Here is a 63,482-nt window from a genome sequence, read left to right as displayed (position 1 = left end):
AGTCCAAACAACAGTTTAGTGCAATTTTGCATGCCATTTTAACATTACATACTATACTGTTCCAGCTTGTTTATAAGAGATAAGAACAGGTCATGAGTTTTCTGCACGTATGAGCACAGTTGCCCAGTATCAGGAAACATGGGAATGTATTTAAACAAGAATGCTGATATAATGAATCACAAATGAGCTTTCAAGGGAAAAATATAGTTTTGATTTTTTTTTTTAATAACTATAAAATGTCTCACCAGTATTTATGTCTGGATGTTTGTGATTCTAGAAATGTGTCTGGCTGGGCCATATTATACCTATCACAGTTCCTTCCTCTTTCCACAGCTCTGAAAAGTAGCATCTATCAGTGTTGCAGATAAGATGAGAAAGCTTCAAATATGCCGCTTCCAAATATTTAGAAGCTTTGTTCTGCAAGAACTTCCTAGGACCTGGCAGGTCACATGTCAGATAGCATGCAGTAGGTCCAAATTACCAAGAGGCCACAGTTGCTGCGAAGGTTGCCACTGTGTAACACGCTCTCCAGCTGCCTGCTGAATCCAAGAGGTGGGCCTAGGAAATGGCAGTCATTGCCTGCGCCAGCTTCTTGAATCCCTTAAAGAATGATGCAAAGGCTCTAAGACTGGATATTCCCAGAGTCGCTGAAGTACCACAGTAGTTCAGAAACAGGCATATATCTTTGACATGCTGCTGACTGGTAAGAATTAGGAACAGGAGTGGGGTACCAAGGAAGCCCACAATTCTCCTCTGTACATCAAAATAAAGCGAGCTTTAAAAAAGTGCCTCTGGCAGACTTTTCTGTGTCAAAATAGCAGCAGCAGATGACTGCATAAGTTAAGGAGAAAAGCAATGAGGGCTGTCATAGTAAAGTTTTATGACAGACTGAAACAAAACATTTTCTGAGAAACTCACAATTGTTGTTATTACCCAGTACACCCCTCCACACCTTTACTCTCACAAAGTACAAGGAATTAAACTTCTCCACAACAGTGATTGTCATAATTACCATCATCATCTCCTTTTCATTCACTTTTCCCATCACCTTTATACCTTGCTGTTGCATTTTTCCCCCTTCTCTCCCTCTTTGGCTCCTTGTAGGTCCTTCAGAAGCCATACAGCCCTTAACAAATCTGTCTGTAGAATGAATAACCACCCCACATGTGCCAACCATCTGTCTCTAGCCATTTCTCGTAACATAACAAAGGAGTCACAGTCACACCTTTTTTTTTTTTATTATGATCAAAATAAAGAAAAACAGAATAAAAAGATTTAGACATGTTTTAGACAGTAATAACCTTCAGGATAAAACATCCTGCTAGCACTGTGAAGATGGTACAGAGAGAAGAGCAAAGCATTGCCATCTGGCTTCATGTTTGGAACTGGATTCAATGTGAGTTGCTGCAGGTACCCAGCAGCACCTTGGGGAATATCGGACAACTATTAAGCTGCAAACAGTACCAAACCACTGTCTGATCTCACTACCACTACCTTTAAATTAAAATTATCCTATCTTCTTTCCACGGCATCCCAGTAAGCACTGGGTCATTCCACTCTTGCTCATAAACCTGGAGGACACAAAAACGTTTTAATGAGGTCATCTACTTGGAAGGGGAAAGACAATCTGTAATATCATGATTATATTTAAAGTGATGTCTTCATGATCCACTATAACACTGAATAATTAATAAACTAATTTCCCCTGTGATACTAAAAAGCATTGTTTTCTTATCTGAATTTGGGATATAAGGAAGAAAAACGTCTTTGGTTACCAACAAGTTTTGTGTTTTCAAACCAGAGCATGTTTCCCTCATTTTCACTGTCTGCTTCAGACATGACAGAGATGGCTTATTATGCTGCTATAGCTTAAGGGATGTAGGGTGATATTTGTCCCAGCAGTTGGCAGTCTACATTTTCAGTAAAGATGATGCCTCTATCATGTCTGCCCATCAGAGGAACTTAAGAACACAAAACCCAACCCTTATATTTGCATTTTTGTCTGTAAAGCATTAGCTACTAAAATCTAACCAAACAAAACACAGCCCAGATAATCCAGTTCTGTTGCAAGTCACAGTCAACTTACAAGCACCACAGACTGCTATCTCTGCAACTATCAGCTCAGGACAGACTAAACCAGCTGAATATGCGGCAGTTAAGATAGAAAACCTTTAGCCTTACCCATACTTCCTACTCTTGCAGTAGTTTTGGGGGAAGAAAATCAAGAGGGAGGAACGAAAAGCTTGTTTGATGAAGATGAAAATGACCACTACTGTATCCCTTTCAACACCTTCCAGCAAGCTCAGTCAGATATAGAAAAAAGAGCCTGATCTATTGCAATATGCAGGAACATCACAGCTTCTTTTCTCACCCTCACACATCTGCATCAGCCCCTTTGGAAATTGTGGTGACTGCAGCACCAGACTCCAAAGCCCCGAGCTCCTCAGCTCCAGCACTGCCAGCACTTGCTGACACAAGCGCCAAACTCCATGACATGGCCACTGCCGGGCTGCCACCTCTGCACACCAGCACAGGCACATCCCACAGAGGAGGGCAGGGGCCTGCACCAGGCTGCAAAGAGGGAAGGATCAGCCCCAGCACTCCACTCGCAAACCAAAGCTTGACTTCAGCCGCTAGTACCACACAAAAACTGATGCTGCTTAATGCAATCCTTCTGATACCAAAGGTGAAAAAAAGAAATTGTTGGTGTAACAGGAAAGACGACTAGTTGCTCATTGTTTTGAACAGGCCTCCTTTTGAAAGGACTCTGTTGAAAGCCAAAGAAAATGGGAGAGAGAAAACAGAAGCAAAGGCCAGTTAGTCAGACACTGGAAGGAAGGAATGGGCATTCTATCATCTTTCTTTTGTTACAGAGAAGACTTCACCTGCTGTTTCAGTACCCCTTACCTGGGAAACCACCATTAAAAACATTAACATTTAAAAAAGAACACAGCGCTTATCAGCAGGAAGTTACATAACAATAAAAAAATTACTTAAACCACCATTAAAATTCGCTGATTCTATCCACAAAATTGTTAAGGCGTTTCCAAGCAGTTCCCAAAACTAGGATCAAACGCTACAGTCCCAAATTAATTAAATAGTGTAAGGGAGACAGAATTTTGTACAAGTTATCAGTTTAGTACTCTGACCATCACAGGCTTGTTAGGAAAGTTAATGAACAAATCAAAACCTCTTGTTTTAGCAAAAGCAACTACTACCAGCAAAGGCATGCTTCACATCTGATGAACAACTTAACAATAGGGAGCTCTGGCACCTGAAGAAAAAAATGCAGAAAAGTCAAGGCTAATTAATTTAGTAAAGCATATAATGGAATGTGCTGTATGCCTGAGAACTTTCTTCAAAGATTGTACTGCTTTAAGTACCAGCTCTTGAGAGTACTGAATTGTTCAATATTATAACTTTATTATGTGTTTTAGTGACATGTTTTGCTTCTGAAATCCAAGAACTCCAGGTGAACAAAATTTGTGTTTGTTATTGGCTCTGAAAGCCAATAAATTTGTTAGTATTTCAGAAATATTTTAAAATGGAAATAGGATCTAGTCACAGAAAACACAACTTATTAGTGACAAAGTATTTTAGACATCATACATACCAGTGTCACACGTTTCTCAGTTACATTAAAAAGAACGCTCAACACAAAAGTTGTCTTTAATTGAACTTACAAACTACACAACTGTCTTCTGCGTAAAGTGAAAAAGTCATTTTTGCATACTACTGTTTCCTTAAGAGTCAACATAGAAAAACTTCAGAAATTCTGCAAGCAGACATAAGAAGCACAGAAACAAGAATTGCAAATTAAGAGTTTATAGGTATATGTAAACACACCTATATGTAAATGTACTTATATACATATACCTATATATAGGTACGTAGGATCTTCAGACTCCTGAGGGGAACACAAATTAGTAAAGTCTCACTTCTCAGAAAGCATTCAGTTATATTTTTGTTTTCAAACAAAAAGATCTAAGTTGTGTGTGCACCTAATCATGGAAAAGCCTAGACAGAACAAGCAGGAAGTAAAAACCACTATTATAATACGAAGGATTAAACTGCTGCAGAATGCAAAACATACACTGCTCAAGAGTGCTTATTTACAAGGTTATTATTTAGAGGTCATTAACTATTAAGTTTATTTCACAAACCAATCTGTTTTTACACGTCTTAATCCTATAAACACTGCTATTCTTGCCAACATACTACCCTGTTAAGAATACACTTTCTTTTATATCAAGACTAACTTTATACTGTTTTTACTGTTCAACTCTAACGAGGAGCAATGCTCCTCTTGACGACTGTTAGCTTCAGCAAATTAAATATGATGTATTTCATTAAAGCATTGCCTTAATTACTAAACCTAACGTGGCTATAAAAAAGTTTCTAAGGAACAAACATGGTGATGCAGAGCTGTTACCTAGAAAAACATTGAGTTTGAGGACTCAGCAAACAAACAGTAGGAAAATTAACACCTTTCATACTGCTAAATTTAGCTAAGAATTATGTAATTTTCTTTAGCATCAAATATTTCCCATGTTTCTGCAGCTTATGAAAACAAGAAGCCACAGGATTATAAGAAAGGCTCATTTAATATGCTTTATAGAGACTTTGTTATCAAGAACATAGTAACTAGAAGATCTCCAAATCGTGAGCGTTATCAATTTCAATAACATCTTCAGGTTCCATCTTTGCTTCATGATGCCCCTCCTGCAGATCGTCCAGGGAAGCCAGAGCCTCATTTGTATCGCTAGCAAAAGTCTCACGAGATGCATCATCATATTCTTGCAGGTTAAGCCCTTTAATGGCTTTTTTCATCTTCTTTCCTAGAACTTGTATTCTCCTCTTCTTAGCAGCTTTTTTGTTTTCATACTCCTTTTGGTTTTCCAGATAGAAGATTTCCTTGAAAGAAAAAACAAAAGTTTGACATATTCTTTTTACTAGTATTTCCTGAAGAAAACATACAGAAGTAAAAAAATTTTTATTACAAATACTGTTCAATAATAACTAAGATACCCATTATTGATAGTAGAAGTATCAGGATAGACTGCATTTAAGGAAAATGCCCCAGAGATAATTTTATTATAAAATTTCTCAGTGATCTCAAAGTATATGTAAATAAGTATCACTAAGTTTTCATTTCAAGTTTGCTGATGGTACCAAACTGGGTGGTAGACCAGAGGGTCGTGCTGCCATATGGAGGGACCTGTAGACAAAATAAGACCAAAGGTTCTACGAGAGCTTGAGAGAACTTTCCCCCACAACTGAAATTTGCATCCAGGTCTCATGACCTTTTCTTTCAAACACTTGTGACCCACATTAACATCTTCTCTACCGCAAAACATGACTGTTTTAAATTTCTTTCATACTTCAAGGGGGCAAATACCATGAAGCAAAGCTAAATGCTGCTACGTGCCTATCTTTCCCTATTTTTAAAACATTTAAATTGCATACAGAAAATATTAATGCCTTTTTCCCTCCCCAAAAGCTGCAAGTCAAGTGTTAAGGACATGTAAATCTGTGGGAGCTTTATACATGACAACCTCCATGATGACAGGATTACACACACCTTCCCGGCGGGGTTTGTATCACAAATGATGTCTCGTACCATTAATTAAGTTTATTAAGTGAAAACTGCTGCCTCAATAAACATTTGCTGCTATCAACACGAGAAGAACTAGACACAAAATTACAAAGGCATGGAAGAGGGATAGTACAGCAAATTATTTTTTTTTTTGTAATGGGGTAATGAAGTGATCAAACTTGCAACTTTTTGTGACCACTGTAAGCTATGAACCATAAAACCAGACAATCACAGTTTATGTTGATTTGTTTCTCAATTCCAAGTACAAGATGCTAGGACGGTTTACAGAGCAAGCTGTAGCCACCTACAATCAAAATAAGAAAGCCTTTCTTTAATAAAAAACTTTACTGAAGTGGCAAATACTGTGGAAAAAACCAAGTTGTTTTAACTGAAGTGAAATGAAAAAAAAAAAAAAAAAAGACCATCTAAGTCTATTTCATACCCTAAAAGGAAAGGCAATAGTACTTACAATCTGAAAAAATTAGTTTGGTGAGTACTACAGGTGGGGCCAGTGAACAATTCAGACTGGGTTTAGACCAGTAACTGACCTAATGGGAAATATTGCCTGGTGCTACAGCTGCTGGAGCTATATAGGACAAAAATAGTCTATTAAGAGAACACCATTCAATCCATACATAGTGACGCAGAGCTCCAAAAGGAGAAATACAACTGCAGATAACATCGCTGTGAAGTATATACAAATTAAGGAAAATCCAATGTTTATCTCTTCAGACTCTACAGCCTCATCATCCTCAACAGGTTTATGTGATTAGCGATATGTAAGTGGTGTTCTCTCTGCCTGGTGTGAATGGTAATTCATCAATTTTTTTTTTTTTTTTTTACACTTTGAATGTGAAAAGCTGATTTATTTGGAATATAGAGTTAAACTTGTTAGAAGTCATGACAGAGATTAAACCATAACACTTCTGGTAGAAAAAAGCCCCAAAATTTACTTTGTCAAGGCTGTAAATGATTGTCCAATTTTACCTTGATTTGCTCTTCTTTGATGCTAGGTGTGTTCTTCAGCAGGTTTAAATAAACGCCCCCTGGTGTTCTTCTCCTACTGCCGTTCTTAATAGGGAAGGAGTAAATTAGAAATAGTAAGCTTAGTACTTAAACGTTGATATAAAAACGGCATCTAAGACAATGCTTTGTATTGAGACAGAATAAAAAAAAATTCTATTGTGTTAGGTATCAAATAAAAGCAACACTGGCTATGTTTTATTTGTCACTGAACTAGTATTGAGAAGGTCAACAACTGGCTTGCTTTATTTGGGCAGGTAAACTACGAGGTTACAAGAAGTTTGCTTTAGAACACAATACCAAGCTGTTCAACTACATACTAAATCTCATTTTGGTAGTGAAGAAACAAAACACCAATAGTGTTCTAACAAGTCTCACAACTATCTGCAGTAATGTATATTTTATGTTAAGTATTCAGAACATTCCTAACACTAAATCCAGGAAAAGGTCAAAAATGAATTTAATAAAATTATGTATATATTTTTATAAATGTGCTCAGCAATTCTACAACTTATCTGTATATCTACAGGATTTTCAATTTCTGCTTAAGGCATATGAACACAACAATGTTCCATGCTTCAACAGTTTTCAGTGTAACAGCAGTGGTGCAATGTGTCATACTGAAGGATGAATGGACCTATCTTTGAAACCTCTGTAAATTATCGCCACGAATTATCACAATATTATTCAATTACCATTCATAGTCTATAAAGTTGAACTGTTACTCCAGTGCTCTGATATTGCACTAAATGTGACACTTTTTTTGCTAAATAACAAGTAAAATAAAATTCAAAAGTTCTAAGAACTGAGAAGGTAAACTTAAATATGCTCTGGAAACAGCAGACGCCACATACTTTTATCATCCTATCAGCACAAAATCCCAACCAAGGAAAAGAGCATGATCTGCCTTTAAAGTGGCATAGTGTGATCTGCAGCCAAGCAACCTGTGCCACCAGGAGTTGTGTCCTTTCATCTCCTTGGTAAATGCTTGGTAAATGCTTGTTAAGAAGGACTTTAATCCTTCAAGAAAACACACTGCTTCTAAGACAAGTCGATGGCTTGAAAGTTGTTACTTTTGGGGGGGCGGGGAGGAAGAACATCCACCTGACTTAGCCAGAGGCTTCACCTGAATCCTACCAGCTTTTATTCAGGCTTTAGAATCCCTCACTCTCAAGTCTGCCAGGGAAGGATCCCGAGGGGAGGCAGAGTAACAGAAACGGTGTTATCATTGCAAATCAGATACCAATCTCAGTACAAAGACTTGGCAATTTCCAGGTACATTCTTCTCATTGTTTACTCCAATCCTACTGGAAGGTTACATTAGCATTTATGAAGCAACTTTCCAAGCAATGGAAGGCCACGAAACTCTGGGAGAACCCATCCAACTGAAAGCTGTGCAACAGTACTATGTAAATATTCTACAAGTAAAAAAGCTGTACATGTCCCTCCCCACCTCCCACAAAATCACATTTTTCTTACCACTATGAACAGTCCACCGTTTTGTTCCACTTCGGCTGTTTCCATAAGCAGTTCGATAGCTTTTCTTTTCCCAATTACTTTCACTACTCGGCCAATTAAATCCTTCTTTGGCTCACAAAGCCTTAGAGGAGGAAAAAAAACCGCACAATAACGTCAGTGTAATTTCTTAAGTAAAATTAACCATGAAACTTCTATAATGAATAATTCATTCTGTGGGGCATAAAAATGAAATTACTGTTGCTAAATAATTGCTAAAATTAAGGAGGAGTCTATACATTTAAATGTGTTTCAATGTCTTCTTGAATAGATTTCAAAATACTGAGCTTCTGAGGGAAAGGTTTTTCTAAAGCATGCATTTTAAAAGTTTGTTTCAATGAAAATGCATTGAGTCATTATTTTTCCTCTGTTGATATGTGAAAGATTAAACCAAATAACCAACTGCACAGACCTGCATAAATCTCTGAAATTAAAGTATCTAAATCTGCTGTGCATTTAACAGTTAAAATTATAGCACCTTTTACAGTTAAATCAACAATTAACTGGAGAAAACAGCAAGTGTAAAAGTTCCCATGTACCATTCAGACAAACCTACATAATAAAAAAGAAATCTGTCTGTTGACTAATCTGTCTAGTCTGTTGATTTTGGAAATACACACAAGGCACTCATGCTTTTTGTAATCTGGCATGACATATTACATATTTAGCAGTAAGAAAGGTGTCCGTCCCGTGTCCCCCCCCTTCTTTTCTATCTCACAGTTTACCAATACTTGAGGAAGTGCAGATACCCTGTTATTAAACTCACCGAAAAGCAATTTCATCTGCCACTTTTTCCTCCGAGTCTTCTTCTGTTATCTCATATCTTCCTTTATATTTCATTTCTTGTCTTTCACCCAGTCTATCTTTCACAGCCCGCTTCCGTTTGAGAAAGCCTTGCCCATTTTCTTCTTCAGCTGGCACTGTTTTCTTGTCATCATGCATGTATTCATCCAGTTCTTTATCTAAAGTCTCTGCCTCCTTTTGCTTAGCTTCTTTCATCAGCTTTCTGGCTAATAAATAATTGTAAGTCTCAGACTGCCTGCTTCTGTCAATACTACCATCCATGCCTAGAATCCCAAGTTCGTTAGCTACCGCATCCTGATTCTGCTCCTGCAGCACCACACCCCAGATGTTGTTGACCTTCTTGCCACCTAGAGCAGTTTGTTTTTGGTGGCTCTGGCTAAGCTGAAAAGGCACAGATTTAGCAGGAGAAAAGCTGAAACACTTCTGTCGTTTTCGTTTCCAGAGGCAGCTGTCATCATCAGATTCAGAAAAGCTTTCGTCACTTGAATCCACACTTTTAGTTGTCCGATAAAGAACACTTGGTGCACATGATGAAATGCTGCTCTGGAATGGTCTGTTTGAATCATTGCCATCAAGTGATTTCTGAAATGAAAAAGTAAATGTCTGTTAATTTAAGTACTCTTGTAAGCTGAAAGAGCTATCAAGTCACACCAAAGATCTGATTAGCTAGGACACTTATTTTTGACTCATGTGACTGTTGGGACACTCCCCTATGAACATTTTTTGGGCTACAGTTGACAGGAGCATCCTATGAAACTTCTATACTTTGAACTCTTGCATCTGAAAGACAGCATGGCTGCTATAGAAAACACATATCAGGAGTCACTAATCTACTTAACGTAATCTTTGTTGAATGAAATTAAAATTATTATGGGACTGGAAAAACTATTAAAATTCCCCAATAGGGCAAATCACAAAATCATAAAGGTTGGAAAAGACCTCTAAATTCATCAAGTCCAACTGTCAATGCAACACCACCATGCCTCCTAAAACATGCCCTGAAGACAACATGCACAGCAGTTCTAAGATAGATGGGGAAAAAACCCCAAACACCATGGCAACTTTGCAGTAGTCTGAAAGGGGTCAAGGCTTGTGATCCACAACGACTGCAGTGTTCCCAGAGACACAAGTGAGAAGAAAAAAAATGACCCAAAACCCCCAAATCAAACCTACAACACTTGGATGCTGCTCAGACTTGAGAGGTTAACAGCGTATTGTGATTCTGGTTCAATCAGGACAGCATGTGACCAGCTGGGGACAGTGGTATCTTACAGAAGAACTAGAGTTTTCTTCCTTTAAACCAACAAGACACCACAGACTCACTATGGCTTCCTATTAATTAGGACAAAAACCCTAAAAGTTTCAACATACATTATAAAAAAAAGTCCTATTGCTATAAAAATGCTGTTTCCCCATACAGCTGAGAGATAAACTAAAATAGGCAAGCCAAACCTGCTGAAATCTGCATAAGGTGCGAAAGCACCACGGGTAACTTCACCCAGAATTCTTATTCCCGATTGCTGGAAACTTCTGGCCACAGTGTCTGCACTAACCTACAGCAAGCACTTTCCTTAATCCTAATTCCAATTTTTCCCTAACTGATTTCCTACCATAAAGTTATATGTTATCCCGTGATCTTTAAAAATAAAATCTCCTCCTTCAATTGCAGGTGAAATAAATTTAATTTTAAATTCTTTAAATCTAAAAGTTTTTTAACCTTACTGCCTTCACCAACGTTATGACACCATTTCTTCTTCCTCCTATTAGCAAACAGAAAACAGAAGCCTTCAACTTGCGTTATCATGTTATGACACACAAACTTTCAATTTAATATGTATTCCATAACGGAAAACACTTGCAACTCCATAAATTAAAATTCTCCTACGTCTGTAATAATTTATTTTGTGCTACACATCCCAGAACTATACTGCACATAAATCAAAATAATTAGAGAAAATAAAAACCCTTACACATACGGTGTCAAGACACCGGGTTATCGTGTTCCGAAATCTTTTCCTGCCCAGACACCTCCATGATTTCCTCATAAACTTCATAATACACTCCTAGGTGAAAACAGTACGACACACTCGGAAGTAAATACCATCTCTTCAGCAACTCCCGGACGCGAGAGCCGTGAAGCCAAGGGAAAGCAGCAATAGCCACTCTGCTTCCACGCATTTTTACTGCGGCCTGTTCACGCCGCTCCCGCAGCGACCAAGGGCGCCGGCAAGCGCTCTCCGTCGCCCACCAAACCTCCGGCCGCGGCCCTCCCGCCGCCTCCTCCCGCCCGGGCCTTCCGCGGCCCGCCGCCGGGGGTGGCGCGGCTCCGGCTGCAGCCGGGCTTCGCCGCCTACCGCCTCCCCTTCCTCACCTGCTGCGGCTCCCCGGGGGAGCCGGCGCCGGGCATGTCGGAGTCCGAGTCGGAGAGCTCGCCGTCCTCCACGTCGCCCTCCATCCTCCGCGCCTCCAGCGCCATCTCGCCTCCGCGACCCGGTGCGTGCCGGGAACGCCGGGCCGGCGGCGGGAAGGGGCGGGAGGAGCGCTGTGGCCCACCGCCATTTTGCCCGCCCCGCGGTGGGCGGTGCGAAGCGCTGCTGCGCCGTCGCCGCCGGCGGTGGGGCTGTGTCCGGGCGCCTGAGTTGTGGAAATGGCCGGTGCTGCACAAAAGAAAGAGTGTCGATGGAAACGGCGTGGGGCCGCCTAGCGCCTTGGGCCGTGCCTGAAGTACCTCCACACGAGGGGCAGCAACAACAACAACAAACTGTTGTATTAGCGAGTTGGTGAAATGGCCCGTTTTGATCTCTACAGCAGGTTCTTGAGGTATTTTTTAATACTGGAAGAAAAGCCCTTCATGCTTACACAGTGGCACTCAAAAACCCCCAGATGCTTGGAGAAACGTCGGTTTGCTGCTAGTCAGCCTTGGCTAAGCGACGTCCCAGAGTTCACTTCAACCTAAGTTACTGCATAGTCCTGTGTGTTAATTTACGTGTGGCTCGAGCCATCATTTGTGCAATGTAAAGCTGAAATGTCACTCTCCGAGGGTATATCTATGGATCTGTAACACAGGGCACTGAATATTAGTAATGGTTTGATTAAGGGGTTGATAATCTGAAATGGAGCTATTTTTATTTATCACAACGGTCCAATCCAGTTCAAATCAGGCAGGCAAGCTGTTAAATCAGTGACAGAACCACCCCACTGCCTCCCGCCCCCCAAATAATCTCAGACTGATTCGAATAAAACACAAGATAGGAAAGCCATAATTTCTAGGGTTGTTCAAAATCTGATAGTATTTGGTGACACAAGAATAAAACAGTGGAGATGTAAGTGGTGGATGAATATTCACAGTGCTGGACAGATGGACGATATGTCCAGTGTCCTCAGCTAGTATAAACAGATGTAGATTAGATAATTTCATTTTCAGACAGATCTGCAGCTGTAGAAATTCAAAGACACTGCACATTTCACAGTATTACATCTCTGCTTGTAGAAACAATGAAGTCTTAAGCTCATGTATATTGGAAAAAAATATATTTGATTGTCATTTCTTCACAAATTTCATAGATACTGGTTCTTCACTGAAATTTTCCAAAAAGGGACCCAGCATATTAGCAGAACAACACTTGTCCCCATAGAGAAAGTCTATGGATAATATACTGAAATATCCAGAAATCTATGTCATCATTCAGATATATTTTGTAGTGTGTGAGGAATAATACACATTCTGCTCATCAACACAAAACTGTCTTCAGCTGTGTAAGATTTCCAGACAAAGTATTGAGCTTGACACCTTCAGGAATAGTGGGGTGGATAGCTCAGTTGCCCTATGCTCAGCACCACAGAGCTGAATCTGGACACCAGTGGCACCTTAAAGTCATTGTCTCATCATGATTCCCTGAGACACTCAGGAAATTGGGAAGATGTATTGGTGGAAATTGGTATGGAGGACAAGTGTACCACCATTTTGTTGAATAATGCCAGGAGAATGGATTTATCCTCTCCCCCAGGATCTTCTACTTCAGCGAGATGTACAGGAATATGTAAAGCAGCTCATGTGGTTAGCTTGGAGTTCCACCCTCTACTAGCTCCAGTTCTAAGCCTTTGCAACTCACAGAGCTTCCACACTCCAGAGGGGAGCAGATCTGTCCACCTCAAAGTCTATTCAGTCTTATAAAAGACTACATACAAATTCCTCATTATTTTAGTAAGGTGATAAAGTAGACGCAGAAATTGCTGATGATTAACACACTGTCACACAACCTTTGAACAAACTGAAGAGGTAGTAGAGGGTGGAAGACAATGAAAGATCAGTACCTCAACGTTGGCATTTTCTGCAACTTCAAACAATTAATTTGTTTTAATCCCACAGCCTCAGTATCTTATTTATGCATTTTCTGCTTTGTATATCTATGGATATCTTACCTGAAGAATTTATTCAAGGTTATCTTGGGAACAGGTTTCTTCTATTTCTCAGTTGTTTTGAGAACTGCAAAAGCTAATTAAAACAAAATACATGACTGGAATTTTTCAGCTGCTCAGAATCCACTTTGGAGAAAGCACTTAAAATTGAACACTGGACCAGTGAGAAATATAATTCATGTGGAACTATTGGTACCACTCCCAGCCTTCTGAATTATTCTGCAGGACATCCTGAACGCCTCCCCTTTTCACAAAACCAGGACGCAGTCAGCAGTTGAGTTTGCTCTTCATTATTGCTGTTGCTTTGCCTTGCAAGGAGCATAAGCACTATCAAATATAAGTTCGTTTAATAAGAGTGTGTGTGATTGACTCTATCACTAATGAAAGCAAGAAAATGACCTGAGTGAACTCTGAGGTGGAACTTTGAGGGCTGCTTTCCTTAGCCCACCCAACAAGTCCTCTTGTTCTCTGCTGGCTTAGAAAATTGACCTCCCATATACAAAGGTTGTGACTTATTCCCAGGGTGCTCAATAACCTGCCACCAAAATGTCACCAAAATATCACCAAAAGTTTTGGTAACACAGGCTCCAGTTGAACAAATAGGTGTCTCCACCCAGGAGAAAGAGAGACACAGAAATTTGCCATAGGAACTATCTTCAGCTATCTTAAACCTAGAAGGTTTAAGTGCAGCAAAAATTGTGTAAATGTTGTGCCAGTTTACCCAAACTAGTATCTCTTCTGTTGGTGAAAGTAATGTGCAGCTATGTTGAGAAGCCTTTTAAAGCCATGTGTCTTGGCAAATTTGTTCAGTATTATGCAGTAAACTCACACAGCAGAAGCTCTAGAAAAAGGGTGTGCTTATGTTTGTTATGAAGGCACCACTACGAGCCTGGAGCAAGGAGATTGTCTGTCTCATGAAGAAGTGATGTGAAGATGGCATTTCCTAGTAAAAGCACGGTGGAGTGGCAGGAAGGTTAGACAACAACTTTTATGCAGTAGAAGGTAGAACTACACATCTGTGCCTTCTGGCAGTGCCAGAAGTATGTTACTTGTTCCAGGGAAAGTTTCTTCTACAGAGCTGGACTGTCAGCTATCAGCCCCATATGTCCTGTGTCCAAGCTGTGGCTGCGACTCTCAAACGACTCTCAAACCCGATGTTCATCCGCATTCGTGAGGACCTCGGCAGGCACAGGCACTGCTTGTTCAGAGGGGGCGCCGGCAGTCACAGGGGTGTACAAGCCTGCCTGCAGGGTCTAACGGCAGAAGTGGGGCTGGGGCTCCTTTTCAGAAGAAGAAAGTGCCCTGTAATGCATGATCCCTGTTCACGATACCTTGCAAGAGTTTGCTCCCTTTCTCTGCACCCTTCTGAAAGGGCTTCTGCTGAAAGAAAAGTTGTAGGGACTGCTTTTAAGGTCCTCCCTTCTCCACTGTCCTGTGCATACTATCTTACAGCATCTGCTGTTACATGCCTCTGCTATCCATGAAAACAATCTCACCCATTATTCTGGAGGCTGGCTTTTGCAGCTGAAAAAAGCCCCCAACTTGCCACATTCCTGCTTTTAGAAGTCACAATTAAAGAACAGATTTAATCCATGAGGAAAATAGCACGCACTTAAAGACAGACAATGTAAAACAGCCACTGCTCTTGCTCCAGGAATTTTTCATGCTCTGACCACTGCTTGGTCAGCACAGCAAGAGTAGGATCGTCTCGCTGCCTGTCTCTTGAGAGCATTAGTGAAGCCCAAGACAGTCTGTTGGTCCATCCTTATGCCCTTCCCCATCCAGTGAAGGGGAAATCCACACACAAAGAGCTGTAGTTGACAAAACCAGGCCGAAGAAGACGGCCTAGGAAGCTGGTTATGCAAATGCTGCAGGACACCAAAGCCCCTGTCAGGGAAGACTTTGTGCAGCCTCTCTCTCCTGCTGTATCTCCCTGGTTATAAAAGGCTCTAACAGGCTGGGCTGCCAGGCCAGGAGGAGGGTACAGTCCTCTTCCCCTCAGTAAATACTCCTTGCACTGGCTCTAGCGTTGCACGTCTATCAGTTATTAAACAGTGCTCAGAGCAGAGTTGGCCCACAACTGGTGAGCTCAGCCCTCACAGCTGAAAACAGCTCTCTGGGTGGGCAGTCTCCAGGGCGGTGAAGGCCCAGCCCGAGCGGCAGAGTGTGCTAAGTCTGCCGACCTCACCGCTGTTCTGTGAACAGAGAGGGTGCATGCTGCACTCGTGCTAAGGTCTGACATCTGCTCCAGGACACAAGAAGCTCAAGAGTTTGGTCAAAAATCTTGGCAGCAACCCCCAAAGGAATGATTCCTCATGATTTTCAGCAAGGTAAGGAGCTTTGGTATCGTTCACGGGATTGTTAACATGGATAAGACGACTGTGGTTGTCATGCATGCAATTGCCATGGGGCCTAGGGAAGGTGAATACGCCAGTCCCATTCTGCAGAAAATAATAATAGCAACACTAAAAAACACTGAGTGAGGTTTGAGCAGGAAACTCCCGTAGGGTTCCCATGGAAAGCTGACCAGTAGCCTTATCAGTTTGTAGAAGCTGAAAGGTATATTTGATGAGCTTTGATGACATTGCTCGAGGTCTGTGGCCTTTTAAGCTGCTGTGACTCTAAAACCATAACCCTGGAGGATTCAAGTCTGTTCTTCACCTCCCAACTCACAATTTCCAAACAGGCTGGTGCATAGAAAAAACTGTAGAAGTCTATCAATTTTGTGGTAAGCTATGAAGAACAAGCTTTTGGTTACAAGCTCACTGCCCATCCTCAAGTCCCTGATATTTCATGATTTCTTGAGTTTCTTAAAAGCACATCTGCTTTTAAGCAGAGCATGTACCAGCTAAATAAGTGGAAGCGCTCTTCTGCTTGCTTTCAATGAGGTACTCTGCCGTGACAAACCTGCCGTTTGAACAGTTAGGATAGCTTCTTGCCAGGTGTGTCTCAAGAAAAAGAGGTAGTAAGTTGTGGCCTGTGTTAGAAGGCAAAGTCACGTAAGTTTTCCGGGAAGGGGAATGTCCTTGTGCCTTCATAGTTCACATGAATAAGCATGCTTCCACTCTCCCTTCCCCTCCAGCTGAACTCAGGTGCCTTAGAGTCTGGCTTTGTCTCATTTGTCACAGTTGGTGAAAACTTACTAAATTTGGGTTGAAATCCTGACCTTATCACCAATTTTTTTTCTGTTATGACCTTGGGCATGCCTCATACGTTCTGAGGACACATTTGTAGAAGGATATTGCGTAGCTTCTTCATAACTTGGCCCTCATTTTATCATGGGCATTAAGCTGCACAGTTATAGAAATAATAACCATTTTCTGCCAAAGGATAACTTCCTGGTTTCTTTAGTTAGTGATTTTTTGCCTTTCTCTCCTGAAAGACACACAGTATGAAGAACATTTTGCAAAAAAACCCCACCTATTGAATCATAGGAGTAGTTTAAGCCACTCACAATAATTTGACCTGCTTTGCAAGACAGCAGCTGAACAAAAAAAACCACATTGCTGATAAACACAAATTTAGCTTAGAACAGACTCTCCAGAATACTGAATACCTTATTTTTAACACAAAGAAAATCAGTTCATGGCTAGTAGAGGGCATTTGACTTCAAGACTTGGGCTCATGCCTGTGGTCTCATCATCATCTTGAACTGAAAAAAAAAATAAAAGCATTCTACATTACTAAAAATACATACTATTAGTGGTTACTTCCATGCTGCATCAGAAGTTTAAACCTTTCAAAGTTCCCCCTGAGGCCAGTAGAGGCTGAGAACATGAAGATGAAAGGAAGAGTTACTGATTTATCCTTTCCTGAATTATCCACTTCCTACTTTCTACCACCAAGATAAGCAGGAGCTTTATTCAACCAACATTCATGAAGAAGGGGCTTGTCTGTCCCAAGTTACAGGGAGTTACAAGCTTGTCTGAGCTGGTGCACTTATTCCTTTTTATTTTCATTGTTGTTTGTTAAAACCTAATGTCCAGTTTAAACCTGATGTCCAGTCTAAACCTCCCCTGGTGCAGCTTTCAGTCATTCCCACATGTCCTATCACTGGATCCCAGGGAAATGAGACAGCAGCTCCCTCTCCACTTCCCCCCCTCTGGAAGCTGTAGAGGGTGCTGAGGTCGCCCCTCAGCCTTCTTTTCTCTAAACTAAACAAACCCAAAGTCCTCAGCTGCTCCTCATAGGACATTCCTTCCAGCCCTTTCACCAGCTTTGGTGCTGCCTTCCTCTGAATGCATTCAAGCACCTCCACATCATTCTTAAATTACAGGGCCCAGAAAGGCACACAGTACCCAAGGTGAGGTTGCACAAACGCTGAATACAGCGGGAAGATTACCTTTTTTGACTGGCTGGTTGTGCTGTATTTGATGCACCCCAGGATGCAGTTTGCCCTCTTGGCTGCCAGGACACACTGCTGACTTACATTGAGCCTGCTGTTGACAATCACCCCCAGATCCCTTTCTGCAGGGCAGCTGTCCAGCCACTCCTCTGCCATTTTATACTTGTGCCTGGTGTTACTTTGTCCCACATGCAGAAGCTGGCATTTGGACTTGTTAAATTTCATCCCATTAGTCATCTTCCAATGATTAGTGAGCATAAAAAGTGGTTAGCGTACAGGCTTTTATTGTAGTCTCAGAGCTTAAAGTGGAGGAGATTCCCACGATTGTAGTGGGCTGTTACCATTCTAAATCATTACAGTAATTGATAAGAAGCACAAGACCCCAAGTGTGTGAATGTTGCTTTAACCGGTATTGACTGTGAGCAGAGGAAGGATACAGTCTCTGAAAAGTGTGTGCTTTGGCGATCTTAATTTAAAGCAGAGAGGTACTGAGTAGGGGAAATGCTATCCTGTAGCTGAAGGATGAAAAGTATGGGTAAATGGCAGAGTTGGGTAATATAGCTAATATAGCTAATCAAAACAAACACTGGAGCTGCCAAAACTGCATATTTCATGTTTTCACATTGACTTTCTGGAATGTTTTACTTATTTGAGAACATTGAAATTCTCAATTTTGATATTTTTAAAGAAGAAACTCCTACCTGGCTTTTAAATGCCAATAAATTTACTGATATTCCAAGAAGTCTGAAACTTGGTTTGGGTCCTATTGATGCTAAACACAAAATATTTCTGATCCCTTCCAAAGTTTTAAGATCAAGGCTTTCTTACAGCAGCTGCTGAAGGTCATTCCAGAGCAAATAGTTTGCGATCCTCTCCTCAGTTTTTTGCCTTTTGGTTCTTGATTTTAATTTCATAACCTTTCTTAAGCTTTCTTTGACCTGGCTTGTCCTGCCTGATGTGTTCTGTTACCTGAAAACTATTCTTTTCTTTAAAACCAGTTCTTTTTAGTCAAGTGCTGGGTTTGGGGCTTTAATTTCTTTGATGTTTTCTTGAAACTCTGTTTGAAAAACTGTCACATTTGAACCAGTCTCTTCTCTTTGCATTGATTCTCTCCCCTTCTAATCTATTTCTGTGACTACAGCTTTATTTCTTGACTTCAGCGTGTGTGATCTCTGAATTCACTCCTCCAGCTTTACTCTGTTGCAAGGACTTTCTACCTTTATTTGACTAAGGGTTCCTGATCACCCTCCTGTTCGTTTTCCCCACTGAGTGAACTAAAGACCCATCCCTTAACCTGGGTAGAATCTGTGCTACCTCCACATGAATGTTTTTTTCAACTGACTCTCAGTGCTTGCAAACAATCAGATGGATCTTGACATTATTTTTTTTTTCCAAAACAACCTACAGTAGTTTGATCTGTTCCCTATAGGTTGATCAGTGAGGACGAATCATTACAAGACAGCCTCTCTTGGCTAGTTTTCTGATTAACATGATCTCAGTCCTGAGACCTGAGCATTTTGGCTGCCTCATTGGAAAGCTTTCTCAAACTGTGTGACTCTACCTTGTGCAGATTGCAAGTCTGGAGTGTGGGCAGCCCTTTGTGTCTGCAGAGTGTTCAGTACCTTGTGGTACTACCCTGGTTTTGACAGGGTCAGTTTGCTGCTGCTGCTGCATTGGTAAATAGTAACTGTATATAAAGCAATGATCAAAAGTGTGCAGATACACACTTTTTTGAACTGCATGGTGAGTTTCTAATGTACAGATGAATTGAACCTATAGTCCTGTTACTCTCTCCAGTCATTTTGGTTAATCAGAACCTTACCCTGCACTGAAAAGATCCTATTTTATCAGAAAAGAACCCCGAGGATCTGCTGCAAAGGCCGCTGAAATCAGTGGGAAAAGCCTCGTGATTTGGCCTGTACAGCCATTGGGGCAGGCACTGTAATTGCGGTCAGGTTTGAATGAAGCCAAACACAATGAGTCAATGGTGGCTCCCATTCCTTGGTGCACCACCACTGGTCAAGTGAGTAATTAATAGCTGTTGCCAGTGATGTAAATGCTCCACTTCAAGTAATGTACCAGAAGGTATTATTGAGCGAACTATTTAAGCTCATAGGGCAATTCGTAAATGTCTTCGTTTAAAGAGGGGGTTTCTTCTTAGTGTGAACTAAAAACATAAAAAAGAGACAGCAGTGATAAGATTGCCCTTGGTGTGCTGAACTGTCAAAATCTTCAGTTCCTACAGCTTCAGCTTCTTTGGTTCCTCAGCCCTTTCCCCACTGGGGATGGTAGAAGAATGCTTGGTGATACCAGCATGACCAGAAAGGTGCTCAGCATTTTCCAAAACTGTCTGTCTAGTTCAGATGTCCCGGTACAGACTTGGCAACTACTGTGAAGAGGCTGATCTGTGCCACACACCCCAGTCTGGGGTGGCTCTTGGGACCTGGAATAGGAGCTGTTGTGCACGGAGCAGCTGAAAATGCAGTCATGCTGTTTGAACACCCCAGCCACTTTACAGGAAAAAGGGATGCTTCCCTGAGGAGCGGATGCACCCCACCGCTTCTCCAGCTGCTCTGACAGGCAGCAGGGATGGCCAGATCAGGGTGCTAGGAATCAGTCCCTGCTAGTTTGTCCAGAGATATTTATCTCTCTGAATGGCTGTGTTTGAAAATGAAACCCCTGTATACAGTACTGAAAACCTCAGCTTGGATTTGAGCTATTGGAATGTTTTGACCTTTACAAAGTGCTGACTTAGCTAGTTTCCGTGTGGCTGTTAGTGGCACTCAGGTGCTGATTGTTTGTTGGATTAAGAAAAGAGCAGAGAAGTATCTGCACATTGTCAGCTCAGTATTAATATAATCTGTCCCTTTCTTCTGGACTAAAGGAATGGTTTAGCACAGACCTCATAAAGTAGACAGATGCTCTTCCAAAAAGCAACATACCAAAGATTTTTGTGATTCTTGCAACTGAGAAAATGAATAACAGAGAATAATCCAATTCCTCTTTTTGCAACTAGTTAATAAATAACACTGATAATACACAGTTTTAGAATATGGAAAACACTAGACAATAACTCTGAAGTGCACACATTCCTTTTCTCTGCAGGCTAGAAGTAAAGTCAAATGTGAAATGTATTCAATGTAAGAGCTCAGGAAATAGAACACGAGCACTATTCATAAGTTATTTAAAGTTTAATCAGATATGTCCATGAAAGACAAACAGAAATAGCAGAGCATGGAAAAAATTCTTGTTCACAATGCATTGAAACAAACAGTATAATTTGAACAGAACAAAGTGCATACTTAGAGTATATTGTACACTTTTATTTTAAATCAAACTTTTAGTAGAGCCTGTTCAGAATACTCAAAGCTCAGAACTCAGTGTATAAGTCCCTTAAGACTGAAGTTGTAAATGTGTGATTTGGAGAATTAATTTTATCACATTCAGTGATACAAGCAGTTTAGAGATGCTTGAAAGTTGGTAAACCCAAGAAATTCTAGAAAGGTGTAATGGCTGAACAAAATTTTTTTTAGAACTTTTTCTCTCTACTTTGCAGAAGAGCAGGTCTTGACACTGCTGCTATCAGTGGAGCACCCCGTGGCACCATATCCACCCCTGTGGATTAGTGTCAGGATCACGGGCAAACGAAGCTGCTCCCTGTCACTACTTTCACAGCCAGGGGTTACTTTGTCATATTTCTGCGGGCTCTGATTGACCCTGCAAGGCAGCTCAGTGACTAGTTGAAGTGTACGCGAAAGTTCCTGACTTGAAAGTATATCCAGTCTTTCTGTTAAGTGCACTGGCTGCCTTAAGGGACTAAGAAACCGCTTGCGTTTCAATGCCTGACAAAAAGTGTCATGACACATGGGAACAGGAAGCCTATGAAGGGAATAACATGGCAGTTCTGGTTCCTGTGCTTACAGCTGTGTGCCATATTCAGTGAGACTGTGCAGAATGACAAAATGTTGCGCTCTGGTGAAAAGGTCAAGTGCTATGCACTTATTTTTCAGTAAGAGAGACAAAAGAAGCTTTCCGTAATAGTTTCCATACCTGAAGCTTCTTTACTGCACCAAACAGTATGATAATGTAGTTACAGTAGTTACTTGCTTGGCATGATATTTGGTCTGGTGTTGCAATGGATTACGGTAGTATTTCTGTTATGAAGGGTTGGAAGTATTTGAGTTTACTCTCAGATATTTTAAGGTCAACACTTACTGCATATTTCCATCAACAGCACAAGGAACTATGCCTCACTCCAAGAGTCAGCACTTGTTCTTTTCGTTTTGAAGATCTTTAGACAAGCCAGGGAGGAAAATAACCAACCCACCTACCCAGCAGAAATTAAAACTTCTGATGGGTGAACTGAACTCATATTTCAATTTCCTGTAAGTTTTATCCAAATATTTTGTTTGCTTTCAGACAAAAAAACAGCGGGTACTCCTGGAATGACTAGCGGCACTTCATGAAAGACACGCCTTCAACAGTATATATTACAACAAAGATTAGTACTCTGAGATGAGTCAAGGGTTTTGGCCCTACCCCCACTAGCTTTAGAAGGTTGGTCACTGACTGTGGGACAGGAAGGTCATCCTGTCTCTGCCTCTGAAATGTGTCCCACTGCTGACAGCCAACCAGAGAAGAACTATACATCCCTAATGCCACATTGCATTCCTGATCCTTGTTCAACAGAGCTAAATATGAGTTCAAGTGCCTTTGACATGATATGCTGTCCTTAAGAGGCATATGCTTAAATGCTTTGTGCTGGGCCATCTTGTTTAGACTCTGCTCTTCATAGAAAGGTTGGACTAGATGATCCGTGAGGTCCCTTCCAACCTGGGATTCTGTGATTCTGTGATTCTGTGAAAGTGTCTTCTTCCTACAAATATTTCATCATATCTGCTAAGAAGGGTTGGCTTAAGACTTATCATGAAGTTTTATCCCTTTTAAAACTTTATCTGCATTTGTCAGTATAACTTAGAAAATGCTTGCTGATTAAAACACACACCCAACTTTTTAAAAAAGCATGCAGATATTCGCCTAAAGGTGTCACATGACAATAGGCTGCATTATTTGACTGTGAAAAAAGGAAAATATTTATTTCCTATTGCAAATTTTATTTTTATGTCTGCAAATTTTAATTATTTTTTCTCTGTTTTATCCAAGAAATCATATGCAAATATGTTTAAATTGGTATCTAGATATTGGGAGGTTTGGGGGGTTTTGGGTTTGGGTTTTAATATGGTTTTGGTTTGGGTTTTAGGTTTGGTTGCTTTTTTTCCAAAATGCTGGAAGAAGTGGCCTGGAGATGTTTGAGCCCTCTTCCCTCCAAGCCCTTCATCCTGGGACTCTTCTAAACAGATTTTAGAAAAGGCCAATGTTTGCTCTTCTGAAGTCCAGGCAGACGTTTTTACTGCAGGTTGTGCTGCTGTGCTTTGTGATCCAAAAGAAGGCTGTGCTGCCATGGACAGGATGGAGAGCTGTGGTGAGGGAAACAAATGAAAATCAACAAAAGCAAGTGTATCGTCCTCCACCTGACGAGGAACAACCCATGCACCAGTGTTTCTTGGGGGCTGAGCTGCTGGAATGCAGCTCTGCCAAGGACGTGAAGTGCCCAAGGCTAAGTGCTGCCCAGGTCCAGGCCTGCCTCGGAATCCAAGCTCCCTAGTGCCACTACCCCATTCCCACCCACAGGGAGCAGGAGGAGTGGCAGGAATATCGGGGGGAGGCTGTGGCAGGTCCCTCCACTCCTAGTCAGCAACAAAACTGCTTCCCTGGGAGGCCATGGTGACCCCCGAAGAGGAGGGGTGGCAGCAGTGTGCCCTTGTGGCCAAGAAGGCCAACGGTATCATGCAGTGCATTAAAAGGAGTGTGGCCCACAGGACAAGGGAAGTTATCCTCCCTCTCTACTCCGCCTGAGTGAGGCCACAGCTGGAGTACTGCATCCAGTTCTGAGCTCCCCAGCACAAGAAGGAGAGTCCCCGAGCTATGGAAGGCAACATTCCGAGTTCTGATGTTACTGGGTGATGGGCTGTGACAACACCTAGGATGGACTGTGCCCAGGCGTCCCTCGCTGCTTCTACCCGGGCGCCGAGTCGCACACAGGTGGCTGGTGCCCACACTCCAGCTGAGCAGTTCGCAAGGCTGGAGTGCTGAGTGAGGCCTCGGTGCTGGTGCCTGCACTGGGGAGTTGTTCCTTGCAGCTCTCTGTGGCTGACCCCAGAGCCCTCAGAGGATTGTTCCCGGCCCTGCCAGGTTCAGGCAGCCAGGGCACGCAGGAGGTGCACTCGTGGAAGCAAGGTGAGCTGGGAGGGACGGGACACCTCACCGTGGGGAGCTGGGAGGGCTTCCTTCTGGAGGGACCTGGGCATTTCTTTGACCCCTTCCCACGCTAGCCAGTGACCCTGGACTCTCTTCCTTTTCTAGCGTGACACCTGCTGCTGCAGAGCCAGTGAGAGGGAGTGTTGACCATCCCCAGCTCCCTAGAGCCCACCGCAGCACGTGGAGGGCATGGCCACGGAGCGAGGCGACCGCTGTCCAGTATGCCTGGACAGCTGGGATGATGCTGCTTATGTGATGCCGTGCCTCCACCAGTTCTGCTACCCGTGCATCGTGCGGTGGGCTGAGAGCAAGCCCGAGTGCCCCCTCTGCAAGAGGAGAGTGCAGTCCATCGTGCACTCGGTGCGGGCAGATGACAACTTCAAAGAGCTGGTCGTCACCGCAGCTGGGATGGCGTCAGCGTCGGCTGGCACCCGCCAGGCAGGAGGAGCGCCCAGAGACCCACCCACCCACAGTCCCCGCTGGCCTTCAACACCCTGGCCGCTGGTGGTGGACTCGGCGCCCAGGGCTCCAGTGGGTGGCCTCCAGCCCGACGCCTGGGCGTCCATCTTTGACGACCACCCAGCTCTCCTCCAACGCTTTCTGCCCTGGCTGCAATGGCAGCTGAGGCTGATGTTCTCGGAGGAGCCATCAACTGCAGCCGTCATGGAGGACCTCATCCTCTGTGTGCTGGGCCTCTTTGGCCTGGACGAAGAGGTCCTCGTCCGCCTGCTGCAGGAGAGCCTCCAGAACCGCACGGCGACATTTGTGCGGCAGCTCATCAATGTCGCTGTGCAGCGCTGCAGCAGGGAGGCTCAGCGGCTGCTGGGCCTCGAGGACAGCCGCGCTGCTGGGGAGCGGGAGGGCAGCCCTGCAGCAGCCCCTCGTCCCGCTGCCTCCCCTAGCGGGTCTCCTGCCCCTGGTCGAGACCCCTCCACCAGCCCTCCGCGAGACCACCAGGAGGAGCGCCCCAGCACCTCAGCCGCTGCTCTTCGTGGGGGTCGCAGCGGCCCCCTTGATGCCCCTGCTCCCACCCATGGGGAGGAGGAGGAGCGGCAGGAGGATCAGGGGAGGCTGTGGCAGGTTCCTCCACTCCCAGACAGGGCAGTGATGGCACCCCTGGGAGGCCACGGCGACCCCTGAAGAGAAGGGCCCAGGGGAGGCCCCAGGACTCCTCCCAGCCCTCCAAGAGGCCACCCCACTGGCAGCGCTAGAACGAGACCACAGGAGCTGCCAAAACCCAGACTGGACCAGCAGCTGGGGCACGTGCCGGCCCACAATTCTAGATCTGCCCAAGAAGATCAAGTGCCCAAAGTCAAGTGCTGCACAGCCCCAGGCCTGCTTCTCTGTAGCTGGTCCCCGGGCAGATGTTTCCAGCCATGGCACCTGCAGGGACAGCCTGTGCCCCACCGCCCATCACCCCAGGCCTGGCCTCCTCCTCACCGCACCCTCTGCCCTCACGTCCTGGGGCTCTGCTCTCCTGCCAGCCTGCACTGATGGCTGCAGCCTCGCTATGGCAGTCATGAAACCCCTCCTGCTGCACAGTCACAGCTTGGTGCTGCTCTCTGCATCACCCCAGGGTTGCTCCCGACCTTGCCAAGGCAGGAGCCCCAAGAAGTTCAGCAAGGGGAAGCATGAAGCCCTGCACCTTTGGAGAGGCAACCCCAGGCACCAGCACATGCGCCAGGCAGCCCCATGGGTAGCAGCTTTGCAGAAAAAACCTGGGAGGTCCCGGTGGGCACCAAGTCGATGGTGAGAAATCAATATGCCCTTGCCACAAGCAGCGCTGACGATGGTGTCCTGGGCTGCATTAGGAGGAGTTCTGGCAGCTGGTCAAGGAAGGTGATCCTTCCTCTCTCTGTGGCACTTTGATGCTGGCCCCCGAGCACTGTGTCAGGCTCCCGGCTCCTGAGTGCAAGAGAGAGATGCACATACTGGAGAGAGTCCAGCAGAGGGCCATGAAGACCAGGAAGGCAGTGGATCATCTCTCCTCTGGGGGAAGGCTGAACGAGTTGGGACTGCTTAGCCCGGTGAAGAGCAGGCTCAGAGGGGACCTGATTCACGTATAAAAAGGCCCAAAGGGAGGCTGCAGGAAGACGGGGACAGGCTCGGCTCTTTCTCGTGGTGTCCAGTGAGAGGAGAAGGGATACTGAAGAGCAGTCTGGACATGATCCTGGATAAGAAGCTCTAGCTGTCTCTGCCGGAGTAGGCAGCCTTGACGAGACGACATCCTGAGATTCCTTGCAACATCAACCGTTGTGTCATTCTGTGAAAGTATTTCTGTTGCATCAAGAATCTATTCTAATAACTTAATTTTGGTGCTGTAAAGTAAAGAAAGAAAGCTGCTGGAAAGCACTTCTGCAGAGAAGGACCTGTGAGTGCTGCTGGAGAGCAAGCTGACCCTGAGCCAGCAGTGTGCCCTTGTGGCCAAGAATGCAAACATTATCGTGGGCTGCATTAAAAGGAGTGTGGCCCGCAGAACGAGGGAGGTTATCCTCCCCCTCTCTACTCCGCCTGAGTGAGGCCACAGCTGGAGTACTGCATCCAGTTCTGAGCTCCCCAGCACAAGAAGGAGAGTCCCCGAGCTATGGAAGGCAACGTTCCAAGTTCTGATGTTACTGGGTGATGGGCTGTGACAACACCTAGGATGGACTGTGCCCAGGCGTCCCTCGCTGCTTCTACCCGGGCGCCGAGTCGCACACAGGTGGCTGGTGCCCACACTCCAGCTGAGCAGTTCGCAAGGCTGGAGTGCTGAGTGAGGCCTCGGTGCTGGTGCCTGCACTGGGGAGTTGTTCCTTGCAGCTCTCTGTGGCTGACCCCAGAGCCCTCAGAGGATTGTTCCCGGCCCTGCCAGGTTCAGGCAGCCAGGGCACGCAGGAGGTGCACTCGTGGAAGCAAGGTGAGCTGGGAGGGACGGGACACCTCACCGTGGGGAGCTGGGAGGGCTTCCTTCTGGAGGGACCTGGGCATTTCTTTGACCCCTTCCCACGCTAGCCAGTGACCCTGGACTCTCTTCCTTTTCTAGCGTGACACCTGCTGCTGCAGAGCCAGTGAGAGGGAGTGTTGACCATCCCCAGCTCCCTAGAGCCCACCGCAGCACGTGGAGGGCATGGCCACGGAGCGAGGCGACCGCTGTCCAGTATGCCTGGACAGCTGGGATGATGCTGCTTATGTGATGCCGTGCCTCCACCAGTTCTGCTACCCGTGCATCGTGCGGTGGGCTGAGAGCAAGCCCGAGTGCCCCCTCTGCAAGAGGAGAGTGCAGTCCATCGTGCACTCGGTGCGGGCAGATGACAACTTCAAAGAGCTGGTCGTCACCGCAGCTGGGATGGCGTCAGCGTCGGCTGGCACCCGCCAGGCAGGAGGAGCGCCCAGAGACCCACCCACCCACAGTCCCCGCTGGCCTTCAACACCCCGGCCGCTGGCGGTGGACTCGGCACCCAGGGCTCCAGTGGGTGGCCTCCAGCCCGACGCCTGGGCGTCCATCTTTGACGACCACCCAGCTCTCCTCCAACGCTTTCTGCCCTGGCTGCAACGGCAGCTGAGGCTGATGTTCTCGGAGGAGCCATCAACCGCAGCCGTCATGGAGGACCTCATCCTCTGTGTGCTGGGCCTCTTTGGCCTGGATGAAGAGGTCCTCGTCCGCCTGCTGCAGGAGAGCCTCCAGAACCGCACGGCGACGTTTGTGCGGCAGCTCATCAATGTCGCTGTGCAGCGCTGCAGCAGGGAGGCTCAGCGGCTGCTGGGCCTCGAGGACGGCCGCGCTGCTGGGGAGCGGGAGGGCAGCCCTGCAGCAGCCCCTCGTCCCGCTGCCTCCCCTAGCGGGTCTCCTGCCCCTGGTCGAGACCCCTCCACCAGCCCTCCGCGAGACCACCAGGAGGAGCGCCCCAGCACCTCAGCTGCTGCTCTTCGTGGGGGTCGCAGCAGCCCCCTTGATGCCCCTGCTCCCACCCATGGGGAGGAGGAGGAGCGGCAGGAGGATCGGGGGGAGGCTGTGGCAGGTTCCTCCACTCCCAGACAGGGCAGTGATGGCACCCCTGGGAGGCCACGGCGACCCCTGAAGAGAAGGGCCCAGGGGAGGCCCCAGGACTCCTCCCAGCCCTCCAAGAGGCCGCCCCGCCGGCAGCGCTAGAACGAGACCCCAGGAGCTGCCACTGATCTCGGCTCCCCAGTACAACAAGTACAGGGGTCTATTGGAGAGAATCCAGCTGAGAGCTATGAAGAAGATCAGGGGACTGGAGAATCTCGCTTATGAGGAAAGGCTGAGAGACCTGGGTTTGTTCAGCCTGGATAAGACTGAGGGGGGGTTTCATCAATACTTATAAATTTGTAAAGGTTGGGTGTCATGAGGTTGGGGTCCGGCTCTTTGTAGTTGTTCCTAATGACTATAGAAGGGACAGTGGTCACAAACGGGAACACAGGGAGTTCTACCATAATATTAGGAGAAATGTCTTTATTGTGAGGGTGGTAGAGCATTGGAACTGGCTGCCCAGGGAGGGTGTGGCATCTCCTTCCCTGGAGACATTCAAAACCCGCCTGGACGTGGTCCTGTGCTCCCTGCTCTAGGTGTACCTGCTCAAGCAGAGGGCTTGGACGAGATGATCGCTTCCAACCTCTACCATTCCATGGTTCTGTGATTCTGTGAATAAGAAGTGTACAATTCTGCTCTGCTTACACTTATTATCCATCCCCAGGACACCTACCAGGGTGTATGGTGTAGGTGCACTTTCTGCTGCTAAGGAAATGGACTGAAATCTAGGACTGCTAGGAAAGGCCCTAACCATTATGCTACAGGATAAATATTTCCGCTCTCTTCTGCTGATCTTGTAATCTTGATTTCAGCTGAAACTGTTCAGTCTGCTTGATGTTACTTTGTGAGTACTTCCCAGCGTTGTCCTTGCCTCCAGGGATAAAAAAAGGCAACCCCTTTAAAACAAAACTATTTGCAAGGGAACAACGACAACAAAACCACACACCTCCACTTCCATTATTAGAAATAGTAACATGTCACGGCCAGTTGTATGAGCTGGTAAGAATGCTTCTGGTACAGACAATGTTCATTTTTCCGCTATGTAACGTTGGCGGTATCCTCCTGGAAAGCAGGTTTCTCATATACCTCCTCCCGTCCAAAAAGTGTTTACGTTCAGGGGTTCACTTAGGGATGCAAAGGCTGGGATTCAAAACAAATTGTGCAGTTATGACTGCATATATCACTTAATTCTAATCCCCTCAATACTTGTGCTGAGTCAGGTAAATTGCATCACATAGTGATGCCCTGCTGCTTCGGCACTCTGGATAGACTGTGGGGCTTAGAACACCTCGGTGCCTTTTGCCAACCAGCACAATACTGCCATACGTACCTGGAGTACTCTCTCCAAGGCAATTTGGTAGCGGGTCTCACTCTAGGAGGCCAGACCATGTGGGCAGGCTCTGTGGTCGATTCTAAATGTTCCAGGCTATGCCTGGCACCCATTCTTGGTGGCGTTCATTTCTCAGCATTCTTGTGTTCTATATTCTATTCACCAGAGTGACTCGGTGCAAGAAGCAGTTGACCTACATTCATGCTCAGCAGATCTATATTCTGACAACATTAGTCAGCGTTTTACTCTTACTTTGTCAGACTTAATTTGTAACGTGGCTTCCAGGAATGGGTGACTACATATTTTCGTATGGATTCCTTTTGATAACTGCCTGGCAGGCATGCAACTGAGCACATATGAAGAGGTACATGTAAATATATGTGCGTGAAAATGTGCCATATAGAACATTCACTTTTTTAGCACCAAGGCTGTGCACCTCAATGTTAATTGTGATGCCTCTGTAACTGTGGAATACTTATTCGTTCAACTTGCTTTCCCCAAACCCTGTAAATATTTTCACTTTAATTAGTGCAGCATTTTTCTCTACCGGAGTTATTAAAAAGATAAAAGAAAGAAACACTGAATACGGAACTTCTCTTGCTAGTCCTTTGAAAAGGCGCTGCAACTTTAAAAAGGAACAAGTACCACCCAGAACCTGGAAATAGGTACCACAGAAATTCATTACTTCACGCGCTTCCTGCCTGATTTTTCTTCATCAGTGAGAATCAGAATGACTGTCAGGATACCCTTCCCTTCTACAGGCCGGCGCTGCGATCAGCTGCTTTCTGCAGTCGTCTTACATCTCTCCACCTAGGTTCAAATAAGCTTCGCTCCCACGAATACAGATCCATCGTGGGTATGCATGTTTCCAGTTTATGGCTGAAAACGGCACTAAGAACACTTCAAAGGTTAGCAGAAGTATCCGTCCAAGCAAATAGGTTTCTTGCAGTGACAAGTAAACTCGGGGCATGCGGCCTGATGTAAGAATGACTATGGCAATGACAAAAAACCCCGAACAAAATCCCACTCCTTCAGCCTGACACCCAAAGTGCTGCTTTTCAAAACTGCTCCCTCTCCCCACAAGCAGACGTATGCGCGTGACTAACCGAACCCTCGAGCTGGTGGAGCTCCAAATGGGCACAGGACTGCACACCTATTTTCAGAGATGCGTGTGCACAAGAGAATGCATTAGTTTGGGGTCCAGGGTGAGATGCCGTTTTCCCACGCAGGGTAATTCTAACTGTAGGCACATCGGAAGAGGCAGTTCCGGGCTGTTACAGTATTTTGCATTCTCCCATACCTACCTTTGCTGAAGGAAACTCCTTTACTTGCAAAAGCCCAGGAGGTCATCAGCCGTGAGGTGAGGCTCTTTGCAGCCCTAAAAATGGAAGGTTTCTGAATTCTATTTCTCTGCAATTGCATAAAATCATGCCGCTTCAGGCACCGTTAACCGCACGTAGCAAGCGCTCCTGTAAAATTCCCCCCAGGATCCAGGGTAGCAAAAATCCTCCAGGATATTATCGTTTTGAACTTGAGGTGCTGTAGTTGAAGTTACTTTTTTTAATTAGCTTAAGGAAAAATGTGTCCGTTACGTTGTAGACATGCTTATATCCTGCTCTGGAAGCTAAACAGTAGGCAGAGCTGAAAAGCAAGCCCTCTTCAGAGAAAGTTCTGAGGGCCCCACAAGCTGTACCGCTCACTTTTAGGCGTACCAAAAGTTGGGAAGCTCTTTCTCAAGATCAGTGAAATGCTGCCCTCTTCTGACTGAATTTGTTCTGGGAGTAGCTGCTCTGGCAATGAAAGAAACGAGACCTGAAAAAAGAATGAACAGACTAAAGATTGTGGCTTGGCAACTGGATGAACCTTCTACAGCGGTGGTTCCGTGGGGAACCTCCGTAACTTCCGAGTGGCAAATACAGTGGCCCACATCAAAGCAAGAGGTGTGGGTCGCCTGATAAGAGCAACTTGCCGTGCATGTGTCTGTTTTAGGACAAGAGTGTAATGAAAAGGAAGGTGGTGTGAAATACAGCCAGCAGATGGATGATTTAAAGTGAACAGGAGGTGGTTCTCGTGTAATTAAGCAGCAGAACTCCTGGCTGCCCGCTCTTGTGCATCCTCAGCGCTTCAGATGTTCAAACCCAAGGCACCCTAGCCCCCCAAAATAGAGCATGTTGGAGAGCTATCAGACATAAAGAGACGTTCAGGAAGTCTCTGAGCTGCAAGCTGCTGGGTGAGTGCGCTGCAAAAAATACCACCGTTTGCCTGCCTTTGCCTTATGCCATTTCCTAGGCAGCCTTTCCTGGCAACTGTCACTGACTCGTGTCTGGTATCTTCGGTGCTCAGCTTAGTGAAGGACTCCTTCTTTAACTACAAAAATGGCTTGCACACTAGCCACTAGGTGAGGCATTTTGCAGACCTACAGGCAGGAAAAGGTTCAAAACTAAAGTGCGGTCACACAGGCATTTGTACACGCTGAACCATTTGTCTGGTTGGTTTGACCGTTTTTACGACAGCTTACGATGACGGAGAATTTCACGCCAGACTGACGCGCAGCATCGTCCCAGCTGCAAATCACCACACGCTCTGAAAATGTGATCGCTTTACAGACCTGTCACAGAAAAGACTGGCACAGAGGATCTTAACCTTCACGGGGCGTCTGCGCACCTCACGGCCTAGGAAGTAGCTTTACCCTTTCACAAAATGAGGCCCAACCCTTCTCGCGAGGCCTGCACCTTCTGCTGCGCAGGCGGGAAGTGCTCTTGCTCAGTCTTTCCTTTTTTTGACCTATCGGGAGTTCTGTGGAGGGAACCGAAGATGCGATTCCTTACGCTCCCATCCTGGTAAAACCCACAACTCCATTCAGCTTTGGCATGCGTCGAGCAAAACAGAAGTCACCCCAAAGGGAAACTGCGGCTTCCTCTCCACCATGGGGGACTGGCATGGATGCCGCTTCCATTTGGACACAATTTTACGTGTGCAGGACTGCTTTAAGACCTTGTAATTTCTTCAAATGCATCGTAAAATACTTGTGGTAAAGAACATTTTAAAATGCACTTTGTGAACAACACAGACCTTTTTGTACTGAAATATTTTATTTGCATTTCTTTAATTACGGCTGAATTGTAAAAATACATTTACATCATAAAATATGAAATGGTACCAATTGCGTCACATTTTAATACCCGTCAAATTCAGTGCATTTTTGTGCAGAATGTACAAAACAAGATGATCTGCTGTTAGAGTACCTATTTCTTAATTGTACTTTTTCAATGTAGGTGCATGCAAAAGTCTTCACACCAGGCGGGTGGGTGGGGGGGCAGGGGGGGAGGAAAGGAAGATTTTTGGCACGTAACATTGTGAGCTACATGCTACATTCTGTCCTGAGGTACCCTGTTGTGAGTGGGAGCAGAATCCGCATCACAGGATTTTTAGAGTAGACTTGGTATAAAAGCTCACTTGCAAAGGAGCCAGCCTACGTGGCATGGTTTGGACCACTTAGAGTCACTGCTACGCTCATTTATTAATACGACCTACGAGGAAGAACTATCGCCTGGCACTTAGCTACCTATTTCTTCACTAAGTGGGCGCTTCAGGAGGCCTTGCGTCACGTTAGAGCGCTCAGCCGCAAAACCGTGGCAAAGATGTTGTGTGGCCAAATGTTGTTGGCATAAAAAAACCCATTAATCAGTTCAGTTCTGCTTCTGTAGCTTGCTGTCAGCTACAATGCTGATAGTCTACACTGGAATATTGGGGCGTTGAATTGTGGAACGTACAGGCACAATCCATGTGGATGTCTAAAATATTCCACAAAGTGTTCCAGCACTGGCTGCCAGGGGAGGTGGGAAGAAGCGAGTGTCGCTCTTTCCCAAGGCCATTCCTGAAATAAATGCCACGCAATGTAACTGGATGTCTTCTTCTTTAAGGACATGCCAGCCTCCTTACCTTTTGTTTTTCACCTTCAGAACTTTGGAGCTTCTGACAACTATTGGGTATTCTAAGAACCTCAGAGGCCAAAATTCACCCTCACCAGACTTTCATGGGGCCCAGAGAAGCTGCTGGCACATGCGGTGCCTTGTGGCACCTCCCCTGACACCACAGAGGAACTGTAGTAAAATCCAATGCGTGGTCTCTCGGCATTTCATCTGACACCCAACACCTCTGCTGCAAACTGTATCAACAAATCTCAACAACGTTGTAAAGTTCAAACCAAGGAGGGGAGCGAGATTTGTATTTCAACATCAAATCGGTTTCGCCCATCCACATGCATGCTGTCATAGCCACCTATTTGCAAGCACCTAAACGTCTATTTGCACCTAGTCTGGATGGAATTACGAGAGGTGACAAGAGACACAGCCCTTGGAGGCCTCTTGACATCTCCTGGATTGTCCCTGCCTGTGGGTCCTGAGAAGCTGCACGTAGATGTGATCTTGATGAAGTTCCAGTGTGAGTGCCATCAACACCTGCCATTCTCACAGCCTGATTTCTGCCAGCCCTGAGGCTTCCACGCGCACATGTTGCCCTTCACACTTGGTCATGCCAATAACCAGACCACCGAACCACTCCTACTCCGAGGGGACTGATGAGGTCTCTTCTCCAGCCACTGGCTCAGGGCAGGGTCATCAGTGATTATAGACCTGGATGCTCTGGGTTGCGGCCACTCAGGCCTTGAGGGCTGACTCCAGGCTCAGGGATCCACCTCCTCTCTGGGCAACCCACTCCACTGCTTCATGGTCCTCACGGGGATTTTGGATTTGATTCCTTCTCTCCAGCTGGAACCTCTCCAGTTTCAGGAGGTGCCACCATCTCTCACCCTCCCACCAGGCCGTGCTGGGAAGGGCCTGTCCCCATCCCCTTCATGCCTTCCCATAGGCACCGAGGTGTGCTGTGAGGTGCCCCGCCGCCTTCTCTGCTCCATGCCAAACCAGCCCCAGCCCCACAGACCCTTCTTGCCTCCCCTGAGCCCCTCTGCTTTGTCAGCCTGGCTCTGGGACCCTAAAGAGGACGTAGTGTGTGGATGAGGCCTGATGGGTGCTGAGCAGAGGGGATCGTCCTTGTGCCTTCTGGCTAGGGGAGAAAGAGAGGAGAAAACCCACCAGGGCAAGCCAAGTGCTGCCTGTGACCCGCCGTGGGAGGAAGCAGGGGAGCCCAGAGGGCTGGCCAGCAGGGGTGGGCTGTGGGGAGAGCCTGTGGGACCTTGTCCTGCAGCCTCCCAGGGAGGCATGAGGTGTTACTGAGTGAACCTTCTTGGTGCATGTGCCTGGAGATGCCTGCCATGGCCAGGGTGACCAGACAGGGCACTGGGGAGACATGGCTGAGGCCGCAGCGACTGGTATAAAACACCAATGCTGAGCACAAGACAAGAGATGGGGAGATGGAGTGGGCTCTGGCATTGCGGTAACCCCAGGCACGTGTGCTGGGCCACAGTGCTGCTAGGGTGAGCACCGTGGGCCAGGACAGCCTGTTGTGATGTCACCTAGCGATGGAATGTGATGTCCCTGAGCAATGGATTGTGACTAGGGGTCCCTCACTCTTTATATTCAGGCACCAAGTCTCAGCCAGCCGGCTTGTGCCCGCACTCCTGCCGAGCCAGTTTGCGAGGTTTGGAGTGTCGCGCGAGGCTGCTGTTGGTGCTGGTGTCGTGCTTGGGCAGTTGTTCACTGCAACTCTCGGTGCCCGACCCCAGAGCCATCAGAGGATTTTCCCTGACCCTGCCAGCTTCAGGCAGCTGGGACACCCAGGAGACGTGCTCAGAGCGGCACAGGTGAGCCGTGCAGGGACACCTCAGCCAGGGGTGGGGAGCCGGGAGGGTTTCTTTCTGGAGGGACCCGGGCATTTCTTCCACCTTGCCTCCCTGGACCAGCCAATGACCCTGGCCTCTCTTCCCTTGCTAGCGTGACACCCGCTGCTGCAGCGCCTGTGGGAGGGAGCGCCTCGACACCGCCAGCTCCCCCCAGCCCACCGCAGCTCGTGGAGAGCATGGCCGCAGAGCTGGAGAACCGCTGTCCCATCTGCCTGGACAGCTGGGAGGAAGCCAGCTACGTGATGCCATGCCTCCACCGATTCTGCTACCCCTGCATCCTGCGGTGGGCAGACAGCAAGCCCGAGTGCCCCCTCTGCAAGAGGAGGGTGACCTCCATCTTGCACTCGGTGCGGGGGGATGACGACTTTGAGGAGCATGTCATCCCACCGCCTGCAGCACCACCAGTCGTCGACCAGCTGACAGGCCGAGCTTCTGGACATGCAGCCACACACAATCTCCATCACCCTGCACCATCGCAGCCATCAAGTGCGGGGCTGGGGCCCAGGGCTCCTGTGGGCGGCCTCCATCCCCACATCTGGGCGTTTATCTTCCGAGCGCACCCATTTCTGCTCCAGTCCCTTCTGCCCTGGCTGCAACAGGAGCTGTGGTTGATCTTCGAAGGCAGTCGCTGGGAAGCAGCAGCAGCGCAGAGGCTCATCCTATCCAGCCTGTGCCTCTTTGGCTTGAGTGAGGAAACCCTGAACCAGGTGCTGCAGGCCTCCGTGGGCAGGCGCACAAGGAGCTTTGTCCAACGGCTCATTGAGACCATCGTGCGCCGCTGCAGCAGGGAGGCCCAGCATTGGATGGCACTGGTGGACACCCGTGCTGCGAGGGAGAGAGAGGGCAGACCCCCAGCTGCTCCCGGACCTGCTGCCTCCCAAAGGGGTCTCCTGCCCCCAGCCCAGCCCTTCATGGGGGTCCCAGCAGCCCCCTCGATGTCTCCATTCCCACCCCTGGGGAGCAGGAGGAGCGGGGGGAGGATCGGGGGGAGGCTGTGCCCGGGTCCGCCACTTCCGTCCAGGGCAGGGGCCGCACCCTGGGGAGGCAACGGCGATCCCGGAAGAGGGGGGCCCAGGGGAGCTCCCGGGACTCCTCCCAGCCCCCCAAGAGGCCCCCCCGCCGGCAGCGCTAGGACCAGGCTGCGAAAACCAGGGCCTGGCCAGCAGCTGGGGCACGTGCCGGCCCACAAGTCAGTCAGAAGGCTCTCAGTAGTCTAGATTTGTCGAAGAAAATAAATGCATGAAAGCTACAGAAAGAGTCTTGGTGTTACTAACAATGCCCTTGACATTGCTATCCCCACCTGTGCTTCCTCCCCTTTTCCTGGTGCTATGCCCTCCATTTCCTCATGTGTGCGCTGGGCCTATGGGGTCAGTGTGGTGGGAGAAGGGGTGCAGTGATGCAGCCCCTGGCCGGGAGGGGTGGGATGTTAGTCCTGATGGGCCCTTCTACGCGTGACAGGTACTCTTTCATTGTCCCCCAAAGGCAAGTGCTGCCCAGCTCCAGGCCTGCCTCTCTGCAGCTGGTCCCGGGGCAGATGTTTCCAGCCTGGCGGTCTCCAGGGCCAGCCCACACCCCACTGCCCATCACCCCAGGCCTGGCCTCCTCCTCACCGCATCCTCTGCCCCCATGTCCTGGGCCTCTGCTCTCCTGCTGTCTTCTTCGGTAAGGAAGGAGACAGCGATCTGCAGTGAACAACTTAAGACTCTCAGTCTTGTTTGCTTCAGGGCCAGCCAGTGGGGTACCTCTAACTGCTAGAGATGCTGAAAGGGATCTTGGCTTAAGTGGGTGTTAGATACCTATAAATTAAAGTAAAAGGTGTTTGGTTTGAAATGTGGCTTGGAATATTGTACTGCCAAGCTGGAGAGCTTTGTGCGTACAGGCATTTGTGACTACCTCTGCCTAAAATATGTATCTCCCTATTCAGCTAGTGGGAACAAACCTGCTTCCCTCTGTCCATGAGCCATTTCCAGTGAAAGCTGCCCATATACAAAGTTACAGGTTGAGGGAGGAATCACTGGGTAACATCTTACAAACTGCATTATACAAGAAGCTGTGATAAGCAATCGTAATGATTCTTTTGGATATTAAAGCTTGTGTTACCTGATATCAGAGGTCTGTACTTGACGTGTGTCAAGTACACACGTATTTGTTCTGTATAAAGAAGAGCAGCTTCCAGCAGAGTGACTGTAATCTTCCTATCCCTCAAAAAGCTGAGGTCTATAAGTTAGAACAGTGTCCGGGAAAGCCAAGCTGAAGGTGGTTCAAGCATGGGAATAAAGAGAAACTGTGTTCCCCATCTGATTTCACAGAAACACAGACCGGTAGGCATTGGAAGGGACCTCTGGAGATCATCTTGTCCAAATCCCCTGCTTGAGCAGGGACACCCAGAGCAGGGGGCACAGGACCACGTCCAGGCAGGTTTTGAATGTTTCCAGGGAAGGAGACTCCACACCCTCCCTGGGCAGCCTGTTCCCCTGCTCTGGCACCCTCACAGTAAAAAGTTTCTCCTCATATTCAGGTGAAACTTGCTGCGTTCTGACTTGTGCCCATTGCCCCTTGTCCTGTCATTGGGCACTACTGAAGAGAGTCCTGACACCCACCCTTTAGATATTTATAAGCATTGATGAGATCAGTCTTACCTTCTCCAGGCTGAACAAAGCCAAGTCAGCCCAATTTAATATTCTAACTTGAGAGCATGGAGACATATCTTAGTGTCCGTGGATTCAGGGACTGACAGTCTGAGAGGTCAACACATACACACGGAGAGAGCACAATAGCACAGTCCTGCAAGCAGGATAAGTGAGATTCATTTCAGCAGTTAATTTCAATGAAGTCTTGGTAGCACTGCAAATTCTACGTGGACCTACACACAGACGCAGAAGCCATACAGTGGACATCTGGATAACTATAGGCTTAAAATATTTATGGAACTTTATTTTAGTGTTGCCTTCTGATTTGCCTGGACTTTACTACATCTTCAGATATGATGGCTTAACAATGCATGAAGAGTGCTCTCAGGAGTACAGCTTTTTACAATGCAAGTTGTCTTGTTAAGCCTGTCAGAGGTATACTGTAGGGAATAGTAATAACAGTAGTGTTAACTTATGTGCTTTATGGTGATGGCAAGAGGAACAGTGACTGTGCCTCTTTTAAAAAAGCCAAAACTTTTTTTACTTTGAGAGTAAGGATTCAAGATGAGTTTTAATTCTAGATATCCAAGGATCACACAAGAATATAAAATTCATGAAGGACTATTGCTGTTTTGCCTTTGTAATTGCATATATATTTTTTTCCTCCTATATGTCTCTTTAGGACTTTACATGTGCCTGAGGCAGAGTTATACAGAAGGGGAGAGTAAATATAGAGCTTCCTCTGTGGTCGCTACAGATAGATGCCACTTCTGCATTTTGGCATTAATGATACCTTTGTATAGTTACTAACCAATACTCCTGAGATCTGGGTTTTGGCAAAGTGTTTACCTTTACTCTTCCAAACCTCACCTGTGTAGCATACATGCTCATATTAGCCCAAAAGGAGACTAACAGGTACATGGTGAAAACATACATAAAATACTTGAGGCGAAAAGGTCACTGTGGAGAGAAAACTGTAGAACACTGAAAACAAACAGTCATGAATGTGTTAAGAGTAACTGAAAGAAAGATACATCAAGTATCAGTAACAACAGCCAAACTACCAAAATGAGAATTTCCAGTTGGACAGTTCTTAAAGGTGACTGAAAAGCACTGGGAACAAATCTTCCCAGCTCTCTTGACTCCTGTCATTTTTCACCGAAACACATAAACAGAAGAGATAACTTACCCAGGTCTTCCATGTCTCCTTGTGTTTCTCCTGCATCCACACTCGTATCAGTCAGGATTTTGACTGCAAGGAAAGCAAAGCTACTGTGCCACTTCTTCAAATGTGTATTTGCTCGGGGTCCCGATCAATGGCACGGTTTTGCAGTTACTTGAACGCAAGCTGTGAATTTGACAACCAGCTGATCAGAGAGGAGGAACAAGGCTGCGTGTCTCTGTGACAGGCAGGCAGGGAGACGAGTGAGCTGTGAGCAGCAGAGCCTGAAAGCTGGAGTTATCCCTGGCACTTTGCAGGTTCCCAACAGCTCAGACTTTGACATTTTTAAATAACCAGGTTTATATGTGAATAGCACGTGGTGGTTTTGTGGCAGCTTAATTCTGTGTACGACAGAAATATCTCTATAGCTCCATAATGGTCAGCCACATCTGCACCTTTCTGTGCACGGTGCTGTGCAAACAGAGAGAAAGTAATTGGCCTTTCCAATATTCCTATGTCAGAAAAGATCTGATTAAATTTCAGAAAGGCAATTTTACAGGCAAAACAACAGATGGTCGGCAAGTGGAAGTCAGCAGATCTGACTGATTTCAGTGTTGCTGTAAAAGTTATAAGTGGAAATTCTAACCCAGAACCTCTTGAGTATAGCTATACTATTTCATTCAGATGTTTTTTTTCTAGAAGAAAAATATCAACTGTAAACTGTTTTCTTTTGTAAGCATTTTATGTTCTAATCCTCTTTTGTTATGTTTCATACATATGCCATGCACTTAATTATTGCCTTTTTTCAATGTGAAATTTCTTGTAAAGTTTATTGAAAGCAGAATGACTTTAGAGATTCAAAGGAATTGGTTATGAAATTATTTACAATGAAGTCACCGTTCCAGCATGACTCTTTCTAGTTAATGTCTTTCACTAAGGCATAGAGGAAACAAAATACATCACATTTTAACAGTACTGTTACACTGAGGTTTTGTTGCCATAGAGACAAATACCCTCTAGATGAAGTCATAAATTCTCTAGGAGGTGCTAATAACTCAGTAGTGCTTAATAACATGTTGAAAAAGTATGCATTCTTGTAACATTTCAAAGGGGGTAACAATAAACCATGAAAAATGCCTAAATGCAGAGCATGGTTTAACAGTTGCTAATGCTTAGCCCACTAAAATTTCTATTTTTTTATGTCTTGTTCCATGCACTCTTTGGTACCATAGCTGTGTTAGACATGGAGTAGGTCTTGGTATGAAAGTGAGAGCTTACCTTGTGGCAGTAGCTGCCTCCACAAGAAGCCAATGATACCAAGCAGAGTATGCTTCTGATTGTTGATATTAATGTGGAGAATGTTTCTCAAGAAAACGTAGTAATTGGGGAGGAAAGTACTCTGTACAAAAGTGCGGCTTGCATATTTTAGCAATGCCTGACAGGTATGGAAGTGCTGGGGTTCCTTCAGGATACTCAAATCACTAGGAAGTAATGCAGGTTGTGAGGTGCCCCGACACCTTCTCTGCTCCATGCCAAACCAGCCCCAGCCCCACAGACCCTTCTTGCCTCCCCTGAGCCCCTCTGCTTTGTCAGCCTGGCTCTGGGACCCCAAAGAGGACGTAGTGCGTGGATGAGGCCTGATGGGTGCTGAGCAGAGGGGATCGTCCTTGCGCCCTCTGGCTAGGGGAGAAAGAGAGGAGAAAACCCACCGGGGCAAGCCAAGTGCTGCCTGTGACCCGCCGTGGGAGGAAGCAGGGGAGCCCAGAGGGCTGGCCAGCAGGGGTGGGCTGTGGGGAGAGCCTGTGGGACCTTGTCCTGCAGCCTCCCAGGGAGGCATGAGGTGTTACTGAGTGAACCTTCTTGGTGCATGTGCCTGGAGATGCCTGCCATGGCCAGGGTGACCAGACAGGGCACTGGGGAGACACGGCTGAGGCCGCAGCGACTGGTATAAAACACCAATGCTGAGCACAAGACAAGAGATGGGGAGATGGAGTGGGCTCTGGCATTGCGGTAACCCCAGGCACGTGTGCTGGGCCACAGTGCTGCTAGGGTGAGCACCGTGGGCCAGGACAGCCTGTTGTGATGTCACCTAGCGATGGAATGTGATGTCCCTGAGCAATGGATTGTGACTAGGGGTCCCTCACTCTTTATATTCAGGCACCAAGTCTCAGCCAGCCGGCTTGTGCCCGCACTCCTGCCGAGCCAGTTTGCGAGGTTTGGAGTGTCGCGCGAGGCTGCTGTTGGTGCTGGTGTCGTGCTTGGGCAGTTGTTCACTGCAACTCTCGGTGCCCGACCCCAGAGCCATCAGAGGATTTTCCCTGACCCTGCCAGCTTCAGGCAGCTGGGACACCCAGGAGACGTGCTCAGAGCGGCACAGGTGAGCCGTGCAGGGACACCTCAGCCAGGGGTGGGGAGCCGGGAGGGTTTCTTTCTGGAGGGACCCGGGCATTTCTTCCACCGTGCCTCCCTGGACCAGCCAATGACCCTGGCCTCTCTTCCCTTGCTAGCGTGACACCCGCTGCTGCAGCGCCTGTGGGAGGGAGCGCCTCGACACCGCCAGCTCCCCCCAGCCCACCGCAGCTCGTGGAGAGCATGGCCGCAGAGCTGGAGAACCGCTGTCCCATCTGCCTGGACAGCTGGGAGGAAGCCAGCTACGTGATGCCATGCCTCCACCGATTCTGCTACCCCTGCATCCTGCGGTGGGCAGACAGCAAGCCCGAGTGCCCCCTCTGCAAGAGGAGGGTGACCTCCATCTTGCACTCGGTGCGGGGGGATGACGACTTTGAGGAGCATGTCATCCCACCGCCTGCAGCACCACCAGTCGTCGACCAGCTGACAGGCCGAGCTTCTGGACATGCAGCCACACACAATCTCCATCACCCTGCACCATCGCAGCCATCAAGTGCGGGGCTGGGGCCCAGGGCTCCTGTGGGCGGCCTCCATCCCCACATCTGGGCGTTTATCTTCCGAGCGCACCCATTTCTGCTCCAGTCCCTTCTGCCCTGGCTGCAACAGGAGCTGTGGTTGATCTTCGAAGGCAGTCGCTGGGAAGCAGCAGCAGCGCAGAGGCTCATCCTATCCAGCCTGTGCCTCTTTGGCTTGAGTGAGGAAACCCTGAACCAGGTGCTGCAGGCCTCCGTGGGCAGGCGCACAAGGAGCTTTGTCCAACGGCTCATTGAGACCATCGTGCGCCGCTGCAGCAGGGAGGCCCAGCATTGGATGGCACTGGTGGACACCCGTGCTGCGAGGGAGAGAGAGGGCAGACCCCCAGCTGCTCCCGGACCTGCTGCCTCCCAAAGGGGTCTCCTGCCCCCAGCCCTGCCCTTCATGGGGGTCCCAGCAGCCCCCTCGATGTCTCCATTCCCACCCCTGGGGAGCAGGAGGAGCGGCGGGAGGAGCGGGGGGAGGCTGTGCCCGGGCCCGCCACTTCCGTCCAGGGCAGGGGCCGCACCCTGGGGAGGCAACGGCGATCCCGGAAGAGGGGGGCCCAGGGGAGCTCCCGGGACTCCTCCCAGCCCCCCAAGAGGCCCCCCCGCCGGCAGCGCTAGGACCAGGCTGCGAAAACCAGGGCCTGGCCAGCAGCTGGGGCACGTGCCGGCCCACAAGTCAGTCAGAAGGCTCTCAGTAGTCTAGATTTGTCGAAGAAAATAAATGCATGAAAGCTACAGAAAGAGTCTTGGTGTTACTAACAATGCCCTTGACATTGCTATCCCCACCTGTGCTTCCTCCCCTTTTCCTGGTGCTATGCCCTCCATTTCCTCATGTGTGCGCTGGGCCTATGGGGTCAGTGTGGTGGGAGAAGGGGTGCAGTGATGCAGCCCCTGGCCGGGAGGGGTGGGATGTTAGTCCTGATGGGCCCTTCTACGCGTGACAGGTACTCTTTCATTGTCCCCCAAAGGCAAGTGCTGCCCAGCTCCAGGCCTGCCTCTCTGCAGCTGGTCCCGGGGCAGATGTTTCCAGCCTGGCGGTCTCCAGGGCCAGCCCACACCCCACTGCCCATCACCCCAGGCCTGGCCTCCTCCTCACCGCATCCTCTGCCCCCATGTCCTGGGCCTCTGCTCTCCTGCTGTCTTCTTCGGTAAGGAAGGAGACAGCGATCTGCAGTGAACAACTTAAGACTCTCAGTCTTGTTTGCTTCAGGGCCAGCCAGTGGGGTACCTCTAACTGCTAGAGATGCTGAAAGGGATCTTGGCTTAAGTGGGTGTTAGATACCTATAAATTAAAGTAAAAGGTGTTTGGTTTGAAATGTGGCTTGGAATATTGTACTGCCAAGCTGGAGAGCTTTGTGCGTACAGGCATTTGTGACTACCTCTGCCTAAAATATGTATCTCCCTATTCAGCTAGTGGGAACAAACCTGCTTCCCTCTGTCCATGAGCCATTTCCAGTGAAAGCTGCCCATATACAAAGTTACAGGTTGAGGGAGGAATCACTGGGTAACATCTTACAAACTGCATTATACAAGAAGCTGTGATAAGCAATCGTAATGATTCTTTTGGATATTAAAGCTTGTGTTACCTGATATCAGAGGTCTGTACTTGACGTGTGTCAAGTACACACGTATTTGTTCTGTATAAAGAAGAGCAGCTTCCAGCAGAGTGACTGTAATCTTCCTATCCCTCAAAAAGCTGAGGTCTATAAGTTAGAACAGTGTCCGGGAAAGCCAAGCTGAAGGTGGTTCAAGCATGGGAATAAAGAGAAACTGTGTTCCCCGTCTGATTTCACAGAAACACAGACCGGTAGGCATTGGAAGGGACCTCTGGAGATCATCTTGTCCAAATCCCCTGCTTGAGCAGGGACACCCAGAGCAGGGGGCACAGGACCACGTCCAGGCAGGTTTTGAATGTTTCCAGGGAAGGAGACTCCACACCCTCCCTGGGCAGCCTGTTCCCCTGCTCTGGCACCCTCACAGTAAAAAGTTTCTCCTCATATTCAGGTGAAACTTGCTGCGTTCTGACTTGTGCCCATTGCCCCTTGTCCTGTCATTGGGCACTACTGAAGAGAGTCCTGACACCCACCCTTTAGATATTTATAAGCATTGATGAGATCAGTCTTACCTTCTCCAGGCTGAACAAAGCCAAGTCAGCCCAATTTAATATTCTAACTTGAGAGCATGGAGACATATCTTAGTGTCCGTGGATTCAGGGACTGACAGTCTGAGAGGTCAACACATACACACGGAGAGAGCACAATAGCACAGTCCTGCAAGCAGGATAAGTGAGATTCATTTCAGCAGTTAATTTCAATGAAGTCTTGGTAGCACTGCAAATTCTACGTGGACCTACACACAGACGCAGAAGCCATACAGTGGACATCTGGATAACTATAGGCTTAAAATATTTATGGAACTTTATTTTAGTGTTGCCTTCTGATTTGCCTGGACTTTACTACATCTTCAGATATGATGGCTTAACAATGCATGAAGAGTGCTCTCAGGAGTACAGCTTTTTACAATGCAAGTTGTCTTGTTAAGCCTGTCAGAGGTATACTGTAGGGAATAGTAATAACAGTAGTGTTAACTTATGTGCTTTATGGTGATGGCAAGAGGAACAGTGACTGTGCCTCTTTTAAAAAAGCCAAAACTTTTTTTACTTTGAGAGTAAGGATTCAAGATGAGTTTTAATTCTAGATATCCAAGGATCACACAAGAATATAAAATTCATGAAGGACTATTGCTGTTTTGCCTTTGTAATTGCATATATATTTTTTTCCTCCTATATGTCTCTTTAGGACTTTACATGTGCCTGAGGCAGAGTTATACAGAAGGGGAGAGTAAATATAGAGCTTCCTCTGTGGTCGCTACAGATAGATGCCACTTCTGCATTTTGGCATTAATGATACCTTTGTATAGTTACTAACCAATACTCCTGAGATCTGGGTTTTGGCAAAGTGTTTACCTTTACTCTTCCAAACCTCACCTGTGTAGCATACATGCTCATATTAGCCCAAAAGGAGACTAACAGGTACATGGTGAAAACATACATAAAATACTTGAGGCGAAAAGGTCACTGTGGAGAGAAAACTGTAGAACACTGAAAACAAACAGTCATGAATGTGTTAAGAGTAACTGAAAGAAAGATACATCAAGTATCAGTAACAACAGCCAAACTACCAAAATGAGAATTTCCAGTTGGACAGTTCTTAAAGGTGACTGAAAAGCACTGGGAACAAATCTTCCCAGCTCTCTTGACTCCTGTCATTTTTCACCGAAACACATAAACAGAAGAGATAACTTACCCAGGTCTTCCATGTCTCCTTGTGTTTCTCCTGCATCCACACTCGTATCAGTCAGGATTTTGACTGCAAGGAAAGCAAAGCTACTGTGCCACTTCTTCAAATGTGTATTTGCTCGGGGTCCCGATCAATGGCACGGTTTTGCAGTTACTTGAACGCAAGCTGTGAATTTGACAACCAGCTGATCAGAGAGGAGGAACAAGGCTGCGTGTCTCTGTGACAGGCAGGCAGGGAGACGAGTGAGCTGTGAGCAGCAGAGCCTGAAAGCTGGAGTTATCCCTGGCACTTTGCAGGTTCCCAACAGCTCAGACTTTGACATTTTTAAATAACCAGGTTTATATGTGAATAGCACGTGGTGGTTTTGTGGCAGCTTAATTCTGTGTACGACAGAAATATCTCTATAGCTCCATAATGGTCAGCCACATCTGCACCTTTCTGTGCACGGTGCTGTGCAAACAGAGAGAAAGTAATTGGCCTTTCCAATATTCCTATGTCAGAAAAGATCTGATTAAATTTCAGAAAGGCAATTTTACAGGCAAAACAACAGATGGTCGGCAAGTGGAAGTCAGCAGATCTGACTGATTTCAGTGTTGCTGTAAAAGTTATAAGTGGAAATTCTAACCCAGAACCTCTTGAGTATAGCTATACTATTTCATTCAGATGTTTTTTTTCTAGAAGAAAAATATCAACTGTAAACTGTTTTCTTTTGTAAGCATTTTATGTTCTAATCCTCTTTTGTTATGTTTCATACATATGCCATGCACTTAATTATTGCCTTTTTTCAATGTGAAATTTCTTGTAAAGTTTATTGAAAGCAGAATGACTTTAGAGATTCAAAGGAATTGGTTATGAAATTATTTACAATGAAGTCACCGTTCCAGCATGACTCTTTCTAGTTAATGTCTTTCACTAAGGCATAGAGGAAACAAAATACATCACATTTTAACAGTACTGTTACACTGAGGTTTTGTTGCCATAGAGACAAATACCCTCTAGATGAAGTCATAAATTCTCTAGGAGGTGCTAATAACTCAGTAGTGCTTAATAACATGTTGAAAAAGTATGCATTCTTGTAACATTTCAAAGGGGGTAACAATAAACCATGAAAAATGCCTAAATGCAGAGCATGGTTTAACAGTTGCTAATGCTTAGCCCACTAAAATTTCTATTTTTTTATGTCTTGTTCCATGCACTCTTTGGTACCATAGCTGTGTTAGACATGGAGTAGGTCTTGGTATGAAAGTGAGAGCTTACCTTGTGGCAGTAGCTGCCTCCACAAGAAGCCAATGATACCAAGCAGAGTATGCTTCTGATTGTTGATATTAATGTGGAGAATGTTTCTCAAGAAAACGTAGTAATTGGGGAGGAAAGTACTCTGTACAAAAGTGCGGCTTGCATATTTTAGCAATGCCTGACAGGTATGGAAGTGCTGGGGTTCCTTCAGGATACTCAAATCACTAGGAAGTAATGCAGGTTGTGAGGTGCCCCGACACCTTCTCTGCTCCATGCCAAACCAGCCCCAGCCCCACAGACCCTTCTTGCCTCCCCTGAGCCCCTCTGCTTTGTCAGCCTGGCTCTGGGACCCCAAAGAGGACGTAGTGCGTGGATGAGGCCTGATGGGTGCTGAGCAGAGGGGATCGTCCTTGCGCCCTCTGGCTAGGGGAGAAAGAGAGGAGAAAACCCACCGGGGCAAGCCAAGTGCTGCCTGTGACCCGCCGTGGGAGGAAGCAGGGGAGCCCAGAGGGCTGGCCAGCAGGGGTGGGCTGTGGGGAGAGCCTGTGGGACCTTGTCCTGCAGCCTCCCAGGGAGGCATGAGGTGTTACTGAGTGAACCTTCTTGGTGCATGTGCCTGGAGATGCCTGCCATGGCCAGGGTGACCAGACAGGGCACTGGGGAGACACGGCTGAGGCCGCAGCGACTGGTATAAAACACCAATGCTGAGCACAAGACAAGAGATGGGGAGATGGAGTGGGCTCTGGCATTGCGGTAACCCCAGGCACGTGTGCTGGGCCACAGTGCTGCTAGGGTGAGCACCGTGGGCCAGGACAGCCTGTTGTGATGTCACCTAGCGATGGAATGTGATGTCCCTGAGCAATGGATTGTGACTAGGGGTCCCTCACTCTTTATATTCAGGCACCAAGTCTCAGCCAGCCGGCTTGTGCCCGCACTCCTGCCGAGCCAGTTTGCGAGGTTTGGAGTGTCGCGCGAGGCTGCTGTTGGTGCTGGTGTCGTGCTTGGGCAGTTGTTCACTGCAACTCTCGGTGCCCGACCCCAGAGCCATCAGAGGATTTTCCCTGACCCTGCCAGCTTCAGGCAGCTGGGACACCCAGGAGACGTGCTCAGAGCGGCACAGGTGAGCCGTGCAGGGACACCTCAGCCAGGGGTGGGGAGCCGGGAGGGTTTCTTTCTGGAGGGACCCGGGCATTTCTTCCACCGTGCCTCCCTGGACCAGCCAATGACCCTGGCCTCTCTTCCCTTGCTAGCGTGACACCCGCTGCTGCAGCGCCTGTGGGAGGGAGCGCCTCGACACCGCCAGCTCCCCCCAGCCCACCGCAGCTCGTGGAGAGCATGGCCGCAGAGCTGGAGAACCGCTGTCCCATCTGCCTGGACAGCTGGGAGGAAGCCAGCTACGTGATGCCATGCCTCCACCGATTCTGCTACCCCTGCATCCTGCGGTGGGCAGACAGCAAGCCCGAGTGCCCCCTCTGCAAGAGGAGGGTGACCTCCATCTTGCACTCGGTGCGGGGGGATGACGACTTTGAGGAGCATGTCATCCCACCGCCTGCAGCACCACCAGTCGTCGACCAGCTGACAGGCCGAGCTTCTGGACATGCAGCCACACACAATCTCCATCACCCTGCACCATCGCAGCCATCAAGTGCGGGGCTGGGGCCCAGGGCTCCTGTGGGCGGCCTCCATCCCCACATCTGGGCGTTTATCTTCCGAGCGCACCCATTTCTGCTCCAGTCCCTTCTGCCCTGGCTGCAACAGGAGCTGTGGTTGATCTTCGAAGGCAGTCGCTGGGAAGCAGCAGCAGCGCAGAGGCTCATCCTATCCAGCCTGTGCCTCTTTGGCTTGAGTGAGGAAACCCTGAACCAGGTGCTGCAGGCCTCCGTGGGCAGGCGCACAAGGAGCTTTGTCCAACGGCTCATTGAGACCATCGTGCGCCGCTGCAGCAGGGAGGCCCAGCATTGGATGGCACTGGTGGACACCCGTGCTGCGAGGGAGAGAGAGGGCAGACCCCCAGCTGCTCCCGGACCTGCTGCCTCCCAAAGGGGTCTCCTGCCCCCAGCCCTGCCCTTCATGGGGGTCCCAGCAGCCCCCTCGATGTCTCCATTCCCACCCCTGGGGAGCAGGAGGAGCGGCGGGAGGAGCGGGGGGAGGCTGTGCCCGGGCCCGCCACTTCCGTCCAGGGCAGGGGCCGCACCCTGGGGAGGCAACGGCGATCCCGGAAGAGGGGGGCCCAGGGGAGCTCCCGGGACTCCTCCCAGCCCCCCAAGAGGCCCCCCCGCCGGCAGCGCTAGGACCAGGCTGCGAAAACCAGGGCCTGGCCAGCAGCTGGGGCACGTGCCGGCCCACAAGTCAGTCAGAAGGCTCTCAGTAGTCTAGATTTGTCGAAGAAAATAAATGCATGAAAGCTACAGAAAGAGTCTTGGTGTTACTAACAATGCCCTTGACATTGCTATCCCCACCTGTGCTTCCTCCCCTTTTCCTGGTGCTATGCCCTCCATTTCCTCATGTGTGCGCTGGGCCTATGGGGTCAGTGTGGTGGGAGAAGGGGTGCAGTGATGCAGCCCCTGGCCGGGAGGGGTGGGATGTTAGTCCTGATGGGCCCTTCTACGCGTGACAGGTACTCTTTCATTGTCCCCCAAAGGCAAGTGCTGCCCAGCTCCAGGCCTGCCTCTCTGCAGCTGGTCCCGGGGCAGATGTTTCCAGCCTGGCGGTCTCCAGGGCCAGCCCACACCCCACTGCCCATCACCCCAGGCCTGGCCTCCTCCTCACCGCATCCTCTGCCCCCATGTCCTGGGCCTCTGCTCTCCTGCTGTCTTCTTCGGTAAGGAAGGAGACAGCGATCTGCAGTGAACAACTTAAGACTCTCAGTCTTGTTTGCTTCAGGGCCAGCCAGTGGGGTACCTCTAACTGCTAGAGATGCTGAAAGGGATCTTGGCTTAAGTGGGTGTTAGATACCTATAAATTAAAGTAAAAGGTGTTTGGTTTGAAATGTGGCTTGGAATATTGTACTGCCAAGCTGGAGAGCTTTGTGCGTACAGGCATTTGTGACTACCTCTGCCTAAAATATGTATCTCCCTATTCAGCTAGTGGGAACAAACCTGCTTCCCTCTGTCCATGAGCCATTTCCAGTGAAAGCTGCCCATATACAAAGTTACAGGTTGAGGGAGGAATCACTGGGTAACATCTTACAAACTGCATTATACAAGAAGCTGTGATAAGCAATCGTAATGATTCTTTTGGATATTAAAGCTTGTGTTACCTGATATCAGAGGTCTGTACTTGACGTGTGTCAAGTACACACGTATTTGTTCTGTATAAAGAAGAGCAGCTTCCAGCAGAGTGACTGTAATCTTCCTATCCCTCAAAAAGCTGAGGTCTATAAGTTAGAACAGTGTCCGGGAAAGCCAAGCTGAAGGTGGTTCAAGCATGGGAATAAAGAGAAACTGTGTTCCCCGTCTGATTTCACAGAAACACAGACCGGTAGGCATTGGAAGGGACCTCTGGAGATCATCTTGTCCAAATCCCCTGCTTGAGCAGGGACACCCAGAGCAGGGGGCACAGGACCACGTCCAGGCAGGTTTTGAATGTTTCCAGGGAAGGAGACTCCACACCCTCCCTGGGCAGCCTGTTCCCCTGCTCTGGCACCCTCACAGTAAAAAGTTTCTCCTCATATTCAGGTGAAACTTGCTGCGTTCTGACTTGTGCCCATTGCCCCTTGTCCTGTCATTGGGCACTACTGAAGAGAGTCCTGACACCCACCCTTTAGATATTTATAAGCATTGATGAGATCAGTCTTACCTTCTCCAGGCTGAACAAAGCCAAGTCAGCCCAATTTAATATTCTAACTTGAGAGCATGGAGACATATCTTAGTGTCCGTGGATTCAGGGACTGACAGTCTGAGAGGTCAACACATACACACGGAGAGAGCACAATAGCACAGTCCTGCAAGCAGGATAAGTGAGATTCATTTCAGCAGTTAATTTCAATGAAGTCTTGGTAGCACTGCAAATTCTACGTGGACCTACACACAGACGCAGAAGCCATACAGTGGACATCTGGATAACTATAGGCTTAAAATATTTATGGAACTTTATTTTAGTGTTGCCTTCTGATTTGCCTGGACTTTACTACATCTTCAGATATGATGGCTTAACAATGCATGAAGAGTGCTCTCAGGAGTACAGCTTTTTACAATGCAAGTTGTCTTGTTAAGCCTGTCAGAGGTATACTGTAGGGAATAGTAATAACAGTAGTGTTAACTTATGTGCTTTATGGTGATGGCAAGAGGAACAGTGACTGTGCCTCTTTTAAAAAAGCCAAAACTTTTTTTACTTTGAGAGTAAGGATTCAAGATGAGTTTTAATTCTAGATATCCAAGGATCACACAAGAATATAAAATTCATGAAGGACTATTGCTGTTTTGCCTTTGTAATTGCATATATATTTTTTTCCTCCTATATGTCTCTTTAGGACTTTACATGTGCCTGAGGCAGAGTTATACAGAAGGGGAGAGTAAATATAGAGCTTCCTCTGTGGTCGCTACAGATAGATGCCACTTCTGCATTTTGGCATTAATGATACCTTTGTATAGTTACTAACCAATACTCCTGAGATCTGGGTTTTGGCAAAGTGTTTACCTTTACTCTTCCAAACCTCACCTGTGTAGCATACATGCTCATATTAGCCCAAAAGGAGACTAACAGGTACATGGTGAAAACATACATAAAATACTTGAGGCGAAAAGGTCACTGTGGAGAGAAAACTGTAGAACACTGAAAACAAACAGTCATGAATGTGTTAAGAGTAACTGAAAGAAAGATACATCAAGTATCAGTAACAACAGCCAAACTACCAAAATGAGAATTTCCAGTTGGACAGTTCTTAAAGGTGACTGAAAAGCACTGGGAACAAATCTTCCCAGCTCTCTTGACTCCTGTCATTTTTCACCGAAACACATAAACAGAAGAGATAACTTACCCAGGTCTTCCATGTCTCCTTGTGTTTCTCCTGCATCCACACTCGTATCAGTCAGGATTTTGACTGCAAGGAAAGCAAAGCTACTGTGCCACTTCTTCAAATGTGTATTTGCTCGGGGTCCCGATCAATGGCACGGTTTTGCAGTTACTTGAACGCAAGCTGTGAATTTGACAACCAGCTGATCAGAGAGGAGGAACAAGGCTGCGTGTCTCTGTGACAGGCAGGCAGGGAGACGAGTGAGCTGTGAGCAGCAGAGCCTGAAAGCTGGAGTTATCCCTGGCACTTTGCAGGTTCCCAACAGCTCAGACTTTGACATTTTTAAATAACCAGGTTTATATGTGAATAGCACGTGGTGGTTTTGTGGCAGCTTAATTCTGTGTACGACAGAAATATCTCTATAGCTCCATAATGGTCAGCCACATCTGCACCTTTCTGTGCACGGTGCTGTGCAAACAGAGAGAAAGTAATTGGCCTTTCCAATATTCCTATGTCAGAAAAGATCTGATTAAATTTCAGAAAGGCAATTTTACAGGCAAAACAACAGATGGTCGGCAAGTGGAAGTCAGCAGATCTGACTGATTTCAGTGTTGCTGTAAAAGTTATAAGTGGAAATTCTAACCCAGAACCTCTTGAGTATAGCTATACTATTTCATTCAGATGTTTTTTTTCTAGAAGAAAAATATCAACTGTAAACTGTTTTCTTTTGTAAGCATTTTATGTTCTAATCCTCTTTTGTTATGTTTCATACATATGCCATGCACTTAATTATTGCCTTTTTTCAATGTGAAATTTCTTGTAAAGTTTATTGAAAGCAGAATGACTTTAGAGATTCAAAGGAATTGGTTATGAAATTATTTACAATGAAGTCACCGTTCCAGCATGACTCTTTCTAGTTAATGTCTTTCACTAAGGCATAGAGGAAACAAAATACATCACATTTTAACAGTACTGTTACACTGAGGTTTTGTTGCCATAGAGACAAATACCCTCTAGATGAAGTCATAAATTCTCTAGGAGGTGCTAATAACTCAGTAGTGCTTAATAACATGTTGAAAAAGTATGCATTCTTGTAACATTTCAAAGGGGGTAACAATAAACCATGAAAAATGCCTAAATGCAGAGCATGGTTTAACAGTTGCTAATGCTTAGCCCACTAAAATTTCTATTTTTTTATGTCTTGTTCCATGCACTCTTTGGTACCATAGCTGTGTTAGACATGGTGTAGGTCTTGGTATGAAAGTGAGAGCTTACCTTGTGGCAGTAGCTGCCTCCACAAGAAGCCAATGATACCAAGCAGAGTATGCTTCTGATTGTTGATATTAATGTGGAGAATGTTTCTCAAGAAAATGTAGTAACTGGGGAGGAAAGTACTCTGTACAAAAGTGCGGCTTGCATATTTTAGCAATGCCTGACAGGTATGGAAGTGCTGGGGTTCCTTCAGGATACTCAAATCACTAGGAAGTAATGCAGGTTGTGAGGTGCCCCGACACCTTCTCTGCTCCATGCCAAACCAGCCCCAGCCCCACAGACCCTTCTTGCCTCCCCTGAGCCCCTCTGCTTTGTCAGCCTGGCTCTGGGACCCCAAAGAGGACGTAGTGCGTGGATGAGGCCTGATGGGTGCTGAGCAGAGGGGATCGTCCTTGCGCCCTCTGGCTAGGGGAGAAAGAGAGGAGAAAACCCACCGGGGCAAGCCAAGTGCTGCCTGTGACCCGCCGTGGGAGGAAGCAGGGGAGCCCAGAGGGCTGGCCAGCAGGGGTGGGCTGTGGGGAGAGCCTGTGGGACCTTGTCCTGCAGCCTCCCAGGGAGGCATGAGGTGTTACTGAGTGAACCTTCTTGGTGCATGTGCCTGGAGATGCCTGCCATGGCCAGGGTGACCAGACAGGGCACTGGGGAGACATGGCTGAGGCCTCAGTGACTGGTATAAAACACCAATGCTGAGCACAAGACAAGAGATGGGGAGATGGAGTGGGCTCTGGCATTGCGGTAACCCCAGGCACGTGTGCTGGGCCACAGTGCTGCTAGGGTGAGCACCGTGGGCCAGGACAGCCTGTTGTGATGTCACCTAGCGATGGAATGTGATGTCCCTGAGCAATGGATTGTGACTAGGGGTCCCTCACTCATTATATTCAGGCGCCAAGTCTCAGCCAGCTGGCTTGTGCCCGCACTCCTGCCGAGCCAGTTTGCGAGGTTCAGAGTGTAGAGCGAAGCCTTGGCGTTGCTGTTGTGCTCAGGGAGCTGTTCACGGCAGCTCTCAGTGCCCAACCCAAGCCATCAGAGGGTTTTTCCCTGACCCTGCCAGCTTCAGGCAGCTGGGACACCCAGGAGACGTGCTCAGAGCGGCACAGGTGAGCTGTGCGGGGACACCTCAGCTAGGGGTGGGGAGCCGGGAGGGTTTCCTTCTGGAGGGACCCGGGCATTTCTTCCACCCCTCCCTGGACCAGCCAATGACCCTGGCCTCTCTTCCCTTGCTAGCGTGACACCCGCTGCTGCAGCGCCCGTGGGAGGGAGCGCCTCGACACCGCCAGCTTCCCCCAGCCCACCGCAGCTCGTGGAGAGCATGGCTGCAGAGCTGGAGGACCGCTGTCCCATCTGCCTGGACAGCTGGGAGGAGGCCAGCTACGTGATGCCATGCCTCCACCGATTCTGCTACCCCTGCATCCTGCGGTGGGCAGACAGCAAGCCCGAGTGCCCCCTCTGCAAGAGGAGGATCCGCTCCATCATGCACTCGGTGCAGGCAGACAACAACTTTAAGGAGCATGTTATCCCACCGCCTGCAGCACCACCAGTTGTCAGCCGCCGAGCAGGAGGAGCTCCTGGCCATCCAGCTGCCCACAGCCCTGCAGCAACAGAAGAGCCCGTGGAGCACCAGCTACACTGGGTTCCTCTGGGTGGTCTCGAGCCACACACCTGGGCATTCCTTTTCCAGGACCACCCAGCTCTCCTGCAGTCCCTTCTGCCCTGGGTGCGTCAGGAGCTGGCAGTGATCTTTAGGAACCAGCTTTCACAGGTGTTTGCAGTGGAGGACCTCGTCACATCTGCCCTGGTCTTCTTTGGGCTGAACGAAGATCTTCTGGTCCGGCTGCTGCGGGTCAGCCTCCAAAACCACACAACAACGTTTGTGCAGCACCTTATTGATGTGGCTGTGCAACGGTGCAGCGGGGAGGCTCACCGCCTGCTGGACCTTGAGGATGACGGCCGTGCTGCCGAGGGGCGGGCGGGCGTCCCCGCGGCTGCCCCTCCTCCTGCTGCCTCCCAGAGAGCGTCTCCCCCCCCTGGCCCGGCCCCCTCCACCAGCCCAGCCCTTCATGGGGGTCCCAGCAGCCCCCTCGATGCCCCCATTCCCACCCCCGGGGAGCAGGAGGAGCGGCGGGAGGATCGGGGGGAGGCTGTGCCCGGGCCCGCCACTTCCGTCCAGGGCAGGGGCCGCACCCTGGGGAGGCAACGGCGATCCCGGAAGAGGGGGGCCCAGGGGAGCTCCCGGGACTCCTCCCAGCCCCCCAAGAGGCCCCCCCGCCGGCAGCGCTAGGACCAGGCTGCGAAAACCAGGGCCTGGCCAGCAGCTGGGGCACGTGCCGGCCCACAAGTCAGTCAGAAGGCTCTCAGTAGTCTAGATTTGTCGAAGAAAATAAATGCATGAAAGCTACAGAAAGAGTCTTGGTGTTACTAACAATGCCCTTGACATTGCTATCCCCACCTGTGCTTCCTCCCCTTTTCCTGGTGCTATGCCCTCCATTTCCTCATGTGTGCGCTGGGCCTATGGGGTCAGTGTGGTGGGAGAAGGGGTGCAGTGATGCAGCCCCTGGCCGGGAGGAGTGGGATGTTAGTCCTGATGGGCCCTTCTACGCGTGACAGGTACTCTTTCATTGTCCCCCAAAGGCAAGTGCTGCCCAGCTCCAGGCCTGCCTCTCTGCAGCTGGTCCTGGGGCAGATGTTTCCAGCCTGGGGGTCTCCAGGGCCAGCCCATGCGCCAACGCCCATCACCCCAGGCCTGGCCTCCTCCTCACCGCACCCTCTGCCCCCATGTCCTGGGCCTCTGCTCTCCTGCCAGCCTGCACTGATGGCTGCAGCCTTGCTATGGCAGCGCCCAAATCCCTCCTCCTACACCAAGTCTTGACTTGGTGCTGCTCCCTGCATCACCCCAGGGTTGCTCCCTGCCAACACTTTCGTAGGGGTGATGAATGCACCGTGATAACCTGGTCAGCAGAGAAAGTGCTGTTGCAGCTACACCCAGCAAAAGCCCCACTCTCAGCTGGCCAGGGCATATCCTGTCACAGCAAGCCTGAGCAGCCTCTGCTCAGAGGCCTTGGAAACTCTGCACAGAGCCGGTGGTCTGCTAATTGCAATGGCAGTGCCATGTTCCTGGGCTGCTGGACACAAGGGAGGGGATGCAGGAACACCACACTGCAGGTACTTTTGCACCACAGGACAGAGGAACGGGAACAGGAGATCAGGTAAAGCTGAGGTCCATGGAGATACAGAGGCTCAAGTTACTGGTGAAAGGTGTGAATGCCTTGCACCACACAATTCCTCAGGGCTGCTCTGGTTTAAGTGGAGGTTTGTTCACTGGAAACATGGCCACCCCGCTGTGATCTGGGGATGTTACGGGGGCTTCAAGGAGGTCTGTGTGAAGCCCCGCCATAGATGTACTTGTGGTGCACAAAGGGAGACCACTGTGGCTCAGGAATGGGGCAAGGGTTTCCAAATACATGTCAGCCCATAGAAACTGAAAAACCATGAGAAGAAATACAATCTTCTCATCTCGCCGGAGTTTTTCTAAGTGCATCTTTGAGGGAGAGAGCTGCTGTTTGTTTCTCTCTTTGGTTTGGTTTTCAAAGTCAATGCTGCAACCAGAAATGTCATGCCACGGGGCTTGGTCTGACCTGACAGAACAAAAACTGGGCAGCTCACAAAAGCAGCAGAGGTCGAACTGCACCATTTTTTGCTCTCTTGGTGGGCCATGCATGGCCTTTTCAGAAAAGCAAGCAGGAGGGGAAAAAAAAAAGAGGCAAGGAAAAGCAACCCAAAGACAAAGGCAGTTACCCCCTACAAAGCAGCCAGCACCCCCTCGTAGGGCAGTGCTCTAGCCCCTCTGTTCCGCTGGCTTCCCCTGAGTCCCTCTGGTGTGCCAGCGTGCCTCCTGTATGGGGCCCCAAATGGGTGAGGCCTGACGGGTGCTCTGCAGAGGGACTCACCCTGCCATCCCCTGCTGCCCCATGCCGTGTCCCGCTCACACCACCCCAGGACCTCGCTGCAGCCTGGGCCCAGGCCTGACGCCTGCTCGGCTCGCTGCCCATCTGTACCCAGCACTTTCCCCCTAGGCCTGGTCCCCAGCCCTGCCAGCATCACTGCTGGGGTCTGCCAGCCCCGGGCAGGGCTGCCTGTTCCTCCTGCCCAGACGGCACAAGGTGCAACCCTGCTGCCCCAGTCCCTCTGGATGGCAGGCCCACCCTTGCACGTACACTGCTTCCCTCCGGTTTTGTGTCCTGTACAAACCTGGGAGTGCACTCCATCCCCTGCTCCAGAGCAGTGGTAATGTCCTCTTGCTCTTTGTATTACACGTCTCAATACATGTCTAACAAGAAGATAGCTGCTATCTCTGCAGTCCTCCAAAATGCATCCAACACTTAATATAGCTTAACTGCTTGTCATTATTATGACACACAAGGACCTGGCACTTCTGGCATGCCTGTGTGTTTCCTCTTCAGGGTCTCAAACTATCTTCTGAGCAGCTTCCTACCCCTGAAAGGGGGAAATCTGTGTTGCAGACACTATTTGGTGCTTAGCCAAACATCCCAGCAGAAGCCATAGTAAATGTAGTGCTTACGGTCCATCAATTTGTCAAAGCCATTGGCAATGAAAATGCCTGGCAAGTTGTCGTGCTTCAGCCTCAGTCGGCAACTAAACACCACGCAGCCGCTCGCTCACTCCCCCCACCCCTGTGGGATGGGGGAGAGAATCAGAAGAGCAAAAGCACAAAAAAACCCAACTAGTGGGTTGAGATAAGAACAGTTTAATAATTAGAATACAATAATAATTATAATAATGATTATGATAATAATAACATTATTGATAATATAATAAAATGGAAAAGGAAAAAAGGGAAAAACCCAGAAACAGAAACGATACAGCCGCTCACCACCCACTGACCAATGCTGCCCATCCCCGACCTGCGATTGCTGCCTCCCTCCCCCGGCCAGCCCTTCCCATTTAACATACTGGGCATGTTGTTACATGATACGGAATATCGCTTTGGCCAGTTTGAGTCCACTGTCTTAGCTGTGCCCCCTCCCCTCCCGGCTTCTTGTGCACTCAGCAGAGCATGGGAAGCAAGAAAAGTCCTTGACTAGTATAAGCGCTACCCAGCAACAACCAAAACATCAGTGTGTTATCAACATTGTTTTCATACTAAGTCCAAAGCACAGCACTATGCCAGCTGCAGTGAAAAAAACTAACTTGATCCCAGCTAAAACCATGACACAAGTAATACACAGTAAGACTAAGGAAGAACAATCCAGCTTTCAGTGAATGAATTTCAGTCAAATCACAGGTGCCATGAAACATCATAATTTTTATGGTATGTTTCTCAAAACTGACAAGCATAAACTGATAGATGAGATCCTTTTGGTTAAATCTCTTCCCTTTTAGGGAAGGAAGAAGGAAGGGGATATCTTTTTAACACAGGAAAGAGTGGCGTTTTTTTACATAGTATTTCTTTTTTACTACTTCATTTTAATGACAAAAATATGATGAAGAAACAAGACAATAAATTTAAAAAGTTTAGCTTTTCACTTGAGCAAAGTATGTGAATTTTTTTTTTATCCCAGCCTGCTGCAGTAAGCATGAAACTCTGAAGAAACTACAATTGAAGACACACGGTTGTATGTTATCTAGGAGTAACCAGGAATTAATAGCTGAATGCCTTTTGCAACAGCAGTATGTACTGTCCAGAGGAGGAACACGGTGTACAAACCAAAAGGAAGCGTTGTCTTACAGGTCAGCAAAGAACTCATAAATCACAGCAAGAGACTTCTTGTAATTAGTGTGAAAGCTGGGATAACTAAGAGTGTGGTTACCTGAATCGCACAGGAGGGTCTTTCCTGGCAAAAAACACATGATGTGAACGATGAGTACAGTAACTTTACCTTTCTTGCATGAGAGATGTCAATAGATTCCAGTGTACCAGTTAGGGGCTGCAGAACATCTTAAAATGTAAATATTTAAAATAATTTAGGAAAGGCTCCTGACACAAATGCCATGTCCATATCCCTTAGAGTCAGTGCAATGATGATATGGAGCCCTAGCAAAAGAATAATTTGCCTGTTTCTTTCTAGTAGCTCTGTGGGAAGGAAGAATACCTGTTCCTTTACTCTCTGGTGCTTCACCACTCTCACCTCCCAAAGTTCTTCCTCCTCATTTCTTTCTGTCATTGCTTGTAGGTGCCACGAACTCCAGGTGGCTTCTTCTCCATATGCTGTAAGCCTGATTGCCCTTCACTGTAGCTCCTGATCAAAGCAGGCACACATTTAATTGAGACTGACGTCTTCTCAGAGGCATAAGAACTGCACTCAAATCTAGTATGAGTTAATACTTTCAAGCCTTTGAAGCACACAGCCTGTATAGACTGAAGAAGGGAAAGGAGATCTGCCTCGCATTTCTCTTAACCCCTGCTGCCAGCTGTCTTGCTGCTGGGACTGACTGAAGTCCATGGGACCATCGGGAATTCTCAGTAACGGTGGTCTATAAATTACATCTGAGAACATGAAGTACAGTTTTGTTTTCACACAAAGAAACCTACTTGTTTTGAACAGCACAAGTGGAAAACCACCTGAGCCACCCAATTTCATTCTCATAATAGCACAGAGGTAATTGCCAGGTAGTTGAGATGACAGCTAACACTGTTACTAGTAATTATAATTTGAGGGAAAATAAATCACAATGGCAGGTATCTATAAATAAACACCCACAAAGCAGGCCATATAGCATTTCACAATACCTCCAGCTCAGAAAGCCAGGAAACTGTGCTGACTAGAGCACGGTGAACTCTTTGCAAGGCAGCCTCCTCATGTAAAAGCCAACAGAAGCTGATGGTCTTGCATTTGGCTCTGACCTTCCCACAAAGGCTGGGTTTAGGCTATGCTAGGGCACCCAAGCTAGGGAAACAGAAAGACTGTCCCTGAGCAGTGCCTGCTGTGGGATGAGTTGTTCTGTCCTGTGGATGACAGAGGTCCCCTAAAATGTCCCTTTTGCTCTGAATGCTGAAAGCCTTTGCAATACATCCCTGCCTCCAAAGCCTTGTGCCTGGATGGCTTTCAGGCTTCCAGAAGCCTCCCGTCCAAAAGCGTGCCTCCTCCCACTACTGTGCAAAGCCTGGGTCTTCCTCCCTTCTGCCTGAGGAATCTCAGACAGGGCCACAGATCCTTCATGTTGTGAAGATGCTGGTGGGCCTTCCAGCTTCTAAACAAGCCTGCTGTAAAAGTAAATGGAAACAAGCACAACGTCTGACGGGGGTCAGAACATCCTTCCTGTTTTCTGTGAAAGGTTTGCCACAAGCAAACCTTTGCAAATGCAGTAAAAATGGGGCTGAGAGAGCAACAACTTTCCCTGCAAGTGATGCTGGCATCTATTATATTGCTGTAGCGTGCAGGAGGCCCCATCACACACCAGGTTCCATCATGCTAGAACAGCATAAAATACACAGAAGGAAATTGTTAAGTATTTACCTTAAATGTTCACATTTTTAGGGGATTAGGAAGTACCCATAAAAATGGGGCCTTTTGAAATGGGCAGAATATATTGAGGTACAATGTACACCGAAACTGTAGAAACAAATTAAATTCAAATTCAGCATAATTTCTTGCCTTCAGCTGTATAAAGAGAGGTGAAAATATGTGTTTCAATAAGAATAAGAAATGTATCACGTGTAGTTTTAACAGATTTATTGCAATGTGGACTCGTGCATGAAAAAGGAGTTCACAGTGGCAAAATTAACTAGATAATTATGTATGCTCATACTTAATAACTTTTTAAGTACTTCAGAAACGATGTTCCAGAATTCATAAATTAACACACCATGCTTTTCCGGAAAGATTTATGGTTTTTGCTGAAGACACTTAAATTTCCAAGAAAGCAAGACAATTGTGTTATTGCAGCAATTGAAACAGGTTTCGATTGGATATTGCTGAGGTTTTGTGACTATTTTATTTCTACTTTTGCCTCTTCTGTATCATTTATTTTTGTCTCAAAGGCATTTGGCCATTAAAAAGGATATTTGAAAACTTTCAGGCCTTGACTGGGGCAGCTTGAGCCAAAACCAAGCTGCAGCCATGGGCGATGTTGAAGAGCTGACATCCAAGGTGCTTGACAGCTGCTTGTAAGACAGTTCTCCGCTGTGCGCTCTCAGCACCTGTCCATGCAATTGAGATCGAAGCTGGAGCAGACTTGTGTCCTCCAACGTCACAAAGGGGTTTTCCTGACATCCTCCTGAACCTTAATCTCACTGGAAGAGTTTCATTCCTTTTACCTCCTCTCTCTCTGGAAATGGTCACTAATTGGCTGCCTTTTTGCTCTGGAAATGAGCAGGGATGCGTTTTTGACAGGGACCAGCAGACCCACTCAGTAAGGCATAAACAAAGACTAGGGTTACAGAAGATTTAGCTTACTTTTCTACTCTGACTCACTAAAATGGATAATGGTCCTTATTCATTAGTCTTTCTCTTAATCTGAAATATTTCCACTATAAAATAAAATAGGTAATAAAAATAGGTAAAATAAAATAGGTAAAATAGGTACCATGTAAACAAGCCTCATGCAATATAACCCATGTGACATATACATAATCCTTTTGACCAAAATACATTTATTTGGTTGGAAATGGCACAACCAACAGTGTTTCTTAAACAGCCATGCCTAGATTTAAGCCTGATTAATATCCAAGGCAACAGATCTAACAAAAAATACGTAAAGATGAGATCCACAATATGCTCCAGAAAAGTGATCTGCCTTGCATATATTTATCATCCTTTTCTTTAGGTGGTTACTTAAGAAGCATTCTTCTCTACTTTGACCGGTTCAGTGTGTGCCATTAAGATCTACAAGAGGGACAGGAAGTCATCCCATTTTGATGTCAGAAATAGCCAGAACGGTTCTGTTTCCTGAACTAGATGTGGCCCATGCACTCCCTAGGGAAAAATCGATTTTATCTGCTACCTGAAAAAAAAGAGAAGAAATAAAAATAGGTGCAGCAACATACACAACAAAGGGATTAAGTCTGTAACAATTCACAGATCCTTTTGTTGTTGCAGGTGTACCTACACACCTTGCCTCCAAAGAGTAGGAGTGGGTAATTTCATCAGTTTTCCTGTCTAAGGGTTTTAATTTATTTGTGAAGCGAGCTGATGCTGATGTGGGTGGTTTGTCATAAAAGGGGCAGGCACATGCTTCTTTTCCAGTCTCTCAGTGTTACAAATTTGAGAATCTAGTGCTATGAGTGGAAAATCAATGCTATTAGCTGAGGAGGGAAGGATGTTCCTTAGTTCCTTTAGTGGTATGGTTCAGTATGCTTTTGCATAAGAGGCTGTATGAGAGAAAAGGAGAAGCTTATTCTCACATTCCTGTGTGCATTGCAGCTGGAAAAAAGGTATTAAGCCTAAGAAGGAAATTTGGGGTGCTCACAAACAAATATCATAAGCATTTTGAATCTGTGTTTCACACCAAGTGTGGCCCATATTTAACAAGAGAATATTGGTTCATTTCCATTTAAAAAAAACCTAAAATTATCTCTGTGGACTGGATGGAAATTTCATTGCTTCTACAGGCAGAAGAAGTCATAGGTGGTAAATGAAACACCTCTATCCCCAACCCTCAGCGTGGGCAAGACTTTCTGCAGGTGGGCTGACTGACTTGCGTGTGTGAATGAAGACCGGTTTGGGAGCACCTGACACAGGGAAAGGCAAATAGAGAACTGAGGTTCTCAGTGTGACACGCGGGTCTGCCAGGGGTGTCTGCGCTAGTGTCAGCACTGGGATGAGCAGCTGGTCTTTCCTTTGTGAAGGTGCCAGACTGCCTGGAGCTGCAACAATCACAAATGCTGCTGGAGTCCCATCGGGCAGCCAGGGAGAGCCAGACTGCATGGAACAAGAAAGGCACCGGTGGCGTAAAGCACTGGAAAGCTTCTGCCTCTGGCCCATACCAAATATTCTCCTGAGATTTTGCTGGGAAAGAAATCCAAATGGAGTATTGCCAATCTGAAACTTCCCAAACCCTCTTGGAGAGGAAAATGCATGGGACTTGGTGCTGGCTTGGAGCACTAGGATACTCCTTTGCTGCACACTGGATAAATATTGCAAGGAGAATGGTCTCTCTCCGAGTTAGTGTGCAGCCTGGGCTTCCCACAGGAAAGAAGGAGGACACAGACAGCAGGTTTTTATCCCCAAGATACAAACCAGGAACTCAATAAAAGGACATTTAGACATTTCCAGTGATACCTGGGAAGTGGGGAACCCAACTGTCATGTCCATCTCGGGTCACCAACCCCCTCCTGCTTATGCCATTAAACAGCATAACTAAATATCTTTATCAATGATCTGGATGAGGGGATCGAATGCACCCTTAGTAAGTTTGCAGATGACACCAATTTGGGTGGGAGTGTTGATCTGCTCAATGGTAGGAAGGCTCTGCAGGGAGATCTGGAAAGGCTGGATCAATGGGTCGAGGCAAGTTGTATGAGGTTTAGAAGGTCAGGTGCTAGGTCCTGCACTTTGGTCACAACAACCCCATGCAACACTACAGGCTTGGGGAAGAGTGGCTGGAGAGCTGCCCAGTGGAGAACGACCTTGGGTGTTGGTTGACAACCAGTTGAGCATGAGCCAGCAGTGTGCCCAGGTGACCAGGAAGACCAACTGCATCCTCGCTTTTATCAGGAATAGTGTGGCCAGCAGGAGTAGGGCAGTGATTGTGCCCCTGTACTCGGCACTGGTGAGGTCGCATCTTGAATACTGTGTTCAGTTTTGGGCCCCTCAGTACAAGAAAGACATTGAGGTACTGGAGCATGTCCAGAGAAGAGCAACAAAGC

General features: G+C 47.5%; 1 protein-coding gene across 1 annotated transcript; it reads right to left on the bottom strand.

The window, feature by feature from the left end:
* Positions 1-3,399: 3,399 nt before the first annotated feature.
* On the bottom strand, positions 3,400-11,513 carry PHAX (phosphorylated adaptor for RNA export). Its single transcript, XM_075078472.1, has 5 exons — positions 11,310-11,513; positions 8,901-9,520; positions 8,099-8,219; positions 6,584-6,667; positions 3,400-4,914 (listed from the first exon to the last, which is right to left on the bottom strand). Exons 1-5 carry the CDS (start codon positions 11,412-11,414, stop codon positions 4,645-4,647), a joined length of 1,200 nt encoding a protein of 399 aa, XP_074934573.1. The 5' UTR covers positions 11,415-11,513; the 3' UTR covers positions 3,400-4,644.
* Between the last annotated feature and the right edge of the window lie 51,969 nt (positions 11,514-63,482).

The sequence above is a fragment of the Phalacrocorax aristotelis genome, chromosome Z, assembly GCF_949628215.1.
Source record: "Phalacrocorax aristotelis chromosome Z, bGulAri2.1, whole genome shotgun sequence".
Lineage (NCBI taxonomy): Eukaryota > Metazoa > Chordata > Aves > Suliformes > Phalacrocoracidae > Phalacrocorax > Phalacrocorax aristotelis.
This window is presented reverse-complemented; position numbering and strand designations above follow the sequence as displayed.

Coding starts and splice junctions, on each gene's coding strand:
- PHAX (XM_075078472.1), bottom strand. CDS start 11,414: ATGGCGCTGGAGGCGCGGAGGATGGAGGGCGACGTGGAGGACGGCGAG. Junction 9,521..11,309: donor CCCCCGGGGAGCCGCAGCAG/GTGAGGAAGGGG, acceptor TTTTCATTTCAG/AAATCACTTGATGGCAATGA. Junction 8,220..8,900: donor GCAGATGAAATTGCTTTTCG/GTGAGTTTAATA, acceptor TCCTCCTCTAAG/GCTTTGTGAGCCAAAGAAGG.